The sequence below is a fragment of the Oryza sativa genome, chromosome 7, assembly GCF_034140825.1.
Source record: "Oryza sativa Japonica Group chromosome 7, ASM3414082v1".
Lineage (NCBI taxonomy): Eukaryota > Viridiplantae > Streptophyta > Magnoliopsida > Poales > Poaceae > Oryza > Oryza sativa.
In genome coordinates, this window is record NC_089041.1 from 15,552,651 (window position 1) to 15,623,874 (window position 71,224).

Here is a 71,224-nt window from a genome sequence, read left to right on the forward strand (position 1 = left end):
AACATGTAAATTTTGTGAAATGAAAATATTTTCAATTATAATGTTGTAGATCTGATTGAGTTCTATGACTTTGATACGGGGCATGTATCCATCCATGTCATTTGAAAAAAAACTCAAAATTTTGTTTTTAAAAGTAGATCTGATCACTTGTAATGCATCTTCAGGGATGTAAACGATCTCTAATAGAAATGTTGTTAGTTATAAAGTTGTGGATATCATTGAGAGCTACAACTTTTATATAGTACATGTTTCAATCCGAGGTTTTTTGCAAAATTTAAAAATTTGAATTTTCACTCATCACTGACGGGTCATAACTACCACCCGTCAGAGATAACGTTATCTGTGACGTGTGTTAGTTAAAGACCCGTCAGAGATGAGTGGTCTCTTTTGTGATGGTTCATAATACTACACCCGTCACAGATGACATGTCATTTGTGACGAGCCATGGTTGTGACCCGTCACAGACGATCTGTGACGGGTTACAAGTGCAAGCCGTCACAGATGACTTCACATCTGTGACGGGTCCTCCCTGGTAGCCATATATTGAAGAGGATATTTTTTCGGCCCGTCAGAGATGACTCATCTTTGACGAGTTGCGTTGGCCCGTCACAGATGACCCGTCACTGAAGCCCGGATCTGTAGTAGTGGATATATAATCTCTAACCTGCTTTTTGATTGCCAATAAGGGTTTCATCGGGGTTTCAGCCGATGAGTTATCTGGACGTTGCATCGGCTTATAAGGATTACATACAAATTAGATTTAGCCGATCGCAACAAAGGTTTCACTGTTTATCTAATCGTTTTGATTTAATCACATCGGATTTCCAGCCGATATATGTTTTAACCTTCGGATCAATTCTTATTCTATCATATTGTTAGCCAATTGGTTTCTACTGGATTATGTAGGATCGAATAGTATGAACTAAGCCAACCAGAGGGGGGAATGGTTGTAGTACCCCAAAAACCGAAACATATAGCAGAATTAAAAGTTACCCTCAATCTCGATGTAGATCGGTCTGACCAAAGTTGGCCCGCCGGTATGACCGCGCCTATGCCGCCGGTCTGAACGGTGTTGCTTGCCCGGTCTAACAGCCCTGCAGTCGCCTTTGCCTCCTACCACCGCCGCCGGTCTAACCGCTGTGTTCCCGTCGGTCTGACCGATGTGATCAAGCTCTCCACACTCGAAGCAATGAGTTCGACCTCCTCTTTTCCTGAACCTGACATTGTTCACAGCTCGAGACAACTTGTTAATAGCCAAAGCCAAGTCCTCCTCATCGAATTATTCAAGTTGATCATCAGACATGACATTAATAGAAGCAAGAGCGGTATAATTTGACAAAGAAGCACCAACATCCAAAGTAGTCGAGGGAGAAACCAAAGCACTAGACTTAGAATCAATTTTGCGAGAAAGAATATTCATCTCATGAGTTTTAAGTTTTGTGTAAAGTGAATCAAAAGTCAAAGTGGACATATCAACAGACTCTTGAATAGATGTAACTTTCATCTTCCAAATAGACATATCAAGACCATTCAAAAAGTGACGAGAAATTTCAGATTGTGAGTAATGAGTGTCATAAGCAGTATCAACAGATCTAAAATCACTCAAAATCTTATTAAATCTAGCAATATAATCATCCAAAACCTCTCCAGATTTCATGTTAAATTTTATGTACTCCTTTTTCAAAAGATCTCGACGAAGTTCTTTAATGTTTGTAGTTCCTTGATGAAAGTTTCTCAAATCATTCCAAATCTCATTGGGCGGTTTTAAGATGTGAGACACGATCAAAATCCGAATGAGAAATTCCACTCAACTAAATATTGCGAGCTTTGAAATTGTTATTAAATTCAGTTTTCAAAGCAGCAGTATTAATTTGATCAGGAATCACATAAGACTGAGCAACCTTTTGCCAAACATCATAATCTTCAGTCATAATGTAAAATTGCATCTTGTCACACCAATAAGAAAAATCCAATCATCGAAAACATGTGGCTTAGTTGAAAACTTGTTAGCCATGGCTAAAACTCAACATCGGTTAAAATCCAAAAAAGAAAACAAGGCTCTGATACCACTTGTAGGATTGAACAGCAATAACTAAGCCAACCAGAGGGGGGTGAGTGGTTGTAGTACCCAAAAACCAAAACTTATAGCGGAATTAAAAGTTACCCTCAATCTCGATGCAGATCAGTCTGACCGGAGTTGATCCGTCGGTCTGACCGGTGTTGATTGTTCGGTCTAACCGCCCTACAGTCGCCTCAGTCTCCTGCCACCGCCATGTTCTTGTCGATCTGATAGATTGGACCGCCGAACTCATGCAAACACAAATCGAAGATCTCTCAAAGTAGATTGCAACTATATTACTTCTCTCTGTGTTTATAAAGTGCAACAACAGCACTACTCACGAAAATCTTGACTAAACTCGAAACCCTAACTTATCTCTCAACTCTACTCTCTGAAGCAATACTGGGAGGCCACACCCTCCCTCTCTATTTGTACTCGAAGTAGGTAGCCTAAAGCCATGAATTCAACTCATACAAGAAGTACTAATCCCCTAAGAAACATTTCTGTACAAGAAACAAACTTAATAAACTCCAATTGTACTAAATTTGGACTCCTTCCAAATTCGACTCCATATCCCATACGCACACAATATATCCATCGTATACCATATGGAATCTTCACCAACCACATGCATTGATCTTTAGCCTAAGCATCCCGCATGATATCCTGATCGTTCGGGCGTTATCTTCTCCCAAGTTGACTCCCGATCCATCACCGGCGACACTCTCTCGAGGCATCAAGACCACCTACACATGCATCAACCAAAAAACCATATCCGAACACAAGTTCTCACCAACTTGAATCATTGTTAGCAAACAAAAGTATTACATACGCATAGTATCTATCTAGAAGTCATAAACACGAATTATCCATAGATACCCAACAAATCAACCCAAAACAGAAATAGACACAGAGTCAGCTAGATTGACTGCGGGCTGGCCGGTCTGACCACATGGTACACGCCGGTTTGACTGGACCCATTCAATCAGCGGACCCTGTTCATCACCTGCAAGTCAATCATCTTCAAAACCACTTCACCAATAATCTCCAAATATCAAAACTAATAATATTAGATGCCAATTGTTCATCACGGAATAAGAATCAAAAACATTTTGATTTTACAGATTATATTGTTGTTTTGTTATATTATCATAAGCCTGTTGTCTTTATTTATATCAAGTGTTAGATTGTACATCAACCATATAGACGATAGCTCAAAATCCTATTGCTATCGGCTGGTATCAGCATCAGCTGGAATTACTCCATCGACTTGTCAGCCGATCGGCTCATTGATCTGTTTTTTTGTATATCTTGTTAGTTGTAGGATCAAACTGACTGGCACGCCCGCATCTCATCAACATTTGAACCTGCACTGAAGCTAAGCAGATCTCCCAGGCCGTTGTGTTCGTCGACTTAGTTTGGGCCAACACAGTTCTAGCACCATCAGCCAAGTGTGGATTTTTCGTCAACAACTCCCTATCCTAGTACGAGGTTGTCTTATTTTGGGATGGAGGGAGTATCTAGTATCCACTTGATATCATACCATTTCAAAATATGATTACTTCGATAGCGGCCTTTTACAATTGCAATGCTCAAATCATGAGTGGAGTTTTAAAATAACTTACGGCCTCATCTTTTCGTTTATGTTTATGCTTATGCTTATACTTATTAGCCAAAATTTAAATTTTGAGTGAAGTGCACGAGTGGTCCCTAAACTTGTGCAGGTGTGTCATCTAGGTCCCTAAACTCTCAAAATGCATTTTTGGGTCCTTAAACTTGTTTTGGGGTGTCATATAGGTCCAAACGAGCTCCAACCCCTTCCATGCGCTGATGTGACATGCCACGATAGTTCATACATGTTAGTTGGACCCACGTGTCAGTCACATATAAAAAAATATAAGTAGAAAAACATATTTTCTCCTCTCTACCTTAGAATTTTTATCTTTTTTTCTGTCTACCTAAGAGGAGAAAATATGGTTTTTAATTTTATTTTTTATATATGCTTGACATGTGGATTCCACTGACATGTAGGCGTCACCGTGGCATTGTCACGTCAGCGCATCGAGTGGGTTAAAATCCGTTTGGACCTATATAACACACATGGCAAGTTCAGGGATCTAAAAATGCATTTTAGGAGTTTAAGGACCTAGATGACACACCGGCACAAGTTTAGGGACCGTCCATGTACTTCACTCTTAAATTTTCAACCTTAAATTTGAAGCTGATTTGGGGTTTTTCGTCGAAGTTTATTTTTTAGCTTTGCTTTTAGATCGCTAAGAACCCGTATATAAAGGTTTTATCCACAAATTATTTTTTGTTTACAAATATGCCGTTTGTCTTATTTTACAAATAAGCCAAACGATGCGAGCCTTCGGCTATGTTCTTTATCCTAAGTTCCCAACTCATATTCCTTATTTTTCGTGCGCACGCTTATCAAATTATTAGACGGTGCGTTTTTTATAGAGTGTTTTTTTTTTGCAAAAATTTTTAAATAGAAAAGTCATTTTTAAAGTCATATTAATCATTTTTAAAGTTTTTCATAGCTAATACTTAATTAATCACGCGTTAATTTGCGTTTGTCTGTGGAGGGAAGGCAAATTAACACATCCTTATAGCACTTGTCAAATCGGAACAGGTAATTCCAGTCAAAAAAAAAGTTGGAACAGGTAAACAAATGTTTTTAGGTGTTTTATCATCGTTGATATCTGGTCAGGAAAAATCAAAGATCGATGTCACACCGTGCCATGCCCATATGCTGATCCCACCATAATACTAGGACATTAGAACTATCCCACCATAATAGGACTACTATAGGAGTACTATAGCACTGTAGGAGTAGTAGTGACAAAGCACTTTGCTGGCTCGCATGCCTAGGCCTAGGCAGTGAGTTCGCGTTCTGGGGCTGTGGGACTACAGGGTGTGCGACTACAGGGTCCGGATGTTACGCGTGGCCGCCGTTGCTATCCGGAATTAGCAATGGCCGTACGTGCCACAGCGTGGCCTTGGATATGGATATGTCGCCCGCCGATTACACATTTAATTTCCTTCTGTCAGACCCCTGCCGATTAATGCGCCTCGGACCAAGTAGTTAATGCAAGGACTGGTTAATTAACTAGTACGCCTTACAGTAGAGTACTGTATAGGAGTATAGTATGATCGCTCGTTGGGCTAATTACAGTAGAGTAATCCTTTTCAAACATCACTGATCCTGCTCGGTCGGGAAGCAGATGCAGATGCAGCCCTTCCAAGAAGCATGGACGGGCTCATCATTCCCCACGACGCAACGTGCTCGTAAATTAAAATGAAGCTCGAAGACTGCACATTGACTATGGCTTGATTTGGAATGCATGGAACTAGCTTGCTCCACGTGTAACAGGTAGCCTCAATTATTACCGCAAATAGAACCTATTTTTGTTTAGGGCACACACTCTTACAGTCACAGTAGTCCTATCAAGTATCGACGATTCCAAAGCAGGGGATTATCTGTGTGATCGGGGACGATGTCACGGTGGCCGGAGATATTGGGAATCTGGCATGTCGGGATTCCGATGGACAGGTGGACGCCCGCATCGCCAGAAACAGCAAAGGCGAAAAGAAGCCGTGGACAAGAGAAGTACGACTCCCCTGCTAGCAATCACGCTGAGCATCTAGGCCGCGCGTGACCGGTCGGTGGCGTAATTTGCTAGGCGTCGCGTGCACCCGCACAAGCCAGTCGCGTCCTGGTAGGCTGGTACTGTACGCGCGTAGTCGCGCGACGCCGCGAAGCAGCTAGTAGCACTATACAAGCAGCTGATGACTGCTGTAACATGTAGTAGCACGAGATCAACGTGCGAGCGTCTGCGTCTCGATCGACGGGGGTTTGAAAGGGGGGAAACCGCGCGCGGCACACCACCCAATCGAGCCGAGGCGCGACACGCAGCTAGCCGTTGTGCTTCGCGCGCTGGGGCGAGGCGCGTCCGTGCGTGATGCGCGCGCCGTGCCGTGGCGGCCCACACTGCCGAACCACTCGATCATATCGCGGCCTACACGCTCGCTGGACGCTGGCCGCATCCGAGCGCGATGCCGATCCCGCGCGGCGCGTGTGCCAGGGAAAAGCGTGCGTCGCGACGGAGGTCGCCCGCGCCGCACGCTGAAGGCGACGCGACGCAACGTGCCGGGAGCGGGGCGCGGGCAGCTGATTCGGCCGCACGTATGGACAGGACAGCGAGGACGGGCCAGGGACCAAATCATTGGATTCCCAGCGGCGGCAGCTAGCTAGGACTAGGACTACTCCGATCCATCCAGCAACGGTAGTGTGCGCGGGTAGAGATGATATGTAGCTAACCGCCATGATGGCGGTAATCCCCTTTTTTGGCTTGCATTGCATTGCACCAACTGGCTGCAACTGCTTCGATCCTTTTGCTGCTGTCACGCTGCACTCGGGGCGATCTAGCTGCTAGCCGGCCTGCAAGTCCACACCGGAGCACTCCAAGACAAACGGGACAAGTATATGCTCTTATACTTAATTAACGGTTTGTTTAGTTGTTTCTAGTACTATGTTTGTTAGCGGGAGCGTGCACACAGATTGAAACACACCAACTGAACAAGGAAAAAGTTAATCCTCTCAGGAAAGAGAAAAAAAATGTAGGGGAAGGTGAAGTGGATATAGGAATACATTGCACTTTACACGCCGGCTAAGGAAGGAAAGGGGTAAAGAGAACAAGGAACGCCCCGACAGATCGGCTAATCGGCGAATCCAGAGGAAAAGACAAACCATTAAAGGCCACATCCAGGCATACTTACCTGTAGATTGTGCTATATATCAAACGATGTGGTACGTGGTAGCCGCAGCTGCTACGTTAACCGACTTCGCACCAAAAAGTGCCTATTCTGCGTGTGCAACGGCTAAATTATTGTAAAACTATACACATTTCAAAATATAATAAACAGTTTCATAAAAAAATATAATAAACAGATCCTGATGAAAATATCCACATCATTTGTTGGCTCCCTCATGTCTCCTTTAGAGCGCACCAAATTCACATAAAAAAATTACCACAATATTTATACACGCACAAAACAATTCAACCAGTACTAAACGAATCATGCAAAATTCTATCGATCGTTTGCAGATGGGGATTACGGATCTCTCCGCCGTGTGGATGCCAGCGTGTCACCACTCACGTACGCACCAACCAAAACCGTGATCTGATTTACGGCGATCCCCTGGCAGGCAGATGGATGGACCGATCTATCATATGGCGGTCCAGCCCCCTCCGTCCGGACGGCGCCGCGCCCGCCCGCAACTTGCTCCCAAAAACAGCGAGCGAAACGCACCTACTCCTACTACTATGCCGCTGCTGCTGATTTGTCCTCCACCCAGCCCGTACACACACACATCACATGCGACCATCTCTCTCCACCTCATCTCGTCTCATCTCATCTCATCTTACCTGGCCGCGGCCCTGGTGTTGGTGACCTGACCACTCCACCACCACAACGCATTGGCGGACGGAGGGCGCATCATAGGATGGACGCATGCATGCACACGCGTGGACCAGGCTGGCTTCCCACCCGCAGCCAGCCGCAGCCATCTGCGGCGGAAGTGCGCAACCTGCGCTGCTGCGGCCGCGCGCGCGGCGCGGCCCACGCGCGACGCGAGGCTGGCTGGCCATCGTGCTACACGCGAGTAGTACTACTCTCCGCCGCAGGCGCAGCGCAGCGCAGGGGCAGGAACGGCCTGCAGGTGACCTAGTACTACTGATCGACCACGACCGAACGGCACCCCCCCCCCTCCCCCCCGGGCGAAGACGTACGCCATCGCCTTATCGTGAGGCCGCGTCGCATCGGCGTCGTCGGTTCGGAACATGGTCGCATGCAACCGCCAACCGGCCGTGCGGTGCCCAAACGGAAGGGATTAGGGATGGACGTCGACCGATCGACCGGACCCATGCCCATGCCCAGCCACGATCGAGTACGTTACGTCTCGTATATCGACTCGGCGCGCCACTGAATCCCGTGTAATTAATTTAATCGTGCGTGGGGAATATTAATGCGATGCGCGCACATCCATGTGGTCAGGAGATTGCCTTCCTTCCCTTCGCTTCCCTTCTGCTCTGTGCGGTGGCGCCGTTTCGGAGGGAGCGACCTGCGGTTATGGTGGTTACGTACGTCCCGTCCGTGATAACCTAATTAAATCCCCGCGAGGAACACCGGGCCTTCAAAACAGCTACAACTGCGAATATATAATTCCTGCCCACATTATCCTAATAACTAATTCAGGTTCTATTTGACCCCTCCCTCGATTATAAGCCACAGTCAATTTTCAGTTTTAGAATTTAATTTTCATATTAATTAGGAAATTTTTCGTTGTTTTCTACAACTACCTCAATTTCAAGATATTAGATGCATTTTATTTTGTTAGGATAAGGCTTTGATTAATAGTTGCTTCACTAATATATTTGCTTGTGTGATGCAAATTATAATCGTCACAAATACTTTCCAAAATAAATCTCATATCAATTTTGTGCCACGAAAAATTATTCCCTTCGTCACAATTTAGTTGTTGCTTGGAGATATATGGTCATTGTCTAAAAAAGAGATCGTTTAGGCGTGGGGCAACCAACAGCTAGCCACTAGCAAGAGTGCTCCCATTAATTTTCTTCTCCATACTTGTAGCAGATATGTCAAAATGGCTGACGTAGTACTAACTTTGTGACAATTTTTAATAAGCATTAAAATGATTAACGTCGGGACACATTGGTTATTTCTACAACACCATATTTTATCGCTTCTCTCCTAGAACAACTACTTTGCCTATCCCAAAATGTAAACACTTTTGAGGTTGGCATGGGTATTGAGAAAGTATGTAATAATGATTGAAGAAAGTGTGTAATTGGTTGAAAGGAGAAAGTGTGTGATTGGTTAAAAAGAAGAAAGTAGATGAAGAAAAATGGTTGTGATTGGTTGAGAGAAGAAGGTAGACGGAGAAATAGTTTCATTTTGGAACAAGGTACTGTACTAAAAATAGATATTTTAGAACGGAGATAGTACCAGGGTTTACCTTATCGTTAGGGCCGGGGTTATCGCCACCCCGCGGTAGCGTGATAACCGTGATAATAGCGCGATAATCGTCTAAAATCGCACAAAAATCACATCCAAAAATTTGAATTCAAAACTCGACAGTTTCGCGGTTTCACCGCGATAATCGCACGATTTACCGCGATAACCGCGATATTCGCACGGTTATCGCGGGCTGTATAGCTGAAATAATGTAAATGTAAAATAAATAGGGTAAAAAATAAAAAATACGGTTGAATATGTGTAGAAAACTAGAAACTGAGAATAATTGGAAGAATATGTAGGATACTTAAGGCCCAATATCCTCTTCCTTTTTCAATTTGTAAACCATTTTTGGTTTTGCACTCAAATTTGAATTTAGCTTACTCTATTTCAAAAAAATTCTTCACCATTGGCAATTACAAATCAACAACTACATCCATGAATATTTTCAGTTTTTTTCGATTTTTTTCCAGAATTTTGAATTTGGTCAAAATTCATCCAAACCATATCGCCGGTTTCCCCTACCGTACCCCCGCGATAAGCGCGATTATCATGCGATAAGTGAAACCCTGGATAGTACTAAACTGGGACAAAAGTAATATATTACAATAAAGTAATAGGTAGTTAAAGCTTGTCCTGATGAAAAAAATACACCTTATATTTAAAAATAGAGGAAGTAATTTATTTTAACATGATCTTTTGGCTGCCAAAAACAGATGTGTAAAAACATTTTTCATTTATTAGATTATTTGTGGAGGAATTTGTAGTATTAAAATCTGATAGGAGTTTTTTTTCGTTTTGTGAAATAGAGGATTGAAGCTTTCTAAATCATATAAAATTCCTTAGAAATAGCTCAATACATGTAGATTTGGAAGGGAAGTTAACAAGAGTTCTAATATCTAAGAAATTTTCCTTTCAAGTCTGTTTACTGCGTATTTTTTGTTGCTTCTATTCAAACAATCATTTTTATGTCTTGCAATATTTTGTTTGCACTTATATATTCCTATTAAAATTCTATGTTTTCCTAATCTTCTGTTTTCTCAACCATGCATTTCAATAAGTAATATAACAATGCGCTATGCATAACTATTATACGTAGAGGTGGGTTCAATGAAGGAAAGAACTCAGCTTAATTAGTTGCCAAATGCGTATTAAATAAACCTATAGCAAGCAATATACACATCATTGTCTTAAAAAAACACTAAGCACATGATCATTTTGTCACAATGGTCACGGGTACATTGATCCTATCCCTTATCACGGCAACACGCAACAAATCTCCTCTCTGTCTCCCCTTAGTTTTTCAGTGTGTGTTTGGATAATGGAAAATAAGGGGTGTGATTGGGATTAGGAAATGAATGAAGGGTTAAGATTAAATAGAAAATGAGAAATGAATGGTTAGGATTGAAAGGTGTCTTTTGGACACTGCCTCACTTCTCTCCTCCGGAATCTTCCACTCACAGCAACAAAAACAAAACCGGGAATTATTCTTTTTGTTTTTAGAACAAAACCGGGAATTCTTGGCTTGGATACATTCTTCTGAGTTTGAAGCACGTAAGCCCCAGGCCCCAACACGCAGTAGCTTATCATCCCAGCTCGTCATAGGCATCATTGGAGCAAGAAAACCAAAAGGCCCATCCATTCTTATCAAAACAAGTTAAATAAAAGAAAAACAGCCAAATTTTCTGCTCCATGGACAGCAAAAGAAAATAAAAAAGGAAATAAAAAGTATATTTTTTTAAGACAAAATAAAAAAGTACAGAAATAGAGTCTCATACGTTGAGGAGGGTAGTCCCACACGCCAGAGTCTCAGCTTGCCTCGTTGTCACTCACCAACTCTCTTTCTTCTCCATAAATACCACCTCCTTCTCACTCTCGCACACAAGCTCTCCGCTCAGCTAAGCTCTCCACCATTGCTTGCAAAGCTGGTCGTGTCACTCCTCCCGTTAAGCTTCCCGCGGCGGCGAGAGCAAGCTAAGCTAGGTCGGGCATGGGGAAGGACGAGGTGATGGAGAGCGGCGGCGCCGCCGGCGAGTTCGCGGCCAAGGACTACACGGACCCGCCGCCGGCGCCGCTGATCGACGCGGCGGAGCTGGGGTCGTGGTCGCTGTACCGCGCCGTCATCGCCGAGTTCATCGCCACGCTGCTGTTCCTGTACATCACCGTGGCCACGGTGATCGGGTACAAGCACCAGACGGACGCGTCGGCCTCCGGCGCCGACGCGGCGTGCGGCGGCGTGGGCGTGCTCGGCATCGCGTGGGCGTTCGGCGGCATGATCTTCATCCTGGTCTACTGCACCGCCGGCATCTCCGGCGGGCACATCAACCCGGCGGTGACGTTCGGGCTCTTCCTGGCGCGCAAGGTGTCCCTGGTCCGCGCCATCCTCTACATCGTGGCGCAGTGCCTCGGCGCCATCTGCGGCGTCGGCCTCGTCAAGGCGTTCCAGAGCGCCTACTTCAACAGGTACGGCGGCGGCGCCAACACCCTCGCCGCCGGCTACTCCAAGGGCACCGGCCTCGCCGCCGAGATCATCGGCACCTTCGTGCTCGTCTACACCGTCTTCTCCGCCACCGACCCCAAGCGCAACGCCCGCGACTCACATGTCCCGGTAAGAAGCATCGGAGCTAGCTCTCCCAAATTTTTCTTTTTCTTTTCTTCTCTTTGAAAATTGTGCTTGCTTAATTGGAGCTTAAGTGACGGTAGATGCTTTAATCTAACAACTAACATGCATGTGTTAGTATGAGAATATTAGTTTGTTTAGATCGGAAGAATGACAGATGTGTACAAAAAGGAATGAAAAGCAGTGGAAGAATATCCTATATATCCTCTTTGATAAAAGCAAGCGCATATTGAACAGAAGAGAAGCAATAATTTCCTTCAAAAACTCTTAATTCTTTTCGGAAGAAAAAAATTCTAAAATTACACAGTTTTATTGCTATTCGCATGCCTACAGATTGTCAATTTTCAGATCTCCTTCAGATAGTACTACATGAACATTATTAAGCATACCGTAGTGTTGAATTTGCTCTTACCGTTCTTACTCCGTATCACTCCAGTACAGTAGCAGACTAGCAGTAGATAGATAGTCACCACATAATTGAAAGTAGTAGTAGTTTTTTTTTTTTGGTAGTAGAAGATTCAAGATGGTCCTAGTACACACGGAAGGACGGAGAGGATTACAAATAATCTATAAGCCTCATCGGTTGCTCATATATTTTCTAATAAGCTAAAATGTTTTTCTAGCGAATAAAAAATAATTTATAACTAAAACTTATATTCCCTAATAAGATAAAATGTTTTACTAAGGAATAAAAAATAATTTGTAGTTAAAATTTTTATATATGTATTTCTAGCTGACTTAAAAGCTAATACTGTAAAAAAAACTAAGTTCAAAATATCTTAAAATCAACTTTAAAATTAAATTTAAAAATTTAAATTTTTGGCTTTTGCTTCGGCTTAATAGGGCAACCGATGGGACCCTATAACTTATTTACTGTAGCTCATTTGTCACGTCTGCCGCTATTACTGTTCCATCCCATCACGGTAGCATGGCTGTGCGGGCGCGCGCGTACTACATGTGGCCCTAGCAAAGCCAAAAAGGCTGAGCTGGTCCGGTGTACTGTATGGTCCAGACCGGGGGTGAGCTGGTCCGTGCAGGCAGCGGCTAGGTTTTCATGTGATCTCCATGATGAATTTTGGCTGGACCGCCGGTACAAATTCTTCACCACCCCCCTCTGTTTTTTCCCAAAACTATTTCGTGTCCTTTCACGCCATGTTGTTTTGTGCTAGCTCCTCACTAAAAAACAAGACCAAATATTATTAGGTGAAATTGTAGAGGAGTACTAGTAGTAGTTTTTTCTTTTTTCTGGAGAAGGGGAAATGGATAGGTCACTTTATATGGTGGTGAACATGTGAGGTTGTGTGAGTGAAGGTGGGCATCTTGACATGAGGGTCTTCCTTTCTTTCTTTCTTCCCTTTGGTGGAGGTGACAAGGCGTGAAGAAGCGTTGGGGGTGCTGTGCTTCTCTGCTTTTGCAGATTTGCACACATCTTGTCAAAATATGCCCTGGGTGACCTGGTGTTTAGGGAGGAGGTGAAATGCGCACTAAGCCAAGGCTAAAAGCAGCCATTTGGTGGTGCTCTAGCTAGTTCGTTTCCAGTTCCTTGTTGAAAGGGGCATTTCGTGACAAGAAGGCTTGTGGGCTTTTTGGCCACTAACTTGCTCCCTAATAGTCCACTGATGTTGATGACCATTAAAACGTATACATGGGTCATGTGGCTGAAAAGACACCCTACACATGTCATGCAGGGTGTGGTTTGGTTTGGCAGCAGCACAGTTTTGTGAATTATTGTGCCTCACTTGACTCACTGTGTTAAAACGACACTTGTTGCTGAACAGTACTACTGATAGTTTGGTTACTCGCCTAACATCTTGCAAACCTATGCTAATTTCTGATTTTTTGTTTTTTGTTCATGTGTGTGTGGATGTCACCAGGTCTTGGCGCCGCTGCCAATCGGCTTCGCCGTGTTCATGGTCCACCTGGCGACGATCCCGATCACCGGCACCGGCATCAACCCGGCCAGGAGCATCGGAGCGGCCGTCATCTTCAACAACGAGAAGGCGTGGCACAACCATGTAAGAAGACACATACATTCTACTACTACAAATTACCTCAATTGGGCATGGCCTGATCATGATTTTCTTTTTTTTTTGGGTTGTGTGAATTGTGACTGATCGTCTTCCCCGTCTCCGGTTGCAGTGGATCTTCTGGGTCGGCCCGTTCGTCGGCGCCGCCATCGCGGCGTTCTACCACCAGTACATCCTCCGGGCCGGCGCCATCAAAGCCCTCGGCTCCTTCAGGAGCAACGCGTGATATCAAAGGAGTTCGAGCAGCCATTGTTGGGGGATAATGGCTGGAAGGCGTTGATGAAGCAATTGGCCATGATGATGAGTTCTACCGTGTTATGATTCTCCCTTTTTCAAAAAAATTAAGTTCGCCGCTGGTCGTTTTGTTTCAGCAGCTGCTCCTCCTCCTGCTTGTCGTGTGTGTGAAGTGAACATCCATGTGTTTGTAATCTGTTTTTAAATCGAGGGATGTCTCATGTGTTTAGCCTGTACTCCCATTTAATTTAGCGACGATAAGCATCGATGCCCGCCTCTCCTATCTGGAATATACTCCCTCCGTCCCAAAATAAGTGCAGTTTTATACTATTCACGTTCAACGTTTGACCGTCCGTCTTATTTGAAAATTTTTTATGATTAGTATTTTTATTGCTATTAGATGATAAAACATGAATAGTACTTTATGTGTGACTAAATGTTTTTAATTTTTTCACAAATTTTTCAAATAAGACGGACGGTCAAACGTTGAACGTGAATAGTGCAAAACTGTACTTATTTTGGGACGGAGGTAGTATCAATCAGTTTTATCAAGTGGTTCGCCGTAATTAAGTGCTGCTCTCTGTCTCTGCATTGATATGATGTTGCTGTTCTGAATGTGGACGCTCCCATTTTGATTTGCATATCTATCAAGTGGATTATTCCAGGATGCTAAACAGGAAGTGACACCATTATTGTTGTCTAGTCATATTAGTAGTTTGGTTGGTTGGTACTACTAGTAGTGCTACTGCTGGGGTTCCAAGTTTCCAAAATGCAAAACCAACCTATCAGATGACTCATCATCATGCAATGGAGATCACCGGTGAGACCAGACATCACATACTAGGAGATTAGGAGTATCTGTACATGCTTTAGCTCCATGGATTTCAATCACACCCCTTTGAAAGTTTCATTTCATCACCGGGGGGGGGGGGGGGGGGGGGGGTTCGACTTCGTCACCTCCAGCTGTCTTGAGTTGCCACATTGTCCACTTCTGCTTACCACCAAACTGTACGATGAGTGCCAACTTCCACTTGCCAAAAAAACTCTTCATTCCCTTCATATCTGTTTAATTAATTAGGGCCATTCTTTTCTCTCACAATCTCACACATCCTTTTGAAGTGAAGAATTAATTATCTCAGAAATTAAACTGATCCATGTGAAAACTTCATGTTGGAAAGGAAGGTGACAGTTGAGTGAGGGCCCTGCATTGGTTTCTACCGGGCATGCATGCATGGCAGTGCCATCCTTCATTTGGATGCACGCCTTTTTTCAGTGACGTGAAAAGAAGGCCCTTTCTATCATGACGCAGAAGGAGATGTGCCGCATGCGCGAAAATGGCAGAAGGGATCGAATCCAACGCCTGCGTAGGGACTAGGAGAGGGAGAGAGAGAGAGAGAGAGAGAGACGATCAAACAAGTCCTTGCAACCAAGCCCATTTCCATGCTCTTCTTCTGCTGCTGCTGCTGCTGCTGCTGCTGCGTGACGAAGGCTGAGACGCTGTCACACTACTGTCAAGCTGCTGCTCTTGCAGCTCTTGACCGGCAACTGTGCACTGCTGGAGTGCTGGTATAAATGCAGAGCAACACTGTGTATGGCTGTATGCAGGACTCTCCTCTTCCAAAATACTCCACTCAATCTATCTCATTTTAAGTGCTGCCATAATTTTATTTAAATTTTTTTAAAAAAATTTTAAAACATAAGTCATGAGCAAAGTGCTATTCATATTTTATCATCTCGTAACAACAAAAATACTAATTATAAAAAAATTTCAAATAAGACAGACGATCAAATTTGGACACGAAAACTCATAGTTGCACTTAAAATAAGATAGATGGAGTACTCTATTCGTCTTAAAATAAGTGCAACCCTATAAACTACACTTATTTTGAAACGAATAAAATATAGGAGTATAATCATCTATTATATAGTAAAAGTCCATTAAACTTCCAAGAAACGCTCTTAAGCCGCCACGTGACGTTCCTACAAATACTACTAGACCGCCACGTGGCACTATATAATCTCACCGTTAATTTTCACTTAAATTGGTGGACCCGATATTTTAGATCGTTAGATTAGATGTATTATTTTAAGAAGGTAATAATTTCCTCTCATAATGTGGGCCCAAAAAAGAAACCAAACATAAGTATACTTCGTGTACGTACTTACGTGCTGGAAAAGAATCAATGAATCTTAAAGAAAACCTATGTACGAACTGACGATAAAATCAATAAAGTAAAAAAACTTACGTAACATAGGTAGTATGTAGTGCCATAAAAAAATCGATGGTCCATAATATATGATTTTCTACTATTTAAAAACAAAAGTATAATACTCTATAAAATTAAGTTAAACTAGATCTTCTACAATATAAAAAAATATCCTATCTTTAAATTATTTTAAAATTATATATCTAATTTGTGATCCAGTCAGATTCCTTTAATTAAATAAACTATTGATGTCTATGTTCCTAAATACATCATAACACATGAGGCTGACATATAATAAATAATGTTATGATAATATTTTCAAGGAAAAATGACGAATTACCCTCCTAAACTATTATGGTAGACCGAATTACCCCCATAAATCTGAAAGCTAGACATCTTTCACCCTCAACTATTAATACCGAACGAATTACCCCGCTGACACAGCCTGAAGTGGTTTTGATCCTACGTGGCAGTCCCGTCAGCATTTTCTTAAAAATAAATTGATGGGACCCACCTATCATATCTCTGCCTCACCCCTCCCCCTTTCTCTTTCTTCTCCCTCCATGTCTATCAATAGGCAAGGCTAAGGGCAGTGAGCGGGTCCTCTCGGTCTCTGCTGGCGCGCGCCTCCTTGATGGCCGTGTGGCTTCTCCTCAACATCCACTGGCGCGTGAAGAGGACAACCGCGGTGGAGGCGAACGAGGGCAGTGAGTAGCAGAGGCGGCTCCTCCTCGGCTATCTCGGCCACCACATGCGCACTCTGATGGAGGCTGTCTTCACCATCATTTCTGTCACATCTCATCATCACGTGATGGCCGCCGGAGGCGAGCACCTGCGCTGGTCCTCCATGGCCAAGTTCGGCTACGCCCCCGTAGCTCTGTCTACCACAGCATGCCATCCCACCATGGTTCTTAATCGATCCCCACCACCAATGCCTTTCTCCTGACGAGACAGAAAGCACCAATCAATAAAAGAACAACAAGGTGGATCAATTAAGAGAGCAAGTGCAGGGGAATAGATGAAGGAGGAAGGAAAAGTGTGGCGGGGCGGCGGCTCGCCTACCCGGTTGGCCCCTGTAGCAAGGAGAAGGAGAAGAGAGAGAGGCTAGGTAATGGGATTGTGGAAGAGAGAGAGAGGAGAGAGAGATATATAGAGGGTAGAGAGTGTGACAGGTAAGCCCCACCTATTTTTTTTTTTAAAAAAAAGTGCTAACTGGACTGTCACGTAGGAACAAACCCACTCCGGGTTGGTTAGGGTAATTCATCCGATATTAATAGTTGAGGGTGAAAGATGTCTGGTTTTCAGGTTTAGGGGGTAATTATTGCTTTTTCCTATTTTAAATAATTTCACATCATATTTCATGTGTCAAATATCACTTGACGACTATACAATGGTAATTTAAATCCATATATGTAAAATAAATGAAAACAACACAATTTAGTTGTGTATTTTTAAGTATATTTCATTTAATTTTAATTTGTTTGAGACTAAGATTCTCAATTTTTTTTTGGAATCTTTAGAACTATTTCATTAGTATCTAATAAGTGGGCAACATAAATGTTGCATAGATGTAAAGAAATTATGAAAAAAATATTTCATACCAATGATCTTGCTATAATACAACCATTTAATCCACCATGAGATTTATGGTCATATATCTATGTTTTTCTCTTTTCTAAATAGTTTTGGCAACAAATGAACAATCAAGTAACATGCACAATAAACTACTCATGATATAATTTTTTTATAGTTGAGGAATTCCAACACATCAAGTATCAATTTGATGGATGTATATTATACACACTATTGACGTAACTATAAAGTATACTTCAATAAATTAGTTATTGTAAATAAGTTTGGGAAAATAGATTTATTCTCTAAATTAATTAGTAAAGGTGTCTCATGTGATTATGAATAATAGGTGTTGCAAAAAATCAAACAAAAAATTATAGATATTTCTCAAAATATAACCAACAATACGATGCTTTAGAGATTATTGTGGTAGTTTTTCTAAAAAACCCTTATCTTGGTTAAAAAAAATCATGTATAGTACAAGTAGATATGAAACAACTCCAGTATTCTATTATTGTTCTATTATCGTGACACATTTTTTTTTAATTAAATTCAAGGTTGTTCGGTTCCAAGTAATATATCCAAACCAGATATTAACGAAAATATATTTAAAATATAGTCAATATCTATTTTAAAAATATCATCTACACGTAAACATTCGTAAAAAAATTCAAGCAACATTAAATAAGTGCCCGCGCATATGCGCGGGCTACCTTCCTAGTTTTTAAAGTGAGTGAAATTAAATAAGAATGAATATAATTGGTTGAAATAAAAAATAGATGAAAAATTAAATGAGAAATATTGGAATCGGTTGAAATACAGTATACATGAGTAAGGGGAGAAGGCTATATTTTAGAACAAAATTTGAACCATAAAATTAAGGCTGTGTTTAGTTCCTAAAATTAGGGAGAAGTTTGGTGAAAGTTGGTAGTTTAAAAAAAAGGTTAGGAGTTTATACGTGTAGAAAAGTTTTGGATGTGATAGAAAGTTAAGAGTGGGAAAAGTTTGGTGTGAACTAAACATGGCCTAACTATAATTTGAGTCGGAGGGACCAACGTTCAAATTTGACCGGCGCGACGTCGATGGATTTCGCAGGGAATCATGTGCCCGCGCTGTTCATCGCATCACACTGATCGCTGCCACCCATGTACTTTTAAACTTTACTAGTGCCTCTCTGAAAAATCGCAGTTGGCCTGGATGATTGGATTTGGACATTTTGTATACTCTAGCCCTTAACAAAAATCTCATTTTACATATAAACCCTATGAAAACTAATTCCATACTTAGATGCAAAACTCTGTTCTAGAGGTTGTTCAGATTGTAGTCAATATAGACCATATCAAAATTTTGGCAAGTTGTCAATATTATTAAAATTTTGGTAAGATTTCTTATATATTTACCAGGATTTGGCAACAAACTAAATGTAGGCATTTTTCTATTTTTTTAAAAAAACAATATAGTTGAAAATGACATCAATCTTTTTTTTTGGAAGAGCAGAAATATGTTACTCAACCAAGCGTCAGTATGGACTAACTGAGAGATAAAATTGCAAGTATCTCCTAACAAAAAATCAGAAACAAAATCTGAACGAGCCTTATTAGCTAGCACATGGCTTGCATTGTTCTGGGAGGTGAATCTTCTGAATGATGATTTCCCTTTCCCCGGCGAGGAGGCGTTTAACTTCCTGAACGATATGAGCTAGAGCTGATAGATCCTTCTCTGTAGACTGAATGAGCTGAGAGGTCACCAAACAATCAGTCTCCACTACAATGGGCAGCAAAGTCCATTGGATTGCTGAGAATAGATGTCTCAACTCTAATCTCGTTGGATTCAAGTCTTAAGGTGGTGTTTGGATCTAGAGACTTAACTTTAGTATTAAATATAGACTACTTACAAAACTAATTACATAAATAAAAGCTAATTTGCGAGACAAATTTTTTAAGCCTAATTAATACATATTTAGAGAATGTTTACTGTAGCATCACATAGACTAATCATGGATTAATTAGGCTCAATAGATTCGTCTCGTGAATTAGTCCAAGATTATGGATGGGTTTTATTAATAGTCTACGTTTAATATTTATAATTAATGTCCAAACATCCGATGTAACAGGGACTTAAAAGTTTTAGTTCCATTTAAATATTGTCTTACTACTACTGAAAATAAAACAAATTATAGAAAATAAATTACAAAATTTTACTTTGTGAAATTTCTAACTTCATTTGACACATAGAGAGTGGGGAAGGAGGATGGACCCACCCCTACATGCCTACAAATTAGGAGAAATAGATCGTGTTATATTATGTTTTTTTTATAGCGAATCAATACTATGATGATGCGAGAGGAGGGAGGGACCCACACCCTAATCCAAGATTAAGTTTCTCATAAATTGAAACAACTTAGCGAAAATAAATCATGATACATTAATTTATCAATTTCGCAAAATTTGATATCAAATTGTATAAGGAAGGGCTAAATTGTAAGAAATACTAGCTGACGATAGTACTATGACTACTATCTGAAAATTTCAGCATAGAGTAGTTCGTAAAATAAAATTTAACTCTAGCTGATGGAGCGACTAGTACGTACTCCCTGCAATACTGTTTGATTTTTGGGCCATTTCTACTTTCTTCGACACAGGCGTCTGTACTTGGGAGTACTGAACTCCAGAGGTCAATTGCTTAGTATGCCTGCAGAAAAAAATGCCAGGGGTAGTTATACGGATTTTTACTATAGCAGTACTATGCTTTTTACAGTTTGTCATGGAGTAATAGTGTCACTTTGAACTGATTATGCCATGGACTCATAACTTTGCTACCGTCTGGAAACGCCAATACTCCCTCAATCCCAATATATGTTTATTCTAGTATAGATGTGATAGCTTATCATTGATGTAACTTATATAAGTAGTTATCTAGATTGATAGAGGTAGTGATTAAGTGTTTTACGTAAAACGAGGTGGTAATAATGTGTGATTAATTGAGTTTTAATTATTACATACTTGAAAAATGGATTAATTTGATATTTTAGAACAACTTTCATATAGAAAGTTTTCGCACGAAACATATCGTTTAGCCATTTGAAAAGCGTGTCATTTTTATCCAAAAGTTTATCTAATTTTTGTTGGAGATTCGAAAAGAGTCAGACTTATGATATGTTACATTTTTTACTAGACTGTACTTACTCCCTCCGTCCCATAATATAAGAGGTTTTGAGTTTTTGCTTGTACTGTTTGACCACTCGTCTTATTCAAAAAAATATTGAAATTATTATTTATTTTTTTGACTTACTTTATTATCCAAAGAACTTTAAGCACAACTTTTTGTTTTTTATATTTGCAAAAAAAAAAATTAAATAAGACGAGTGGTCAAACAATACAAACAAAAACTCAAAATCCCTTATATTATGAGACGGAGAGAGTATATTAAGATGGATCAGCAGCAATGATTTTCAGGAGTCCATGGAAATATCAAATGGGACAGTATAGAAGTACTATAGCCCTGTTTAGATTTCAACGTTTTTTTTAAACCTCTAACTTTTCCATCACATCAAACTTTTCTACACGCAAACTTCCAACTTTTCAATTTCTTTAAACTTACAATTTTAGCAAGGAACACAGCCTATGTCCATGACAAGTACGGTGCTCTCTTCAAACAGCGAAGGGGTTATTTGAAGGGAGAAAAACGTGAACTTTCATGCTCCATCAAAAGTCAAAAACTTTGCGTACTCCTATATTTTTTTAAGGAGTGGTACGTAGTATTGAGGATGGTTTGGCCAGACATCATTGCAGGGGTAAGAAAAAAGTACTCGTACTGGTATTGCTTTCGGTATTCGGATGAGACCATTCAACATCTTTGTTCTTAAAAAAGAAATCAACATCCCTATCTCTAACTAGTACTTTGTTGCAAAGATTTCATTTTTTCAATTTTGAACAGCATAAATATCTTGATATTTCTGCATGTTTTATATTTACATGGATCAGCTGGCATCTCTGTTCGCTGCCTATAATGTACTTCCTCTGTTTCATATTATAAGTTGTTTGATTTTTTTCTTAGTTAATTTTGTAAGTTTAATTAAATTTATAAAAAATATAGTAATATTTTCAATACAAAACAAACATATTATCAAAATGCATTTCTTGTTAAATATAATGAAACTTATTTAATGTCGTAGATGTTGCTAGTTTTTTTCTATAAATTTAATCAGACCTACAAAGTATGACTAAGAAAAAAAAGTCAAACACGGGCTTATAATATAAAACGGATGGAATAACATCATGACAATTAGGATTGTGTGTGTGGGGGGGGGGGGAATCTAATGGAACCCGCACCTCCCCCCTAGTCCTCTCTATTCTTTCCTTTTATCATAACATTAAAAAAAACACAAAGTTAGTAAAAAAAAGAAAAAAAAAATCTAATACTCTCATTCATGTGCATAAACTTTATACAATATACTTTGCACGCATAAACTTTATGAATAGAAATATTTTATATATAAAATATTTGAATCCGAATTTGAATTTGAATCGGATATATAAACTTCTAACTTATAAATATTCGCTCTACAAATTTTAGGTGGATAAACTTTAGATGTGTAAACTTTAGGTGTGTAAAATTTAGGTGTATACACTTACTAAAAGAGGAAAATATAAAATATTTGAATTCGAATTTAAATTTGAATCTGAATCGGGTATATAAACTTTTGACTTATAAACATTTGATTTACAAACTTTAGGTGGATAAACTTAGACGTATAAATAAACTTATTAAAAGAGAAAAAGAAAAAAAAACGATCGCTAGCGGCGATCAATCGCGCGTTAGCCTTCTCGGAATGTGTGGCCATGACATTCCGTTGGGAGTAATCATTAGGGAAATCGCCATTTATTAATGATGTTGGTCTACTAATGACCCACATGGTTAACGTTCTTTTTTAGTCTCACGGTTCAGTTTTTATTTCTCAAGTTGGGTTTGTGCAGCCAATTAGGCCTCGTCATTTTGCTTATGCATATGTTTACCCGTATGGCTTACTAGGCCTCACCAAATCCTTATGACTTATTATGAACCAAAAATTAGTTAATAGATAAATCTTTTATATACATATCCTTAACTATTTAAAAGAAAATACTACTATAAAATAAACTATGGTAAAAAAAATCACAAAATCAACTTCAAAATTAAGTTTTAAAATTTAAATTTTAGTTTATAAATATAAACATATGCAAACACTGGAGGGTGGAGACATAACTTGTTTTTTTTTTTTGAAAGAAACGAACATAGGGTAGAGTAGTACCATTTTGCAGTGATTTTGGAAGTCGTCCTATCATTTTTTGGGAGGGAATATCTCTCCATCCAAATTATGATTGGACAGCTGCTTGCCAGAGAAATGGCATATGGCGCTGCATTATTTGTGTCACGAATATACCTGGATTATACTCCATTCGCTATATATAATTAACCTCAATAATCAACCTCAATCAAATCCGAAAAAGAGAGAACAATTCTATGCTGCTCTGTTCCTGCTGCCTATATTCCTGGAAATACACATGGGCATGAAGAAAGTGCAGCTTCCCAAAATAATTGACAAGCCAGAAAAATGTTCATGAGCCTTCTTTTCTCTTGACTTGTTATTAAAAGATATACTAAAAGAGTAGTAGTTTAGTTGAGAATGATATACCTAACTCCACAATGTGTGAAGTGTGTGCATGCGTCAGTGCTTGGCATGTTCTCCAGATGGTTAGAGAGAACAAATTTTAGGTTAGTTTAGTTAAGCATTGTGCTTAAGGACAACCCAATCCGAAAGAGAGCGTGTAATGATTGAGCTGGGCCGTCTGATTCAGGCCCTATGATTGGATCATCAGATCATGACGTCGCAACAACCCCACTAATTAGTGACAGGGGCTGGCAATGGATAGGCGAGGGCCCTATCAATTTTAATTTGTTGGGGTTTGGATAAATGCAGGTACGGTTTCATGTTTGAAATTAATTTGTCGTCCCATTTTGTATAACCTCAACCTATCATAGTCGAAAGGTTCATATCTTTATCGTTTTCTTTGATTAAAGTGGCAATTCTGTGTATCTAGATCAAAAAAGTGATGGCTTCTTTCGCTCTCTCTTAATTAATATAATAGATATATGTATTTGTTGTATGAAAATAATTGGTAGATTTGTATGTAAATATTACTTTCGAAATGTTATTTTTTTGAATTTTTTTACTAGTAGCGTACAATGGTCAAATGTGCCGATTGGAGAGCATATGCACCTGAAACGACTTGCATTTTTTTATATATCGGATAAGAGAGATCAATGTATTTAGGTGCCCCATCTCTAGGTTTGTTTGGTAGTTCACTATTTGCACTTTGTTGAAGGGCCGTCATTACAAAAGGAGTGGGTTCCAAGTAAAACATGTTACTCCCCCCGTCCAGAATATAAGAAGTTTTAGAGATTGACACGGTTATTAAAAAAATACGTAGAAGTGAATGGTGGAGAGTTGTGATTAGATGAGTAGAAGAGGTAGGTAGAAAAAGTAAATGGTGGAGAGTTGTGATTGGTTGGGAAGATAATATTGGTGGAGAAGTTGTTATATTTTGGTACAAATACTGAAGGCTAAAAGTTGTTATATTTTGGAACGGAGGGAGTAAAAGATTTGACCTGGGCACGTTTAGCTAACCATGGGCTCGTTTGGATCCGAAGGACTAATAATTAACCCCTAGGCAAAACTACTTGCGAAACCCCTGGGCTAATTCGCAAGACGAATCTAACGAGGTATATTAATCTATGATTAGCGGATGATTACTGTAGCATCACTGTAGCAAATCATGGATTAACTAGGCTCATTAGATTTATCTCGTAAATTAGCCTAGGGGTTATGAAATGGGCTTTGTCAATAATTTAAATTTAATACTCCTAAATAACAAGATTCCGAAGAGCTAATTATTAGCCCTCCGGATCAAACAGGGCCCATGGCTAATCAAATGGCGATTGACAAGGATCTGTTGCCCAATTGGTGAAAGGAATTTTACAGCAAACCTGCAACTGCAGGTCTGCAATGACGTGCCTGCCTAGTTTGAAAGGGGAGCTGGACCTGAGTATGGACTCCGTTCCATAAAACCCAAACTAGTATGAGATGTGACATAATTATAATAAATTTGGTCAGACTTCACATCCCATATTAGGTTGAGTTTTTTTTGGATGGACGGAGTACCTGACTACAGCGAGAATTCAAAAATCAAAAGAACCAGACCGGCTGTGTTTAGTTCAGCGCAAAGTTTAGATTTTGGTTGAAATTGAAAATGATGTGACTGAAAAGTTGTGTGTGTATGTAGGGGTGGATGTCGAGCTGGCTCGGCTCGGCTCGGCTCGGCTCGGCTCGGTCTGGCTCGTTAGGATAACGAGCTAGCTCTTCTCGACTCGTTATCCTAACGAGCTAGAAACCCAGCTCGGCTCGGCTCGTTTGAAAGCTCGAGCCAGCTCGTTAGGCTCGTGAGCTTTGGGGACAAGAGAGAAAGTGAACAAGGGGAGGAGCCGAGGAGGGGCGCCGGGGAGGAGCGGCGCGGCCAGCGGCGTCCACGACGGTGTCGGCGCCGGGGAGGACCGGCGCGGGCGGCGGCGTCCACGGTTGGTTGCGTCAACGCCGGGGAGGAGCGGCGCGAGCGGCGGCGTCCACGGCCGGCCGCGTCGGCGCCGGGGAGGAGAGGCGCGGGCGGTGGCGGCGGCGGCGGGAAGGAGCGGCGCGGGCGGCGGCGTCCATGGCCGGCGGCGTCGGCGCCGGGGAGGAGAGGCGGGGGCGGCGGCGTCGGCGCCGGGGAGGATAGGCACGGGCGAGCGGCAGCCATGAGGCCGGCGGTGGCTTGGGTGGGGATTGAGGATGGGGACAAGCCAGAAGGGGATTGACTCTAGGGTTTTCACAAGGTGATGGGCTGGGTGATGGGCTGTTAGGCTGGGCTAGGCGCCTGGGCCTCATCTGCTCTGGCTCGTTAAGGCTCGCGAGCGGCTCGCGAGCCAGCTCGAGTTGGCTCGTTATCTCTAACGAGCTGAAATGCCAGCTCGGCTCGTTAGAAAATTCAAACGAGCCGAGCCGAGCCGAGCCGAGCCTGTCACGAGCCGAGCGAGCTAACGAGCCACGAGCTTCCTGTCCACCCCTATGTGTATGACAGGTTGATGTGATGGAAAATGACTGAAGTTTGGATCCAAACTTTGGATCTAAACACAGCCCATGGATCAACATTCAACAGCAACTTTGCAGTCCTCCCTCTTTCCCTCTCAAAATGCCAAACTCACTCAACTGGAGAAGGCTCATGCTGCGAGGAACTTGCTGTTTCTGTTTCGAAATAAACCACTTACTACCAACCAAACACATTGGTGCTCTAAAAGGATAATGTCTGTTCAAAAAGGTGCCGCTTAACAAACCTGTAAACAATCTCCATTTCTTTCTCTGAAAGATCAAATTTCTGATTAACCACAACAACTTTATATATGTTTCGAACAGTTGCTGTCAACTATGCAACGACTTCATGCTTGATTGCGCAAGCCACTGCAACAAAACCAACAAGTACCCAAAAATATAACAGTAAGAAATGGCAGGTAACGTAAGTCGAGGGCTAAAACTGCTTTTCTACCAGCAAAGACAACGCTACTCTGAATCCAGGGGAAACTGTAGTATATATAGCTTCTTTCTGATGATAACAGAAGTGATCCTTGACTACTGTTAGCGAAGTATCCCCGATACAGATTTTAATGGGCACCACCAGCATAACAGAAACGGATGTTTTGAGTATATGCATATTATTTTCACAAAATGCAAAAAAGCATTATTTGGATTTTGGGGACAATATTTTCAACTGCTCCAGCAGTGGGTGTAGAAGAAATACAGAAAGAAACAACAGGTTCTTGTCTTGGGTAAAGCCAGAGATATCTGCAGTACGTCCAGACTCCAGAGTGAACTGAGACTGGCTCAAAGGCTGTAGGTCGGTTAATCTAATCTGTCGTCATTATCCTTCCAGTGATGCAGCAGCATCCTTCTCATCAGAAAAGTAATCTTTCCTGCAAGTGAATATAAAGGTTATGTTGCTCTTATGAGACATTAAATACGAATGGCGGAAATTAGCATAGCTCTCATACAAACCTTATTTTACGAGAAAGCTGATACAAGCCTGTACCAGCCATTGCAACATTAACGCTGAAAAGATTCCAGTTTTTCTGTGACATTATAGCATTGCCAACGAAGAGCAAGAATTAAAACAGGAAACAACATGTGATGACAACATCTCGTGCTCACATAGGTAAAACTCAAATTATTTCAATGTGTAATACTCTCTTTGGCCAGAAATACACATCATTTTGGGCATGGGCAAAATATTCAAAATGTAAACTGGATGGTTCATTTTCTTTTCTTTTATTTTGTAATTTAGTAATAAACTAGCTAAAACCACAATTTCACTAAAGTATATTCTTTTTAGAAAAATGTAAAAGCATAATTATCAAGCATATTGATGCTTAATGTTTTAAAAGGTGAAACACATGTTTGTCTGCAATGACATGTATTTGTGACCAATGGGAGTATATACGTTCAATTTGAAACCAAAATGTAGTTTGCAAACAAAGCGGCCCATGATCACTATAGTGGAAAGTTTCAACATGGTGTGCATATAGACAAGTAAAAAAGGTCTTACCGGTGTGATAACCATACTGTAGCGAGACCAAATGACTCCAGTGCAAGCCACAGCTGCATGCCATCCAACAGAATAAGAATGCTAACAGTGCACAAGAATACATAAACAAACCGATATGGCCCTGATATCTGGAATGAATGAATATGATGGGCTAATGGGGTAACCTAAACATACCGACTTGCTGAGGATAGGATATCTTTTCAGGAGGCTTAGCAAAGTCCGCAACATTGGCAATACTGATACCCCATTTAAATGTTGGAGCCCAGAAATGAACTGCAATAATTAAGGTCATATAAGTTATAGGTGGTATCAATAAATGATAGATATCCATCACAATTTCCTATAGTGAAATACAAAGGTATGGGGCGCTTGCATTAATACAAAAATTCAGTTTAAAGTACCAAGCAAGATTACATTTCCATAGTAATGGTTTATTCAGTATCAAATACCCAAGAATGCAGACAAGGGATGTCAAATAAATAAATAATAAACATTATAGATAGACTTGTATCAAGTTTATGGTGATTCCTTTATTATTTCCATGTTTACATGATAAAAGTAGAGATGATAACCAGGATCAGAAATGATACACAGAAATCTAAGATAAGCAGGAGCAGCCAGGAAATAATAAAGATAAGGAAACTAACTAGTTTTAGGGCCAGCAGGATGGTTCCAAAAGGCTTGAAGCTTTGATGCCATTTAGCAAATGAATGCCTTTTCTGTCCTTCCACAGAAACTGTTTACACTTCCACTGCACCCTACAAGCAGAAAAAGGAAAATCATGATATCTCAAACGGCATACGTGAAACAAGATTAATTTCAGACAAGCCCATCTACCAAGAGTAATAGGGCATAGATGAACCTCAACCAGAATATGCAAATACAGCGTCTGAGATACCACCACTTATTCATATCACACAGAGTTCCATTTATATGTAGGCCTATTCAAAAACAAGCTAGCCAACCTGTTCAAAACCACAGCAGAGGCCACTACAGGCAGCATCACTCCTGACTGCAGCAGCAGAACATGCTGGCGATGAAGCATAAATGGATTGACAACAAATTGAAAACCAGGTTCATTGAACAGTCATAGCTATAAGCTTGGCTCATGGACTAGGGGATCCCATGTGGCAGCAGAAGAGGAAGGCCATAAAACATTGGATGGAAATCAAATGAAATTTCTCCTTTTTTTATTTGGCCACTAGCTTATGAGTATATTTCGCATCACAGACATCCTTTTTTTTCATATGTTTGCAACTTTGCATCGTGGCTATCACTTTTCACAATGGCAAGGGGTACATAAAGATATCAGAGTTACTGTAGTACTTGTTTTAAAATCTTACTTGTGTGGTGCCCTGTTTTAATACCGTAAAGCATAGGAGTAACTTGAGCTGTGTTTAGTTCCTGAAATTGGGGAGAAGTTTGGGGAAAGTTGGTAGTTTGGAAAAAAAGTTAGGAGTTTATGTGAGTAGGAAAGTTTTGGATGTGATGTGATGTGATGGAAAGTTGGGAGTTTGGGGGAAGTTTGGTGTGAACTAAACAGGGCCTTGGCACATTAACTAGTAGTATTCTATATTTTTTGAGATAATGGAAGCACCTAGTTGTATTCTATATTATAAATCAAATAAATACTGGTGCTACAATTTGTGATCTGTAACATTATATATAACTCACATGATGCAGACTATTTCCGCAGGTTTGCATTGGCAAACAATGACAAATGATGAGTCCAAACACCACCGTAAACTATCTACTGCAAAACAATCACATAGGAAAATCGACACCAAAGAATTATCATAGGCGGGCCATTCCATTTTCTCACAACTTTACAATGAAAGATCAACGATAAACGTCAATAAGATGAGAAGTATTTCATCCAATGACGGCGATGAAACCAAAATAATTCATGTAACCGGCTCAAAGGAACAACTAAATTCCAGAATCCTACACCATATTAAACCGTATCAACTACCAAGGGACGAGCTCACAAATCGCCCCTAATTCTGTAGCTTAGCAGCCTAGAAATGGACAGTAAAATTTAAAGAAGACAAGCTAATCGCAGCCCTAAATCGACGGCGAATATGCAGATTTAGAGACCTACTAACAATCTTTAATAAACCTAGGACCAAGAGGAGGGTACGGGATGGGGGGTGAGTACACCAACCTTGGGAATAGTCGTCGCCGGAGTTGGGGAGGGCGGCGGCGCTCGCAGAGGGTGGGAGGCGGCGATTCTTCACCGAGACGAGGCGGCGGACGCTCGCGCGAGACAGCAGCGGAGGAGCGATATGCTCCCTACCGGGGGATTATTTCTTCGATCTTCACCAACCCTCCTCGCTGCAACCTAAAATATTTTCAGTGTTGCAACTTAGAAATGGTAAATTGGGCCCGGATCACCGAACCGGAGTGGTGAATTCACATATTACGGCCCGGATGGTTAACGGGCTTAATTGTTGCCAGTCGGGCTGGGAAGTGAGGCCGGTAAATCAGCCCATAGGCCTAGTAACCATTAGTAAGCCCGATAGAAATCTAACTCTGTTTAGTTTTGTTTTAGCAATAAGTTCATTTTAGGTCTCTTATCATTCTGTCGAGTTTGAAATTGTATCCTCATCGGAGAAAGTACGAATTTCACCCCTTAACTATCGTGGTCGACCAAATTACCCTCTAAACTCAAAAACCAGGCATTGCTCACCCTGAACTTTTAATAACGAACAAATTACCCCCTCGACCCAATCCAAAGCGGTTTTGTCCTACGTGACATACGCGTGGCAATCCAGTCAGTATTTTCTTTTTAAAAAGTTGTGGGACCCACCTGTCATATCTCCCCTTCCCCTCTTTCTCTCTCTCTTCACACACACATACACACACTCTCTCTCTCTCATGGGTCGGCGCGGAAGGAGTACCAAGCCCCAGGCGAGCACCCGACCGTCGTGAAGAAGTGCCGGAACACGGTCAACGGCAGCGGCGCGACGCCGACGCGATGGCAGAGTGCGGCGAAGCCGGCGAGGAGGCGTCATGAATTGGGCGTGAGCTGGCTCGGCACAAGCTCGAAGTGGGGAGCACTGCGGCGAACAATGGTTGCAGCAGAAGCCGCATTAGACCTTCCTTCATCGCAGCGACGTACATGAACGCCATACCCGGAGACAGCGGCGCGCGTGCCGCGACTTTGCCGGCGAGGAGCGCAGTGAAGCCACGCGGGATGGAGCACCTCCTGCTGATCTCACACACGCGCGCGCGCGCACACACACACTCTCTCTCACAGGACGGCGCAACGGTGGGAGGTGGGCGGTGACGCGAGACGCGGAGGTGGAGGCAGGAGCTAGGTGGCGAGTGGCTGGCGAATGGCAGGGGCGAGGCAGGGCCATGACAGAGAGGCAGGCGGGGGCCACCTTGTCTTCCCCGTGCCCCCGCACACTAGCCGTCCGCTCCGACCGTCTGCCTGCCCATGCCTTGTCCCCGCACACCGCCCATCCGAGCCGACCATCCATCCACCGCCTGTCCCCGCGCCGCTATGCGCGCCATGTGCGCTTAAGAGAGAGATGAAGAGGAAGATGAGGCCCTTGACGAAGACGGCGATGAGCGCAGTGCAGTAGGGGAGCGTGCCGGAGCCATGGAGCAATCGCTCTCCGCCCACCTTGACACGCCTCTCCCGAGCGAGCTCCGGCTGCCTCCTCTGCGGGCGGCCAAAGGGGAGAAGAGGGCGCCGACGACCAGAATTGGGGAACCGGCTCGCCTCCGCCTTCGCCCCCTACCGCGCAAGTAAGCTCCACCCACCTCCGCCACTGCCCCCCGAGTGAACGCACGCGATGGAGAGAGAACGCGGGGGGGGGGGGGTGGCTAGGAGAGGTTAGGTTGAAGAGAGGGATGACAGGTGGGTCCAGGGGTTTTTAAACTTTTTTTCCTGACTAGTCTGCCATGTTAGCGCCACGTATGCTAGCTCAAGTCAAAACCGCTCAGAACAGTGTCAGGAGAGGTCATTAGTCCGGTATAAATAGTTTAGGGTGTAAAATGTCTAGTATTTGAGTTGGGGGAGGGTAATTCGTACTTTTTCCTATCCTCTTCAGGACACCCTCCAACTTACAAAACCATCTTAAATTTGGTTTCATGGTAGCATACACTGACGTGGCACCCTAGTTAGTGAAAAGAAAATAAAAAACTTGTGGGACTCACATATATGTGATGAGTTGACTGCGTTCAACTTGATGAGTCAGCGTGAGACCCACATGTTAGCGGCATCGTGTTCCTGGTCTCTCCTCACATCCCCATCTCTCAGAGCAGGTACAATAGCAGGCTATAAGCCAGCTGTAAACATATTTTAAGGAGATAAATCAGGAGAGAGAAGAGCAGCGGGCTACAGATTTGTAGCCAGCTGTAGCACGGACTTCAAGACGCAGTGTGTCTATGACAGGTGGGACCAGGTATTAATAGTGTAGTATGTAACTATTGTATGAATGAGCTATTAGATTGGCTATAGATGAATTGGAGCTAGTAGTTGGCTATACTATTGAACTTGCTCTCAGGGATGACGAGCGGTGGCAGTGGCTGATGAACTCCCCAACGCCTCTGCACCATCGACTTCCTCCACGGCGTCGGCTCTAGTGTGTGCTAGTTGGTGAAGTCCCCAGGTGGAGGCGACAGCTTCCCATGAAGAGGGAGGATTGGGGAAGAGGAAAGTATTTTTTATAAATTTGGTCAAAGTTAAGACTCCATTCGACTTAGCCTGGTCGATAAGATGATTGTGGCACATAAAACGTGATAGGTTATTTGCACATGACTAATTAAGGATTAACTATTATAAACTTAAAAAATGATTTATTCATTTTCAAATAAACTTCAATATATAAAAAGTTATTCTTTTAAGAAAACACAACATTTAGCGCATTTTGAAACGTGTAAAAAAAAATCAAGGAGCATCTCAGTTCACTGGTCAAAAAAATTGGGCCTAAGAATATTAATTCAGAATATAAAATAGATGGAGATAACAGGTGGTATGGTTTCGCTGTAGACCTCTCACTGGCCGTCGACCCGTTTCATCATCCATATACCATAATCTTCAGACTTCAGCTATGCAGACTATCTCTTCCTTTAGTGGTAGGAGTGATACAAATATAGGCTGTGTTCCTTTAAACTTTAAAAATTCCGTCACATCAAATGTTTAGGCATATACATAGAGCATTAAATATGGACGAAAAAAACCAATTGCACAGTTTTTACGTGTAAATTACAAGACGAATATTTTGAGCCTAATTACCCATGATTTGACAATATGGTGCTATAGTCAATATTTACTAATGATGAATTAATTAGACTTAATAAATTTTTCTCGCAATTTACAAGCGGAATATGTAATTTGTTTTGTTATTAGTCTACGTTTAATATTTCAAATATACGTACGTATACGTAAAAAAATTTTGGAGGAGAAACTAAACACGGCCATAATGGAAAATTTGCCTTTTTATACCGTTCCCGTTTATAAGTTAGGAAAAAGTACGAATTACCTCCCCGAACTATCGCGGTCGTCCGAATTACCCCCCTGAACCACAAAATCGGACATTCTTCATCCCCCAACTATGCAAACCGGACGAATTACCCCCCTCGAACCAATTCAGAGCGGTTTTGTCCAACGTGGCGCACACGTGGCAATCCGGTCAGCTTTTTTTAATTAAAAATTTGTGGGACCCGCATGCCATACTATTCTCTTCTTCCTCTCTCTCTATTCTCTCTCTCTTGCTTTTTCTCTCTCGCGGCTTGTGGGGACGGTGCGGGGACAGCGAGGACGACGACGACGGAGGCAGCGGCGGCGGCGAGGCGAGGCGGCGGTGGAGGCAGCGAGCGCCGGGAGGCGAGCGGCGGGGCAGGGCGGCGGAGGAGGCGAGCAGCGGCGGGAGCTCGCACTGCTCGCGGAGGAGGCGAGGCGGCGGCGGTGGAAGAGGCGAGCGGCGGCGGGGTGCGGCGGAGGAGGCGGCGGCGGCGGCGAGGCCAGGCGGTAGAGAGGGAAGAGGAGGCCGGCGAGCCCGGTCGAGCTGCGCCCCCTCCGCGGCGGACCCACCGCCGTGCGCGCCGACCTCCCGACGGCCCGAGAGAGAGAGGGGTGAGAGAGAGAGAGAGACCGACAGCCGCAGGTTGAAGACGACGACGAGGAGCTCGGGCGCGGTGGCGGCGGCCGCCGGGGGCTCGAAGCGGAAGGGCGGAGACAACCTCTGCCTCCACCCTCGCCACTTCGCCGCACTCCGCCGCGACAGGGGGGCACGGCAACATGGGGGCAGCGGGGCGCGCGGCAGCAGGGGGGCACGGGCGCCGTCACGCCCGCCGCCCGCCTCTCCACCATGCCCGCCGCCCCCCGCTACACCCGCCGACTGCCCCGCCCCCACCACGCCCCGCTGCACCCCGCCACGCCCGCCACCCGCCGCGCTCGCCGTCCGCGCCCGCCGCCGCGCTCGCCGCCAGCCGCACCCCCGCCACGCCCGCCACCAGCCGCGCTCGCCGTCCGCCGCACCCGCCGCGCCGGTTGTGCCGGCCGCGCGCCCATCGCCGGCCACTAATTCGTCGCCCCCAACGACATCCGAGACAGTGAGAGAGAGAGATTGAGAGAAGAGGGGAAGAGAGATGTGTGAGAGTATGACAGGCGGACCCCACCTTTTTTAAAAAAAAATTGCTGACTGGATTGCCACGCGAATGCCACGTAGGACGATGCCGCTTTGGATTTGGTTGAGGGGGGGGTTATTCGTCCGGTTTTCAGGGTATAAAATGTCTAGTTTTGTGGTTTAGGGGGGTAATTCATATTGTCGTCATAGTTTGGGGCGGGAGGGTAATTCGTACTTTTTCCTAAAAGTTATACACGTGAAAGGGCTAGTGTACACTTTAGGCCGAGTTTAGTTCCAAACTTTTTCTTCAAACTTTCGATTTTTTCATCACATCCAAACTTTCCTACACACATAAACTTCTAACTTTTCCATCACATCATTCCAATTTTAACTAAAATTCCAATTTTGGTGTGAACTAAACACACCCTTAATACCACAGAAAATATCACAATTTTGTTCAACACAGTTATACTATAAGTCTATAGCCAAAATACCCTCCCCGCAAGAACACAACAGAAGGACGCCAGCAATGGCACATTGATCCCCTGTCGCCGACCATGAATCTTGTGGCCGCGCGCCGTCAATCCACTTGCTCTGCGGCCTGTCGATTCCCTGTTATTTTGCCGGCAGCCACCGGCCGCTGATTCTGCCACCACCAGTCGAGAAGGGAAGATGCTCGTAGACGTAGAGTCGTCGTAGTAACGCTGCATCGGCTGCGCACAGGGTTTGAATTTATTGCCTCAGTTTCTCTGTAGAATATCACCGTCATTCCCTGGAAATTAACAGAAAGCAGAAAAACTGTACAAAAGCAAGTGGTGGTGGATTGAAATGGTATAAAATTGAATGTCTTTCTAATAAGCGCCTGGCGGTCGGTACTATAATTTTTTCCTCTTTCATGGTATGGTATGGAGTAGAAAGTAATCTCAACCAGATAGAGGAGCCATTGAAGATGGGAAAGATGGTAAGGCGAGGGAACCTCGTCGCTGCTAGTGAGGCTGGGGGCCAAGGACAAAGCCCAATTGCATGGGGGGTATGGTTGTTGCGCATGGATCTATGCGAGAGAGGAAGGGAGAGGGCTGGGAGATGATAAGGTAATGGCCGCTGCATTGATCTCAAAGCGTTCTGAGTCGTTTAAAAAATGACTAAAATGAGAGGGTTTTTTTATCAAATGTGACATAGCCATTCCTTATCAAAAACACAAATAGGCGGTAGTGAGTCCTTTTGAGCAAGTTTAATAGTATAGCCCATTGCTAGCTCCAATTCATCTATAGCCAATCTAATAGCCAATTCATACCATAGTTGCTTACTATACTATCAATACCTAGTCTCACCTGCCATACACACATTACGTCTTGTCGTCTTGGAATCCGTGCTGCAGCTAGCTATAAATCTGTAGCCCGGTGCTCTTCTCTCTTTTCCTTTATCTCTTTAAAATATGTTTACAGCTGGCTTATAGCCTACTATCGTACCTGCTCTTAGCGCATAAACAACAAAAAAAAGATTAATTATCCACATCTACATTGGTTTAATAGTATATTGTTCTAGCCTCTGATGTTATTCTGAAGAGACTATTCTGAAGTCAATGAACCAGTTCAGTAGTTCTTGGCTTTAAAAGACGTCATACACATGCATTGACTTGATTTTTCACCTTTTGATTTTTCAAAAAACTTATTCTATAAGTAGACCCTAAAAAACTTATTCTAGAAGAAATCATTTCTATAACGCAAATGTCATTGGCGTCGTGGTCCAATATAACGGCGCCAATGACATTGGCGTCGTCCCTCTAGCCCCCGATGGAAGCTACACCAATGTCATTGGCACCGATGATATATTTGTATTTTCTTTTCGAAAAATGACCTATATGTAATAAAAAAGGATCTGTTTGTAAAAAAAATTACAAATACATCATCGACGATAGTGTTGTGTCACTGAGGATGTATTTGTAAATATTTTTTATTACAATTAGATTCTTTTATATTACAAATAGGTCCTTAGGACCAACGATATTGGTATAGTCATTCTTCGTATTAGCGACTTTAACTTTCCTCGGTTGAGGGGGAAGGGGGGAGGGGGGGGGGAGTGGTGAGGGGGACATGTCTTTTTGTGGAATAAAATTTTTTAGGATCTATATATAAAAAGAAAATTTCAATAGAATCAAATGATGAAAAATCCAGCACGCATCGCTCACAGAGCTCACACATATTTGCCGTTAGCCGTTAGGAGAACCGATCTGAGCTCCCGGGATTGCTCAAGCTATACTTGATCCGTGCAAATTTTGCTTCTCGACAAGAAGGCATTCATCTCGCCGTAGTACGGGAGTAGATCTCGCTACAGTATTTTGCTAGGACAGATCCCCTCGGACCGCGTGCTTGTACAGTGTATAGGTATATTAGATATCTTAAGGGTCCCTCTGAATCAAATGATTTACGTAGGAATTTCATAGGATTCAAATCCTATAGAAAATTTTCCTATTTAGCCCTTTGATTTAAAGGATTGAAGCTTTCCAAATCCTATGAAATTCCTATGGAATAGCACATTGCATGTGGATTTTGGAGGAAATTTAGCAAGTGCTCTAACGTCTTGAAAAATTTCCTTTGAGTCTATCTCTCTCATCCGATTCTTACGTTTTTTCTGCGCTCCAATCAAATGACCATTTCTGTGTTTTTTCTATATTTTGCAATCCTCTGTTTTACCCTTCAAATCCTGTCAGAATTTTGTATTTTTCCTACTCCTCATTTTTTCTAACCTGCGATTCCTCTGTTTTGCCCTAAAGATGCTGGATTAGCTGACCTCCTAGCGATTTGGGAAGCCAGCTCCCACTGCGACGTCTCCATATACGGAGGAATTGAAAGGCAGTCAGTCAGTCACAGTCAGCCAGAGGCGAGGAAGGGGCCGGTGACGGAGGCGGATGGATCAAAACGCAGGTGCTCCGTGCACCGTAAGCTCGTAACAATACTCAGCTACTTCAATAGATCAGCTGAAGGAGGCCTGAAGCTGCGTAATGATGCCACAGTCCGCGAGATATTACTTCCTGAGCTGCCTACATTCATTACTACCTATGTCCTGGCTGGGCGGGTTCAGGTCCACATCCGCTGCCTTTTGAGACCAAAGACAAAGTTTACTGTTGCTGCCATCTCTAGCCCATCCATCTCTTATTCAGGGCCTGTTTAGGCTCTGTTTAGTTTTCAAAATAAAGATTTTCACACTGTCACATCGAATATTTGAATAAATATATAGAATATTAATATATGAAAAAAACAATTACACATATTACGTGTAAATTGCGAGACGAATCTTTTAAGCCTAATTGTGCAATGATTTGATAATGTGGTGCTACAGTAAACATTTGCTAATGACGGATTAATTAGACTTAATAAATTCTTTTCGCAGTTTCCCGGCGGAATCTATAATTTTTTTTGTTATTAGGCTACGTTTAATACTTCAAATGTGTGTCCGTATATCCGATGTGATAATCAAACCCAAAAATTTTCCCCAACTAAACAAGGCCGTAGTTCCCAAACAAAGTTTTTCATCCTGTCACATCGAATATTTGGACACATGCATGGGGTATTAAATGTAGAAAAAACCAATTACACAGTTCGCCAGAAAATTGCGAGACCGTAGTTCCCAAACAAAGTTTTTCATGCTGTCACATCGAATATTTGGACACATGCATGGGGTATTAAATGTAGAAAAAACCAATTACACAGTTCGCCAGAAAATTGCGAGACGGATTTTTTAAGCCTAATTGCGCTATGATTTGACAATGTGGTGCTACAGTAAACATTTGCTAATAATGAATTAATTAGGCTTAATAAATTCATCTCACGGTTTTCTGGCGGAATCTGTAATTTGTTTTGTTATTAGACTACTTTTAATAATTCAAATATGTGTCCGTATATCCGATGTGATAAGCAGGGGCCAATTTTTTTTCCAACTAAAGAGGCCCTCAATGATTGCATGTTTTTTCCCACTTCAAAGATTATTATCAACCAATTAATTAATATATCAGTTATGCTGGACATATTTATAATACAATTGATTGATTAGTTTTGCTGCACGTACTTCAAAAATCCTCACAATGTACTCCTAAAAAAAAAGTCCTGCTACCATTTGATTTCACTAGAGGAAACCTGTAGAAAATCTGTATTTACTCCCACCGTGTCAAATCAGCGTTTATAAAAGATTTGTAAGAACTTTTTCCCTACAGCCTTTTCTAAGGATTAGCTATCGCTATTACTTTTCTTTCGATAAAACAACAAAAATATAATAGTATTGTATGATGAAATTGTTTTCCTGAATGAATGCATATCAAATGGCGGTAGCGCTATTCCGCGCTCTACAGCGCATAATATTAATTCGAGCGCCGCACAACGCTTTCTTCTTTTGGTTTTCCGTTTTTTACCACCCCACCTTTCCTCCGCATCCCACCTTTTCTCGGTTCGTTTTTTCCTTTTTTACCACTCTACCTTCGTGTTTCTTTTTTCTCTTTTCTATCTCATCAATGCTTCATCAATGGGCCCGGTAAAATATTAAATTTTTCTGTTTTTCATTCCTTCTATCTAGTTTTTCTGTTTTCGCGTTTTAGTAAAATATTTACTGTCTAGTATTTCTTTCCAAGTTTTCCGCTTTTCTAGTATCTCCGCACGTATAAAAAGTAACGAATTTACTTCGTGGAGTTTTTCATTTACTCCCAGCCTCCCATATCTACTCATTCAAAAGTAACAAATTTACTCGCATGAATGCCTTCACATTGTATGATGCCATACCTAGATGGTCGTAAAAGAATTACTACCGGCTTACAACGCTAGTAATTCTTTTACCAATATTATAAATATTGTTTAGATTTCGTGGTCTGTGACTAAAACAATTACTACCTTCCTCTCAACATAGACCATGATCTCGTAGCCATCGTGTAGTAATATGTTTACTGATGTATTTAATACACAGGATAAGAGTAAAAACTGAGATTTTGTGGTCTGCGAGTAAAACAATTACCACCTTCCTCTCGATATAGCCATGATCTCGTAGTTACCATGTAGTAATATGTTTACTGATGTGTTCAATGTACAGTATAAGAGTAAAAGCTAATACTAAGAGTATTGTTGATCTGTATCAAAAAATATTCGTATGAATGAAAAAATTACAGACTCAATCACACACAAGCGATAAAATTACTCACAGGTGAATCAAACTAAAAAAGAAAAAAAATGATTCAGCCAAAAATCCATCTGGTGACTTTGTTGGATCTTACTATAAGGATAAAGAGCACGGTCTATATCTTGTAACTGGTAGTGGAGAGGGCAACCGTGTGGTGAGCAGTAGTCGACGATGGAATCATAGAAGGATGTAGCCGTGTGGTATAGAGATGAGCTCGACATTGAGTAGTAGCAGCTATCCATCATCTAGCAAGCATGAAAAAAAATACCAAAAACATTCTCGTTTATGTCAATAGAGATGACGAGCAAAAGAAAAATAGCAAACAACCTCCATCACCGGCGGACTCCCACCCTATCCTCTGCAGCTAGCCACATGGAGCACGATCTGTAAATGTAGGACCTGTGCAGCCCATCAATTGAGATCAGGTAATATTGGAGATTGCACGTTAATTTGATTTGAAAAAAAAAATCGGGCCTTCATGCGTGAAGTTGAAGGAGAGTATGAAGATGCAAATCAGAGTGTCATTTCCTTAATTGCTTGTTCTATCAATGTCGCTGACGTGGAGCAGCCACTGGTTGTTTCTATTGGCCCAGGTGAACATCTCCTTGCTGGTTAAGGTGCTGCCCAGCGTCCAGCAGCGAGGCCCGAAGCAGTGCCTTCGCCTCAACCGCCGCCTGCCACCGCCATCAACCGCTACGGTGTCGTCGTCCTCCTCTATGGTGTATCACCGATCCGTGGGCTGGGATGGTGGATCGATTCAAATCCCAAAAAAAGGAAAAAAAATTGAAGTGGGGGTGAGAGTGGTTGGTTGGGTATGGGAAAATAGAATATATATCGGAAGCAGAGAAGTTGTTTTTATCGAAGTAAATCATTTACTCCGATAATGGTGGAAGCACGATGCGGGACGTGGGGTGGGATCGAAAGTTGGGGAGTTGTTTCTATTATCGAAGTAAGTCGTTTACTCAAATAAAGGTGGGTGGTGAGCGCACGATAGGAGTAAATCGTTTACTCCGACAACGGTAGGAGTGGAATGAAGGGATGTGGGGGTGGGGTGAGCCTAAGCTAATGCATGTTTGGCGCTTGGAATATTAGGAGCGCGACGCTCCTAATATTAGTTCTATACCAAACGGTTCCAAAAAGCGAAAAAATGTGTAGCTATTTTCTGTTTTTTTTCCCGCTTACCGTTAGAGGTGTTTTATTGTCTTTTTCTACAGAGTAAATTCTATCAATTAAATAGCGGTAGTTAGTCATGGAAGAGGCCTAAACCATGTAACTGTTGATCGAAAATGGAGGACGTGGATGAAAGCAATGGCAAACTTTGTCTTTGGCCCCTCAAAGGCAGATGATGTGAACCCTGGTTGGACTACCTTCACTGTGAGCTGAGCGCACAGCGGAGATGTACTGTAGTTAGAGATAGTACAATAAGGGGTGTGTTTAGTTCACATTAAAATTGAAAGTTTGGTTGAAATTAAAACGATGTGATGAAAAAGTTGAAAGTTTGTGTGTGTAGGAAAATTTTGATGTGATGGAAAAGTTGAAAGTTTAAAGAAAAAATTTGGAACTAAACATGGCCTAAGTGAGGTAAATGGGCTCTAGAAATTATCACATTAGATTTGTGATTAGGTAGAAGAGAGAGAAGAAAAGGGGTATAAATTTGTAGATAGTTGTAGTACATGTTTAAAACACCATGTGTATCATAGGTGGGTCAAATATTAATTAATGATGTAATATATATTTATATGAACTATACTATCTAATTGGTTGCAGATGCGTGTCAATATTTAGATCTAGTAGGTGCCTCTTAGGTACCAGCACACAAATCTAACTGGCTTACTATGATTTCCATGTAAAAAAATATAGGGTTTATTATATACGTGCCATTAAAAATTTACCGGTTTTAAAATATGCCACTAGTATTCAGGTATTTGTAACCATGCCATTATAATTTTGCACGTGTTCGAGATATACCACTACTTACCTCTTAGATGCATTTATAATAAATTTTAGACCAAATTGCCCTTCTTCTCCGTTCTTCTTCCTCCCCTTCTTCTCCCTTCTTCCCGCTCGACGGCGATGGTGGAGCAGCACAGCGAGTACGGGCAGGAGAAGCGGGGACGGCGACGCGAGTAGCAGCGGGCGGCGGCAGCGAGGGCGGCGGCGGGAGAGCAAGCTGCAGCATGAGCAGCAGCAGCAGGAGCGACGGGGACGGCGGCAGAGCGAGCAACTGTGGCGGCGCCGGAGCAAGCTGCGGTGCACGGCGGTGGGGACGGCGGCGCGAGCAACTGCGGCATCGGCGGAGCAAGCTGCAGCGTGAGCAACAGCAGGAGGAGCGGCGGGGACGGCGGGGGAGCGAGCAACAGCGAGGGCGGCGGCGGAGCGAGCATCTGCGGCGGCGGCGGAGCAAGCTGCGGTGCGTGGCGGCGGGGACGGCGGCGCGAGCAACTGCGGCGACGGCGGAGCAAGCGGCGCGCGCGGTGGTGGGGACGACGGCGGAGCAAGCAACTACGGTGGCGGAGCAGCAAGCTGTGCGCGCGGCGGCGGGAACGGTGACGGAGCAAGCAGCGGCGGGAACGGCTATGGAGCAAGCTATGCAGTAGAGAAGAGAGAGAGAGGGGTAGAAGATGGGGAAGAGAAAGGTAGAAAATGAGGGCATTTTCGTCCAATACGTGCAAAATACGTATTTCAATGGCACCATTGAGATTACAAATAAGTAGCAGTGATATCGTTACAAATACGTAAATAGTAATGATATATTTCAAAACCGGCAAATTTTTAATGGCAAGGATCTAATTAACCCAAAAATATTTGGGGTGAGTGAACTGTATTGGTTAATTTTGCGTTGTCAAAACGATAGTGTAGGTTATGGGCTTGTTTGGTTTGGTGCCAAATTATGCCCTACCAATTCATTGGTAATTTTGAATAGTGCTTCTATATGTTTGGATTGGTGCTAAATTTTACCAACACCAGTTCTTAGGTAGTACAAAATTTATCCACCCAAATTTGGTAGTGCCAAAAGTTGCCTAAACTTTGGTACTACCAAGATTTTGGTAGGGCACCAAACCAAACTGGCCCTATATCTTCACATATACCTGCTAGCTCAGTATTTGATACTATCACATAAGAAGTGGGATACGGTGTGCAGTGATGCTGTACTGTTGGATTTGGTAGCCAACAAGGATTTTTTATTCTGCTTTGGATGTTGTAATACCTATAAAATTACTTAGTATATGATTTGTCTTATTTTTTTAATTCAGCTGGTTATCTTTTAATGTAGTTGGAAACTTATTCTATTATCTGATATTATTTTTTTTCTTTCTCCATAGTAAAACTTATATATCTCTCAAGAGAGGCCTAGAGATATAGAAAATCTATTATATTACCAAAACAACTTTAAAAGGAGATAACCAATTTACTGTAAGGGTTAAAAATTTACATAATAATCAGAAAAAAAGAAAAAAAAGAAGAGGACTAAAATTTATAAATAACTGAAATTCAAAGTAAAAATAAAATAAATAATGAAATTATAAAACTAAAAAAGATTTCAAGTAGGAATATAATTTAGAGTAACTAAAATTCAGAGTAAAGAAAGTTTTAGTGAAAAAGAAACCATCTTGATTACAACAAGAGATTAATTGAAGTTTGGAATAAAAATAAAATAAATTATGAAATTAGAAAAATGAAAATAAGAGTTGAAGTATGAATATAATTTAGAAATAAGTAAAATTCGAAATTAAAAATAAAATAAATTCAGAAATTAGAAAAAATAAAATTGAAATAGAATTTTGAGAATATTATGAATAAAAAATTGTCAAATTTGAAAAAAAAAGAGTTCGAGAAGAAATATAATTAAAAAAAATTTGGAATTAAAAAATTAAATCTGAAAGAACCGTCTGTTTATAACACAATGGTGGCAAATGACAAAAGAGGGGTGTTGGGGGGGGGAGAGGGTGAGCGGACGAGCCATGAAAGAGTAGGACAACTAAAATGTATAGAAAAAAAGTAAATGATGATTATGATCGAATTTTAGAATTCAAATGACGAAGAAAAGGGGCAACAAGTAGGTTGAGAAGGAGAAATTTGCATATGTGCTATTTTTAAAATCCAGTTTCGCTAGAATGCCATCGTTAAAATGGGATTCGCTACAATGCCACTCTTAAGCTGGGGGTATTCGCTACAATGCCACTTCCGCGCGTTTCTTACATTTGTAAGACAATTTTCATCCAAATATTTTTTCTTGGACATTTTTGCCCCCTAGTTGTGGTTGAACCGAACCACATCTTCTCGCTCATCGATGGTGTCAGAAGCGCTGACGACGATGGTCGCCATCCTCACCGATGACAGCATCCGCAGCATCCTACGCCACCTGGTCCCCGCCGACCTCCTCCACGCCGCACTCGCCTGCCACCGTTGGCGCTACGCCGCGTCGTCCAGGACACTCTTTTGCATCCTCGTCCTCGACCCTGCCTCCTGCCCCCGCGCGCTACTGGTGTGGCCATCAGCACTTTGCCGCCGAAGGACATGGCGACTAGGCTTGGCAGGGAAGCCAGGGGGGAGCGGTGGGTTCAGGGGATAGCGGCCTACGTGCATGGGGGTGGCAGGCTAGGAACACCTGACAGGGAGAGGTGGCGGTGGGGAGAGGTGACACGGTTGAGGAAGGGGGCTGAGGTAGGGAGAGAGTACGGGCGGAGCAGGTGGTGTGTGGTGCCAGCGTGGTCGTGGTCGCCCCCCCCCCCCCCTCCTCGTCTCTCCTCGCGTGAGATGAATAAGAGCGAGATGAAAAACTTATGGTTCAAGGGTAAAAGTGTCCGAGATAAATTGAATCGGATGAAAAATGATGATTTAGAAATATAAGAAACAACTAGAGTGACATTGTAGAATGCTCACGATTTAAGAGTGGCATTAGAGCAAATCTCATTTTAACCATGACATTCTAACGAAGCTGGCTTTTAAAATGGCAGATATGCAAATTTCTCCCCAGCGATATAATCCTGTGGACCCACCACCCCCACAGCATACTCTCTCCGTCCCAAAAAAAAGGCAAACCTTGGGTTTGCGTGTCCAACTTTGACTATCCGTCTTATATGAATTTTTTTTATAATTCGTATTTTCATTGTTGTTAGATAATAAAACATGATTAATATTTTATGCGTGACTTGTCTTTTTAATTTTTTAAATTTTTTTTCAAATAAAACAGACGGTTAAACGTTGGGCACGGAAACCAGGGTTTGTCTTTTTTTTTTTTTTTTTGGGACGGAGGGAGTACGACGGGCAGGAGACGTTGCCTGGGGACGGGACCCCGACCCCCTGGTACAGTACGGGCATACGTACTGTAAGCAGAGGGCGCTGTCCCCGCTGCCGACGCCGGCGCTGCGCCGAGAGATCGATATTGGAGTACATACTGCCGTACATGCCGGCCGCGCAGACAGCAACGAGGCCGGTGGCGGTTCAATGAACGTCCATATCGCGAGATGGATATCCCCCCAAAAAGACGCCGAGCCGAGCGTAAGATTCCGCTGCCGCTGGCCCGCGCGACAGGCGAGATTCGGAGGCAAAGGGGGTTTCAGCGGCCGGCAAGCGTATCCACGATGCTGCCGTGAACATTCACTCCACATGCCATCATGCCCAGCGCCCGGCACACAGCCAGCTGCCTAGCCAGCGCGCGGCACGCTGCACCTCGCTGTCCTCGATCGCGCACGGCGTGCAGCAGCTAGCGGATCACCCGAAATCTCTACCAGCATCCGCCCGCGCGTGTACGACCCTTCTCTGCCGCCGCCTGCCACGCTATCCCGCCGCGCTCGCTCTGCGCCCTCGTGATACGAGAGTTATAGTACGATGCGGCCGTCCGTGGTGGATAAATAATTCGATCTATGCGTAGTACGTGAGATCCGCTGAGAGATACTCCTATACTCGTATATCGTCGATCATCTGATGCTCCTCTCTGCTGCTGCTCACCGACGACGTACGGTTCTGTACCAACGTACATCACGTATATGGCCGGGAGGGAGTGGGCAGGTGAGCGCGAGATCGAGCGCGATCCCTGTCCCGATTCGACGAATCGGCCGGCCCTGCCTTACACCTGATACAGCGATACGCCTCGATCGTGTAGTATTGATTCATCTTCTCCTTCCGCTATATATATATATGCACACAGTTTCCGTTGCTAGGAAATCAATCACTTGGTCCATATATCACAGCTACGTGTGATCGATTCATCCCTTGTTGAATACTTGTTGTTAACGTTGTTGATCGATGGAGATGAGGGTGCCGGCGGCGGTGACGGGAGGGTGCGGATGCGGTGTCGACGGCGGCGGAGGTTGCTGCCGCGGTGGTGGCAAGCTCGCCGACTGGGAGGAGGGGAAGGATGATGAGATGAAGAGTGTCGTCGTCAAGGGCTGGACGAGGATGGCGCAAGTGGTGCCGCTGCACGACAACGCATCGGCAGAGGACGACGACGACGACGAAGAAGACGATGACGAAGATGATGATGATGATGACGACGAGGACGATGAGGAGGAGGCGGCGCCGCCGTACGTGATGGCCGTCGATGACAGCTCCGTCGACCGCGCCGTCATCACGGCGCTGCTCCGGCGATCCAAGTACCGCGGTAAGCACATACACCCAACACACGTGCCAACAAATTTACAGAGTTACAGGTAGTATTAAGATTTATTTTTACATTTTTCTTTTGTTATACGTGGCAACAACCGTACACTATTCTCATCAGTTTCTCATGGCGCGTTTTAATTTTTGTTGATGCAGTCACTGCCGTAGACAGTGGGAAAAGGGCGCTGGAGATATTGGGCTCGGTATCTTCTGTCATTCTTCTCCATTTTTATTCTTTTATCAGATTATTAAGCCCTAGTTTCTAAAAAAATGTTGATGTGTTTAATCAGGAACCTAATGTGAGCATGATCATCACGGACTACTGGATGCCGGAGATGACCGGGTACGACCTGCTCAAGAAGATCAAGGTAATTAATTAACACAAAACAGAACCACTGCAACCGCATAATCAGTGCCCGAAACAGGGGAAGCAGCACCTACTCCTAACCTTCAATATCCATCAAAATTTACATTTCAAAACTTCAAACTATGAAAGATAAAATTAAATTATGTAAATTATACTAGTTGAATCTTAGACTTGAGAAAATTCTAACTACATCACTGTGCACAATTAATTGGCCTCTAAAAAGGCTCTAATAATATTGATGTGCACACCACATTGCGCGGCCATGTCAAAGCTTCTGAATAACAAAACGAAATCTGCAAGCAGGAATCGTCTGAGCTGAAGCAGATCCCGGTGGTGATAATGTCGTCAGAGAACGTGCCCACAAGGATCAGCAGGTGAGTGAGCCCGTCTCTTCACCGATCAAGCGTGACATGCTTTTTTTAATTCTCTTGCCAAGTGTTACCCTTGACAAAAGAAAGATGCTGTGTTTTTTTTCTCTATTGGTTTCAGATGCTTGGAAGAAGGCGCGGAGGACTTCCTGCTCAAGCCCGTCCGACCGGCGGACATCTCCCGCATAACCAGCCGGATGCTGCAGTGAACTCGACTGACCGGCGTCCGCCGCCGTGTTCGCCGGAGGCGATCTCCGGTGTCGACGGTGGCCATTTTCTCCGTGATGCATTGTAGATGTAGATGATCTTGTAGATGTAGTAAATGCTAGGCGATGAAATGTACTAGTAGACCGACAAGATCTTACTTATGATGGTCTCTTCGGTTTGATCTGATGTTTTGAGTGATCTGTTTTCTTGTAGCTGTAGCTTGTAGGCAGCTTGTGGCAAGCTAATGACATGTGTATTTGTCGAGTGTTCAGGTTGCACGCATGATTTTGTTCTGAAGGTAACTACTAGTACTACAAGTAGTAGTACATTAATTTGCTGACCACTTCTGTTAGACTGCTAGGACTAAGCGGTTTGTGATAGTTTTAGGTGGTGTTTGGATCCATGGACTTAACTTTAGTCCCTGTATTTAGACATTAATTTAGGGCCCCTTTGAATCGCAGGGTAGAAAAAATGGAGGAATAGGAAAAACATAGGATTCTGACAGGAATTGAAGTGTAAAACAGAGGATTGCAAAACACAGGAAAAACATATGAATGATCGTTTGATTGGAGCGCAGGAAAAACGCAGAAATCGGATGAGAGAGATAGACTCAAAGAAAATTTTCCAAGAGGTTGGAGCTCTTGCTAAATTTCCTCCAAAATCCTCATGCAATGTGCCATTCCATAGGAATTTCATAGGATTTGGAAAGCTTCAATCCTTTGAATCAAAGGGCCAAATAGGAAAATTTCCTATAGGATTTGAATCATATGAAATTCCTATATAAATCCTTTGATTCAAAGAGGCCCTTAGAGTATTAAATATAGACTACTTACAAAACTAATTATATAAATGAAAGCTAATTCGCGAGACAAATTTTTTAAGCCTAATTAATCCATAATTAGATAATGTTTATTATAGCATCACATAGGCTAATCATGGATTAATTAGGCTCAATAAATTCGTCTTGCGGATTAGTCTAAAATTATGGATGAGTTTTATAATTAGTGTCCAAACATTCGATGTGATAGGGACTTAAAAGTTTTACCATCTAAACAGGGTCTTACTTATGGAAAGAAAAACTGTCACTAGTACACAGAGGAATTGTGTGTTTAATTGTCTACTTCTGTATTTAATTGTGTGTTTGGAATAGTACATACTTACATACTTCACATTTCTTCCGTTGAAGAAGCAACAAAATTAAAGAAATGAACTATGATGGCCCCCCAGTCCTGAAGCCTCATTAAAAACCTCCAAGCATTGTACTAGACCGCAGCCCCAACTCTGTTTTGGGTTGTTCAACAAAATGCAAGCCACTCAGGGGCAAGATCTGAAGATCCAATATCTCTATCATCGAGATAATCAGCAGACAAGATCTAAAGATCCAATATCTCTGTCATCGAGATAATCAGCAGAATGAATGCTTGCCACTCCGAGGCAGACAGAGCTAACCGAAACACTGAAATTCCATAGTCAGGTTCAGAGATCAGAGACATGGAATCTTTTTCCCCGAAATATGCAAAACGTATCGAATCATAAACACATATGCTTACTCCTCGTCGTGATGACCACCAATTCGACGGCGCGGCGAGCCGGTGGCGGTGGATTCCCCAGCTGGTGATTCATTTCGCTGCTTTGTTCTTCTGTTGCTGTCGAACATTCTGTTATTTTAACAGGGAAATTTTATGCACGAAGCAGTGCGCATCAAGTTTGATGAATTGACTAATCTTGCATTTCTTGTCCAAACAGACATACACAAGGCAGTAGCTAACTTAGATGCATTTCTATTTTTGAGTTTGAGCCACTCTTGCTTGTGTGGTAGCTAACTGGGTGTCTCGAATAGCACATGTAATCTTCTTTGCAATATGCAGCAACACTTGTGAACCTCTCCAGGATTGTCCAATCCTGACGCTCAATTAGCCACCTATCGAGCATTTCAGTGCTGCAATGCAGCTCCAACTCGAGGCCGTCCTCACCGGCTTGCTCACCACTCTCTGCCAGCCTCGAGAGCCACATCGGGATACAGTCCATCGTCTCATCTTCGAGGTACAGCCACTTCAACGCATTTAGATTGTTCACAAACTGCAGTGCAGGGCAGTCAGCTACATAGAGCTCTTTGATCTGATACAGGTCTGAAATGCTCGCGAGAGAGTGGCTTCCGTTGATACGTAGCGAGCCTGAAAGTTCATGAAGGTTCTTGATCTTCTTCAGTGCATGAGCTCCCTGTATGCGCAGCCTCTGCATCTTGGGGGCATGCTTCAGCTGTTCAGGTAGAGCTCTGAGTTTTGAACAGTCCTTCAGTTCAAGTTGATGCAGACAAGGGAATGTCTGAAGAGAAGAACTGTGTGTTGCTTGTGCTATGTGAAATGACCACTCTTCCCAGTTAGGCATCTTCCCAATCCACAAGAACTCAAGGCTGTGTTTAGTTCACGATAAAATTGGAAGTTTGGTTGAAATTGGAACGATGTGACGGAAAAGTTAGAAGTTTATGTGTATAGGAAAGTTTTGATGTGATAGAAAAGTTGGAAGTTTGAAGAAATATTTTGGAACTAAACACGGCGCAAGTTTGGGAAAGGCAGTCGCTCCATGGCCATGAAACTAAGAGCCCACTGCGATTACAGAATTTGCACGCACAATCTTAAGGAAGGTCAGATGTGGCAGCTGACCCAGTGGTGGAAATTTGAGGCAGAACCTGCAATCAATAAGTTTCAACCATGTCACATTGCAGAGAGAAGATGACTCCATCCATGTTGGAAATCTTCGGCAAAAGAATCCTCTGATGAGAAGGTCCTCTAAACAACTTGCAGGAAGTAACTTCTCAAAGATTGCTTCAGTCTTTTTAACCTCTATTTCATCCCATGGGTTATGGTCACCATTTGATTTTAGAGAACATGACAGCTCTAATCTCTTCAGATGTTGTTCGGTAGCAACGATATCTACATTGTCAATTGCTGCCTTTCCCAACTATCAATACGAAGCCATTTTAGGGCCCCTTTGAATAGTAGGGTAGAAAAAACGGAGGAATAGAAAAAACACAGGATTCTGACAGGAATTGAAGTGTAAAACAGAGGATTGCAAAACACAGGAAAAACATAGGAATTGTCGTTTGATTGGAGTGCAGGAAAAACACAGGAATCGGATGAGAGAGATAGACTCAAAGGAAATTTTCCAAGAGGTTGGAGCTCTTACTAAATTTGCTCCAAAATCCACATGCAATGTGCCATTCTATAGGAATTTCATAGGATTTGGAAAGCTTCAATCCTTTGAATCAAAGGGCCAAATAGGAAAATTCCCTATAGGATTTGAATCCTATGAAATTCCTACATAAATCCTTTGATTCAAAGGGGCCCTTAGCCGGGAGAGACTTTCTAGCTCTGTCAAGAACCACCCTTGCTGCATTGTGCTGCTACTAATTGCACTACCCACTATGAACCCTTGCAAACCAGCAAGGGAATGCAGCCCTCCGATGCCACGGGGCACCAAACTTATCGGTGTTTCTTCAATTCCAAGGCGCCGTAAACTTTGAATCCGAGTGAGTGCTCTTGGCAATGCGCAATGCGCACCTCTTAACATTCAGAAACTGCAGATTAGTAAGGTGGCCGATGCTCTCCGGTAGTGCTGGCATGTCAACGTTGTCAAAGCCTAGATATCTCAAGTGCATCATATCCCCAATTGAATCAGGAAGTTTGCCGATGTTACAGTCACTGAGGAACAATGTCCGAAGACCGCAAAACTTTACCACGAGCCTACCATCAACCTTTGGGATGGCCATTAGAAAGAGTCCGGAAACATTTTCGATCACGGGAGATTGCATTGCATGGCACCATTGCCTCTTCTAAGTTCATCAGCGACAGTCGGCGGAGCTTGATAAGGGACGAAGAACAACCGACTGCCTGTAAATTTCCGCAGATGCTTTCCCTCCTTGACAAATGCTGTAAATCTCGGAGCATCCCAACGACGGCGACGACCTCTCCACGGCCGTCGTCGCGCATTATCTTCTCCACCAGCGCCTCCGTCGCGCTCTTGATTTCTTTTCCCACCACGTTGGTTTCCAGCACAGGGGTGCTCGTACGTGTTCGAACCCGGCTGCCGCCGCCACCGCCACCGCGAGAGCCGCCGTCCTCCGCCTTGGAGTCATCGACGGAGAGGCTCAAGAACAGCTTATCCTTGCATATCTCCTCGAATCTGCGGTTCAGGCGAGTAATCTGTGCCCCAATCTCAAGCCGAGCCTGCAGTTTTTGGAGTGACGAGACCAGATTCACCGGCGCCATCGGTGGCCGTGAGCGTGGCCGGCGTTCCGCCAGAAGGCGGTCACCGCGGCACCTGCAGAGGTCGAGCACGTCGTCGGCGTCGTAGACGAAGTCCCTGAGCTCGTCGATCCACGCGCCGGCGGACGCCGCTTCGTCGGCGCCGTCGCCCGCGTCCTCAAGAACGGCACCCACGCGCTCCATCCGCCACTGCATGCTCCGGACGTCGTCCTCCACGCCGAGGCCGGCGGCGCTCCTGTCGGCGATCAGGCCCGCGAGCTTCGAGGCGCACGCGGACACGAAGGCGCTCAGAATCATCGCCATTCCCGTTGACTTCTTGCTCCTCGAAGGAAAACTCCATTGACAGAACAGAATCCCCAACGAGCCCATCGATTTCTTTTTTGGAATAAGTTCACCCTAGGTCCCTTAACTTGTCAACGAATCCGATTTTCATTCTCCAACCGAAAAACTAGATACAACGAGTCCCTCAACTGTCAAAACCAGCACGTATGAGGTCCCTTAGCGGTTTGGATGGTGGTTTTGGCTGATGTGGCGCCTACGTGGCTAATTTGATTCGTTCTTCATTTGACGTGGCGTTTATGCGGCAATTCGATCTAAGAAAAATAATAAACCCGTGGGACCCACATGTCAGTTTCACACATGAATTAATAAAAAATGGTGGGGCCTACGTGGGCCCCACATGTCATTCTCACTCCCCTCCTCTTCTTCCTCCTCTCTCTCCCCATCTCCTCTCTCAGGCGCAACAGAGAGGGCGCAGCGCGCGGCGGCTCTGGCGGGAGAGGAGGGAGCGGCGCACGCCCTCCGCCGCAACCCGCCTCCACCACCGTCGTCATACTCCACCACCTCGACCCCGCCGGCGCCGACATCGCAGTAGACGAGCAATGACACGGGGACGAGACGAAGGAGGACAAGAACGGGAGGCTGGCGGCCTGCATCTCCTTGGCATGCTTCCATGTCCCATCGAGGAGTAGCAGCGTCGGGTTGGCTCGCGCGGGCGGAGGCGTGTATCGGCACCAGGAAAGCGAGGTCGACGGCGTCCGGCGAAGGGAAGAGCAGGAGGACGAGGCTCAAGATGAGGGGGCCGGAGCCCGGAGGAACTAGGAAGGGAGGAGGCGGCGGCCGGGGATGATGAGGAGGTTGGAGAGGAAGCAGGTGAGGAGGGGCCGCTCCCTCCTCTACCGCCGACATCTCCGCGCGCCGCTCCCTCCTCTCCCGCCGACGTGGCGTCGGAGGAGCGCCTCCGTCGCGGGGAGGACGAGCACGAGCACCCGCGCTGACGTGGCTCTTGTGGCTCCTCGCCGCGAACCCGCGCTGCGAGCGGCGCGTGCACGAGGAGGTGTCGCGGCACGCGGACGCTCGCCGCGCCGACGCCGGAGAAGACGGCGACTGCGACGGATACGACGAGCTGAAGCGGATGCACTACCTGCACGGCTGCACGCGACCATCAGCGAGGCGATGCGGCTGTACCTCCTCCTCTGTCCCCCTCTCTCCCAGCTTCTCTCTCTGCCAACGAGAAGAACGAGTTGAAGACAGACGGTCAGTCGGGCAGTCATTGACACCGGCGGCAATGGCGGCGGCCTTGGCGAGCATGGACGACGACAACAACTTGGGTCACTAACATGTGTGTTTTTCGTCTCCGTGCCAAATCTGACATGGTTGCAGTCTTGCAGATGGCCGGCCTCACTGTAGTGAACACGAGCTCATGCATGTCTCGAGCAGCAGCAGCAGCAGCAACTGCTTGTTGGTGCCTGCCACTAATCCTGTTGGCTGTTTAGCTCGATCTGTACACTAATCCTCGCTGTACTGAGCTCGAACTCTGCCTCTCCTCCTCACCGCTGTGCAGCATCTAACATGATGTGGCGGCGCGGGAGTAGGCACCGACCCCGCGGCCTGCCGCCGCCGCCGCCTCTCCGCTTCGTCGGCATGCTCCTGCCGGCTGTGAGGCGGCGCCGCGGCGCGAGGAGATGGCTTGATGAGGAAGAGGGAGAGCTGAGAGGGGAGAGGGAATGACATGTGGGGCCCACGTGGGCCACGCCGTTTTAAAATTATTATTTTTAGCTGACAGGTGGGCCCATGGTTTTTATTATTATTTTAGATATAATTGCTACGTAAGTGCCACGTCAATGCCATGTGGAACGGAGGCCTAGTTAAACCAGCCACGTAGACGTAGACGCCACGTCAGCCAAAACCACCTTCAAAACCGCCGAGAGATCTCATTTGCACCGTTTTTGATAATTTAGGGACCGGTTATATCTGGTTTTGGGGTTAAGGATGAAAATCGGATTTGGCGTAAAATTAAGGGACCTAAGATGAACTTATTCCTTCTTTTTTCTTCTCTCTTTCGAGCCAATCATTTGGGCCGACCGTTCGGCCCATAGGTTACAAACAGGCCGGCCCGTTTGACTTCCTCTATATTGTAGCCGCCGCCACCAGGCTGCTAGGGTTTTCGGCACCGAGCTCGCGCCGCCGCCATCGCACCCACCGAAGGAGGGAGAGGAACCCAAAGCTCGGCGCCATGGTCAGAATCCCCGTGTCTCGTCCTTCTCTCCTCCTACTCTTTGCCCTGTTTAGATTTTGCTTGTTTCTTGCCATTTCTGTAGTTGCCTAGATCGTGCACGATCTTGGGTGTGGGTTCCAGCGGCTCAGTATCGAAAATATGCCAAATTAGGCTGTTTTTGGTTGGCTAGTCTGTGGATGTCATGTTTTCGGCCTGTTTTAAGCAGGGATTTGCTTTGGTGGCTGCATTATCATAGAGTTTGTTGTCTAGGGCTTTTGCATCTCAAATTGTAGCCCATTGGGCGGTGTTTCTGATTCTTCCAGAGAGGAAATGAGCCGTGGTCTCTGTTATTTAGGATTTTCAGTATTTGAGATATTGCTGATCCGCCCTTGCAATAGAGGATGTTTGCTATCGGCATGATGGCTGTTATCGTTTGCGCCTCTTGAGCTTCTGAGCTGAAACCTTAACAGAGAAAGTGGTTTCTGCTTCTCTGTTGGCTGGAAGTATATTTGGAAATTGAATTATGCCGAATTGTATGTTAGTGTGACTAGTTATCAGTGGGTTACCGTGCTACTTTGTAGCATCTTATCTTATACTCCCTCCTTCCCTAAATGTTTGACGCCGTCGACTTTTTTAAACATGTTTGATCGTTCGTCTTATTTAAAAACTTTTGTGAAATATGTAAAACTATATGTATACATAAAAGTATATTTAACAATAAATCAAATGATAGGAAAAGAATTAATAATTACTTAAATTTTTTGAATAAGACGAACGGTCAAACATTTTTAAAAAAATCAACGGCGTCAAATATTTTGGGATGGAGGGAGTACTAGTTAGAATAGGGTTAGAATAGGGTGGTGTCTTTAGTATTGTGTATTTCACTTTAAGTTAGGGTAAGTGAACCAATTTAAGGGTTCTTTTATCCTATTGTACGTTGGCATTAATCTAAAATTTATATAGGTTTCATTATTTTGGTGTTGGACATGTCATATCTGCATGTGTACTAAATCCTTACACTAATGCGATGCCTGACATATTAGTTTTCAGCAATCAGCATCATTCTATTGTCTAACAACACTGTTCTGCTATTATCCAAAAAATAATCCTTTTTAGGAAAATTCTAAAATAATTAGTCCATCTATTCTGGAAAGCTTGTTGATACCAGAAGATATTACCCTGTTATGAGCTATTTTACCTTTTTCCTTTTCTAAAAGACCAGCCTCTGATGACGTATGGTTTCTTATTTTTGTGAATGAACTGGACCTGAACAGTACTGGTTACAGAAATTAGCGTGACATCTTCTATATTTTCTATGTATGTTAAGAGTTCTTGCTTAGACATTTCCTGTTTGGCGTTCTTAAATCACCCTGAATTCACTGGTATAATTTAAGTGCCATCTTGATTTCACAATTGTCCTATTTGTCTTACATATGACCACTTGCTTCTGTTCTTTCCAGTGTGTTGTGTGTACTGACATGCCTGTAGCTTTTTGGTTTTGTAGTTCTCTGTATTTGCATTTCAAATTAGTTAATCTGATATTGCAAATAAGGCATTAGAAAGTGAGCACTATTTATGCTTAATGTCATCTGTATTCTTGTAGTATTGAATATGTTATCACTGTTTTTTAGGTGAACGTGCCAAAAACTAAGAAGACTTACTGTAAGAACAAGGAATGCAGGAAGCACACCCTACACAAGGTTACCCAGTACAAGAAAGGAAAGGATAGCCTTTCTGCTCAGGGGAAGCGTCGTTATGACCGCAAGCAGTCAGGATATGGTGGGCAGACAAAGCCTGTTTTTCACAAGAAGGTTTGACCTTGATTTCTCTATGCCTTGCGAATTTAAAGGATAGCTACTAGCTTGTTTGGTAGTGTTGCTTCTGTGTGTTAATTTACTTACCTCTAATATTTGTTGTCATTCAGGCCAAGACAACAAAGAAGATCGTTCTGAAGCTGCAGTGCCAGAGCTGCAAGCACTACTCTCAGCACCCGATCAAGGTCTTTATCAATGCTTTCAGCTTCTTTTTTTTTTTCCTCCTCATCATGTTATAGCATTCGGTTTTTTAGAAGCATCTGACCCGTCTTGTTGCAATCTGACTTCAGAGGTGCAAGCACTTTGAAATCGGTGGAGACAAGAAGGGCAAGGGAACTTCACTCTTCTAAGATGCTGATATTGCCCTGTTCCCCAATTCTCTGCCAGGAGTTAGCATTAAGAATGTTCTTGTCTTGCCTTTCTAGTACAAGTTATATATCCTCTTGTTTTCAGTCAGGTCTTTTTGATACATAACTACACTACTAGTATGTATGTGATGACAAGTGATTATCGTTGTCACGATCATTTTGATTTTCGGCGTTCCCTTAGGATTGGCTGGAGATGCTGTGTGATTGCAACTTGTGAGTAGTCCAGTCAGCTTCTCTGCCCCATTTCACTGGATCAAAAGGATGAAAACCTGTCATACTGTATTGTTCCAATTCTTGGTTTTTGACTGAGTACGTGTGTACGCGTAGTACTCTTACCTCGCCTAATTGATCGTCATATTAGATGACTGCACGAAGACCAAGGAAAGTCATCATATTGGCCTTACAATCTGAGCAAATCTTTTTTCCTTTTCACAATTTGTCCCAATAAGTTATTAAAGACCAATGAAAATCATCATATTTGCCTTACAATCTTAGCAAACCTTAATTCCTTTTTACAGTTTGTTCCAATAGTTTACCAAGTGATGGGTAGTTGTAATGGTATTGAATAATAGGGCATGTACGATTGAAGTTCTCTCATTCCTATCAATAAACCGGCAAATATCATTGCTAGGCTCTCTTGGCTCTTGGATTAGCAAATACATAATAATGTATATTCTTATGAAGCATAATCATGGTGGTAGGTTACAGTTTACGATAAGAACTGGTCACTCAGGTGCTAATGCTACGATGATTACTCATATCTATCCTATAATTCACTAACTTCATTCATCAAATCCAACGGATGAAAATCATCAAACATTTCCGATTCAATGATAGCAGCGCACGCGGATCACGCAGTGGGAGGGAGATCGCGCGCACGCGTAGTCACCGGGCATAAAATCTTTGTTTCCTTCCACGCCTCCTCTTTTCCTCCGGATATCGCTGCGCCACCATCCGTCCATCCCTTCAGCCGCCAACCGCCCCCTCCGTCCGTGCACCCACCCCTCGCGCCCCTTCCTCCCTCCTGCCGCTCCCCCGCCGACGGCAGCACCTTCACCTGCCCCGCCGCCGGATCGACGGGAGTCGCCGACCTTCCTCCGCCAAACTCCGATCTTGCGGCGTTCACTTTTCCTCCGCAGCCATTGCCCCGTATCCTCCTCCGCTTCATCGCCGCCGCCACCGCCGCCGATGCCGCATCTATAGGACCAGCGTCGTCGTGGGTGGCAGCGGCGGTGGCGCGGGTGAAATCGGAGGTGCGTGGCCGCCGCGGACGAAGCTGGCGATGGCCACCAAGGGGCTCGACAGAGGGGCGGCAGAGGGGATATATCGATGCGCATCCACGTCGGAAGGGTGGAGGCACGTTCAATATCGACACTGGCCATTGTGCCTTTTTTTTTTCCCGCACAATATGCTTGGTGGAATTACCTGGAGGATGATTATTTTTGTTTACTTGAATCATATCATTCACACTCGTTCATGGCTCAAGGACACGTTCTTCTATTTTTCCGTTCTGTCTGATTGTAGCATCTTCTCCATGCTTCCAGATTGGATACTCACGAGCATGTCCAAACAAATATAGTGAGTCATCATTTTCACGGATCATATTTCTGAATTGATATGAGCACTTCCATAATCTGTTTTTAGTATAATAGTTTTCCATTGAAGAAAAACAGAGTTATACGAGCTCATTTTCATCCAAGTTTGTCTGCACTTGTTTTGATGAGGCCAGCTAAATGAAATAACTTATGGTGGGCTTGTTAGATCTCTTTGGCATGCATGCTCTATTTATTGACATAACTTTAGCTACATGTTTTAGATTACAACAATGCGGGATGAATATTTATCATTCCTAGCTTGACAGTTTCTGAATATTTCAGATAGAATGGATGATCCCTGCGTGAAAGCATCAAGTGACATGAGCACTTTCTTTTCTTCAGTTTGGACTGAAACAAGAAGGGAGGTCGATTTTCCTATTGAGGCCTATGCCATGAATATTTCCTACTGGTTCTATACCACCACATATGGAACATAATTTACCTTGTAAGAGTTTTTGTTTCTTCACTTTCTTTAGTTTGCACTATCCTTGTGGTTAACACTTGACAGGTCCTGAGAAGTAGTCAGTAGTATATACTTTAATTTGAGAGCATGGGTAATGGTGTACTTTTATGCATATCCCTGTGCACTCATCACACTGTTTCATGACTGCCAATATGCCATTATGTGTTTCCTATGTTCATCGATTTCTTCTACTCATGACTGCCAATAGTATGTTAATAGGAATAAATAGGTAATTTTAGCAGATTGTATGTCTATCGTACCTCTGTAGATTATTATGAAGAGATAGGTGTAGAGCACTTTCAAGTTTCACCTTTACCCCCAAAGAAGTGAAGGCATTTGAGATTATTAGAAAAACAATGCTCATTTCAGTAGGCAATACCATAACTGACCCTTCTAATTTTGATTGCAGAGTCTGCAAAATGCTAAGTGGCCCTTTTTTGTGTAACTTGAATAGTTATGTTATCTTTTTAATTAATCATCACTCCCTTTTCTCTTGTAAATTCATCCACTATTATTGGGACGGGAACATTTGGATGTGGAGCAATTATTTTCACTGCAGAGATTGTCATGTTTGACAACTCAGCTCCTAAGGTGCTTAATGTTTACTTGTTCTTTTTTTCTAACAAAACTTGTTCGCGTTCCATAGAGAGACACCTATGTGATGGCTGATGAGTGCAGATAACTGATCTACCAGTTGTGGTGCAGGGGTATGGGCAAATATATGTAGTAACAACATATAGATGTGCCTTATTGCAGGTTCCTTCATTGGCAGGTATGCTCACTTATCCAACTCTTGTTTAAATCACTTAATTAGTTAAGATGATACACCAGCATTACTTTTGTTATTTTATAAGATTTTTACTTTTATCCAATAAAGAATTCAGGCCACACTATTTGCACTACAGAAAACAATAAATTTGATCATTTTTAACATGCCTATTTTTCTCCTGCTTGATGTTATATTTGGATGGATGAACACATTCATGCGTATTTTATGTTCATGGGTCATTGATGTGAACCATTTGGGAGGGTTGCCTTTGCACATATTTTTGTGGATAGCTACACTAAGACTGCTGGGTGGCATAATTGGGATTAATCTGAGAATGAACTAACTACTTGCTTCTTTGAGTACAGGTATTGGGCGAATTTGCAGCTTTAATTTGCTTCTATATAAAGGTTATGTTTTATAAAGCAGTGGAAATGGTTTTGATGTTTCGGTTCGGTCTACAATTGGCCGTCGTAAACTGATTGTTTTTTTTCTAATGTTAATGAGATCAATTTGCATAAATTTAATTATAGCCAGTTATGTGTAGCACGCTTTGGTCTGAACTTATGCATTAACTCTGAAGTTCACTTACAATTGTTGGCAAATTTGCTTTTACTAACATGTATGTACAGGATGAAATATAAATGTGGATGGATTACGAAGTTGCACGGATTCCAGTTTGCTTCATTCAGAGAGACCACTTAAAATGTGGATATGGATATGGGGATGGTTAATGAATACCCAGTGACAACCCTAGGTAGGATGAAGGAGAGCGGATTAGTGTTGGTGAGAGGAGGATGACACGGTGGTGTTGGACATATTTATAAACAATTAATATGTAACCAATGTAAGTTGGTTTTCTTATGGTAAGGTTCATCTCTCCAGTCCTACATCATTTTTGCTACGTTACAGTGTATTATTCCTAATGGTATATATTCCAATTGTCTATCAGTATTATGATGGTAGCAGATGCTTGACGAGAGAACTAGGAGAACATGATGGTGGCATATTCAAGAAGATGCTTGACGAGAGAACTGGGAGAACCCAAAGGATCTGGATGAAGTACGTGGCATATTACAAAGAAGATTCATCAGAGTTTTTTTTTTTTTTTTTTTTTTTTTTTTTTTTTTTTTTTTTTGGAAAGAAGACATCATTACGATGGATAAGTTGGCTTGTTTTTTCTATTTATTAAGATAGATAGTGGTTGCTTTGGTAGTGATGATGGTTTTGATGGTGTAGGTTTTCATAAGATGGAAGATATTCATGCTCCATCAGCGTGATGCAATAGTATCGTAGCTAATTTTGTTCTTAACAACGATGTCGATGCCAAGGCTCCAAAACATAATTTATTTAGATTTTTTTTCTTTCTTTTATGGTTTTTGGGATTAATACTTGTGATCTTGTTTGAACATAGAATCAGAAACTTTTTGAAACATATATTGTTACCTTTTGGTTGTTTGCTTTACATTACTTATAACGTAGTAGCGTTGGCACGTGCATATTACTATCTCTTTAAATATTGATGTCATCCATATAAAAAGAAAGTTTCATGTTTCTTGGCCAAGCTATGAATTCAAGGTATGTTCTATCAACATTCTTTCATTACATCGAATTTGTAGGGTGCCTTAGCATACCATCGGCCTTTTGATCTATTGCCTGCCAACGAACTAACTCTGCTTTCTAGGGATTGACAAATTTTCTTGAAACGATCGAGGATAGGGATGCACAAAACCTTCGTTGGACCACCCCTCCAGCTCTCCTTGACATTGTCCAAATTTTGCTTGAAACGATCGAGGATAGGGAGGCACAAAACCTTCGTTGGACCACCCCTCCAGCCCTCCTTCACATTGTCCCTGATTTAGAACTGTTCTTTTGCTTGTATCAATAAACCTTACATATAGGACATGCATATAAGTTGGCGTATTCTTTATAGAACAATATGCAATCGTTTGGATATGCGTGTATTTTGAACCTCTAGTGACAATGGAAATACCACTTGTTTAGCTTCATATGTTGTCTTGGGCAACACATTCTCCTCCAGAAACAAGTCCTTTAACAATTTGTTCATCCATTACTTTATCTCAAGTTTCATAAGATCCAAGAGAACAGATAACCAACCTTATATTCGTTGCAAGCTGGGTCCTCAACACCATATAACATTGTGTTTAGACTATCATTGTCGACATGCACTCGATAACCACCCAACGGGGAAGGGACAAACATATTATCTTCATGTCATTCCTCGTTTTGTTCGTCGCTCGCTTCATCTCCAGTATTCAGCGGCTCTTGTGTAACCATTTGTGCATCCTCGATAGATCAGATGAGTGTGTATTCATGCTCTATCGGCAAACATGTTCTTATTTTTACAATCAACGCATAGACAAGTCATATATTGACTGTTCTCTCTATTTTTTATCTTGCTCTGCAGCATTTAAGAAATCTGCAACACCCATTCTATACTCTAGGCTCACTCGATCACTCCTGTCCTTATGTAAAGTATGAACATTAGCTATATATTTTACGCAATTTTTAATCATGATTTATTTATTATTACCTAGGGAGCTTCTTTTATTATTTTTTTAAATAAAGAGCAAAAATTCGCCCCTCTAGCCCTCTCACCTAAGGTGTGAACAGTACACTGGATTGAAATAACTATTCCACGAAGATCTTAAAGAATTTATACTATGTGCTATCAATAATGGGCCATAAACGGAGACCATCAAAGATCAACCCTCATTCGTGATAGGCTTTATGGTCGTTTTTGTTAGGCTGGTATATCAGGGCCATCACCGATGAGGGTCGTCGGTACGAGATTTGCTTCTGGCCCGTCACCGACAACCTTTGATGGGCCGGAGCCAAACGCTATCACCGATGTGGGTCAAAGGTGATGGGTTCGACCATGAAGCCTCACGTGGGTCTCTCTAGGTGACTATGTGCCGGAGCTTTTTCCAGCACATCTTATGTCAGTGCAATAATACTGTTGAGCATTAATAAGCATCATGTAGCTGAAAGATATGTAAATTTAGACGCTCTTACAGAACCAAGAATCCTAATCGGCCCAACATATGTACGGGATGCTTAATAATGCTCAACAGTATTATTTCGGTAAACAATTTAGTCAGTACTATACTTGTGCTGAATCCAATAGCGTCTAAATTTGCATCTCTTTCAGCTACATGAGCATTCTTATTAGCCATCCAGAAATGCTTCCCATTGGGTGCGCGATCCAGTACAAAAAAAAATTGGACGCCTAGAGAAAGTCTCCAGGCATGCACGCAAGAAGTCCCCAAATATGTGTTCGAAATGATTTTTTTTCCTACACTATATATCCAACCCACGATCCAATGACATCATTGTATTCATTGCAATTAAATATTTCGAATTTTCAATGATTAATATTTTATTCACAACATATAACTCTATGTTTTCAGTGACGGTGAACAACTACTATACTGCTCGATTTTGGGCAGGGATCGGGCGCTCCATCGATCCCTAGTCTTGTTCTTAAGCATCCCGAACTGTTGAATTTGGCCTAACCGTTTTATTAACTAGCCGGGACCCGAGCGTTGCCGCGGGCATAACAAATATATATATTCAATTCTGTGAGGTAAGAGGAGAAGGTTCCCCTGATTCATATTAAGCTTCAAGCTTTCAAAATATTTCCATCAAACTTTATACCGAATAACATCATTGAATACCATCACAAAGTTTCTGGCCATAGTTAATTTACCAAACTTGTAAACGATTACATCATTTGCAACCACAAGCTCTGTAGCACACATATGCCCGTTACGCCATTTACAACCACATACAACCGTGTTGAAGGCTCTGGTCAATCCACCCCAAACCATTTTGTTATCAATTGGCTAGCGGATAAACCAAACAAAGCTATTTTGCGTACAAATTGGTCTTCTAAAAACCATCCATAGATGAGGCTGAAAGTTTCTTAACCAAAGACCACCACCGAAATGGAACTTCTGTTACTTTCGCGTGCACTCGATTGTGATGGATTGACAACTAACTGTAAAATATTAACATAATCTTGACTATCTTGCAAGTGATATTTACATGTATAGTTATGGTATGGAGTAGCCCATAGGCTAACACGCTGTTTAACTAAGGTGCCTTTTTGTTTTGACTTTGAGGAAACCAAATTGACCTAAAATGGTTCGATTGCGGCAATTTGTTTCTAGAAACGGTTGAAATCAATCTGCAAGAGTATAGGAGAATGTTCATATGTAGCTGTAGAAATCCTCTATTTCAAAAGTAGCTCTACAAATCCAATAGAATAGTTGGTAAACAACACGTATTATAAGCTTGCAACTAAATGAGTATATGTAAATTAGAATAATACTATACTCTAGAGCCTGACAAAGGGAACTATTAAGATTGCAGGAATCTAAATGATGAGCCAATAACAATGTTAAGGATCTTTCTGTAAAGTCAACATATGCATTATGACCAATCACTGGATAAACAGCGAGGATACACACATGACATTCATCCTTTTTCAAAATTAATAACTAAGCTATCCCAAAGAAATTAAACAATTGCTAAAATAATTTGAATATAATTTGTGCTCATAATTACAAATGGTGTTACCGCGGATAAATGTGTTCTTTTCTTCGGAGAGAATAACTTGGAAGACTTGTGGTAGTTTACTCCCTTGCTGATAAACATTGGTTACTGAAAGAAAATGCAGAAATGATAGAACAAATTTAATTATTACCTTGATGGTTATTATGAATTGAAGCCTCATGGTGATGAATTGTTCATATGGCCTCATTTGCACATAACTGCAGAGTTTGTACTATGCAAAATGAAGAAATGCCATCAACTTATGTGTATTCACTCAAATGAAGGCCCTCATCATCCCATAAATGCTACAAAAGCATATGCAAAGCTATGGAACCTACAAAAGCAAGGTGTTACACATGCAGTTCAACAAATATATCACTCACTGAAGACCATGAACCTGACAGTCCATACATAGGCTTCGTAATGTAAGCAATCATCGCATCCTACTACAGCAAGCGGTTGCGATCAAGTTGAATTGTGTGCCTTTTGTACTGAACATCAAGATTATTTATGAAATAGTAAATTATCTTCCAGCTTGAATCAACACTTTATTCTTCTCATTTGTATCGCCATGAAGCCAATTAGGAACACTGAAGCAAGTAGCAAAAAACAATCATCTTATGTACACCAAAGCAGTAACTAATTATTCCTATGCATGCACAAATAGAACATGTGCAATTGGACAAGTAGCACAATGATTTTTTATAGGTTTACCTTTCATGGTGCATTGTTTTGTGGCATCCTGCACTAACCATAGGTATATGGTCACATCGTACAATTACATAGGGAAAAAATCAGGCCAATATCTCTTTGTACATGCTATTCTGCTGTGTGTAAAAAAAATGAAAATATGTGCTATAACCACATATGGCTGCTAAACAAATGGAATCCCAGCAAGATATATAAAACTATCATGCATCCCTGAAACAATGGGGAATCATGTATTATGAAAGAAATAGGAAAACCTGACTGTTGTTTGCACTTTAGGCCGATTGTACAGGTAGCAAACATATCAGAAGAAATATTTATGGAAATTAGTAGGAATCATACCTGTATAGAGACCAAAGCAAAGCTAATCTGAGCAGTAAAATACCTACTGCAGAAAGGAACACGTATGCAGATCAACAATATGAGGAAAACAAAATGAACCTAATAAGTATCAGTGCATACAGATTACAGAGTAGTAGAGGATGGCAGTACCAATTGGAGAAGTGTGGAGAAGCCGACAAGCAGCAGCCACAAGAAGCGAGGAGATGGCCGTGGACGAGATGGTTGGTGGCAGTGCTGACCATTGGCTCCACGAGAAGACAACGGTGGCGGTCGGCTCCACAGGGAGGTGGCGCAGAACAGTGGCTCCAAGGGAAGGGAGCGGCACCGCTGGCTCGACGATGACGAAGTGGCACAGGGTCGACGGCAAGTAAGGTGAGAAGGCGACAACGCTGGCTGGCTGGCTTGTCAACATGGTGGCTGTAGCGCTCGCTGCTTGCTCCGCTGCAGCGAGAATTTTTGGGGCGGAGGTGGCGAGGATTTTGGGATGGGGATTGGGGATTTGGGAGTAGCATGGGTGCGGAAATGGGGAATGGGGAGAGAATCTTTCAGAGCCAAACGTGCGGATGGATGGCCGGATGGAAACGAGATGGCGTGATACACGGGGCATGCATACGCTGGTAATGTTACCCTGTAGCAAAGGCTAGCTGCGCTGTGGTTCATCGGTAGTGGGTTACGAATGATATGATGCAGCAGTGCTACCATCACATACTATTTCTCAGGTGATAGATATTCAATGCATAGGATAAGATTCAGTGGACGCCAGAACAAATTTATGAAAACTAATAAACTATGATACTATATTCCCTAAAAAAAACTATGATATTATCATAGTACTTTTCGAGGCATCAAATGTTGATACACTAATTTGTTTTTTTTTCCTAAAACTAATTAAGCATCTGGGGTATTCTTGATGGTCGGCCAAACCTTGACCGAATCTTATCCAAACATTACATATTTATCACGAGAGAGAGAGAGAGAGTAATTGATGGGAGATTTATTTTTAAGAGATTGAAGATGAACCTAAGGATTGAGTCCCAAGAAGGCAATTGTATATATTAATTAGGATGATTTAGTTAACTTTCTTAGAGATATGTTTGGTAAGAGTCCGCCTAAGAGACTTGTTCATATTTTCAATTATAATAAAGATAGAGTTGTGTTCAACAAGACATATTATACATTTCGGGTATAAATATGGCCTGAGACTAGAGATGGCGATGGTTCCCTGTCCTCTGATTCCCCGTGGTGAATCCTCCCATTAGGAGGCGGGGATGGTATAAAATATGTCTCTACGGAGGATTAAATGGAGTAAAAACACCTTCCATCGGGTTTGGCGGGGGCGGGTCTGGTTCACCATTGTAACACCCTGAAAATTCGACCGACAAAACCAAAACTCTAAAAATACGGATTTTCAAAAACTTTTTAAACTAATTGCATCATGCCGATCTTATTCGTCTATTTTATCTGGAGTTGATCTCGAGGATTATTAATCGTGAGTAAAGAATAGTTAATTAGTAATAAACCTTAAAAACAAATTGGTAAAATAAATATAAATTAAAAATAAAGATTAGGCGTGGATAGTAATAAATAAAATATTATCGCGACCATATTTGGATCAATTAAATTTCATTGCGATGGAATAAGAATTAACCCTAATTAAAGCTCAAATAAATTATATAAAAATAAAATATGAGTAATATTAATCTAGGGTGAATTCATTAGTTAAGATAACACGAATATTGAGTAAAATGCATATATGTAAAATTAGGAATTGTGGAATCAAATTTATATGGGAAATACTCTAAAATCGGTTTAATGGAAAAATGGCACTGTTCATCGGCTGCCACGTGCTCGACCGTGTCCCCTAGCCTAGCCCCTCCTCTGCCGCACCTGCCTGCCATCCCCCGAGCCCGTCCATCGCGTCGCCGCTGCCGCGCCGAGCGCCATCGCCGTCGCCATCATCGCCGTCGGCCTCGCGCCCCGTGCCGCCGCCTCGAGCCCCGTGCCGCCGCCTTGCGCCCCGCGCCGCCGCTGCCACGCTGTCGCCGCGCCGCACGCCCGCCTGCCGCCGTGCAACCGTCCCGTCGCCGCACCGCGCGCCCGTCCCGTCGCGCCGCTGTCCCGCCGCCCCGCGCGCCCTCGCGCCCGTCACCGACCGTCCCGTCGCCGCGCCGCGCGCCCGTCGTGTCGCCGCTGCCGCCCCATCCCGTCGCCTCGCGCCCCGCGCGCCGCCTCGCGCCTCGCGCTCCGCGCGCTGCTCGCCCATCGCGTCGCCGCCTCGCGTCCCGCGCCGCTGCCGCGCCGCGTTATCGTCGCGTCGCCGTCGCCGTCACACCTAGCCGCGCCGAGCCCCGCGCGCCGCCCCGAGCCCCGCCGCCCCTCCCCTCTCCTTCTCCCTCTCTTCCCTATAAATATTCCCCCTCCCCCATTCTCTCCACTCCATCTCCCCCTTCCTCTCCCCTCTTCCCTCTCCACTGCGCCGCCGTTCCCGTGCCGCTGAGCCGCCGTTCCCGTGCCGCCGCGCTGCCGTTCCCGCGCCGCCGTGCCGTCGCTCCTGTGCCACTGTGCCGCCGCTTCTGTGCCGCCGTACGCCACCGTTGCCACCGCCGGCGTCGCCGCTGCTGCCGTCGGTGAGCCGCCCTCCTTCCCCCTCGCGTCCACCGCCGCCACCGCTCGGGTAGGAGGGAGAGCCGAGAGAGAGAGAGAGAGAGAGCCGAGAGAAAGAGAGGAAGAAGAAAAGAAACCGAGGGAGGGAGAAGCCGAGGAAGAGAGAAAGGAGCCGGGAGGGAGAGAAGAAAGGGAAAAAGAAAGAGAGGAGAGAAAGAAAAGAAAAGGAAAAGAGAGAAAAAGAGAAAAAGAAAAGGGAAAAGAGAAAAGAAAAGAAAAAGGAAAGGGAGAAAAAGAAAAAGGAAATAAATAGGAAATTAGAGGGAGTTTGGGGAAGTTTAGAAAATTTAAAATAATTAGAATTTAATTATAGATTAATTATAGTCGTAGAATTGCAAAATTTAATATAAATTATGGATTATTCTTGGTAATTTCTATAAGAAATCAATTCACGGTAGTAATTTAGATGTAATTAATAACTAAACAAATAGATGAATTCTTATAGATTATTATAGATTATTTTTGGGTAATCCCTATAAGTAATCGATTCACGGTAGAAATTCGGATTTAATCGCTAGGAATTTTAGACGTATATTATATTTAATCGTTTAGTCATAGACTAAATTAAATTGTATAATATTTCTAGGATTTCGTCCAATATTTAGCTCGTAATAGAAATTTCTAACCTATTATATACAATGCTCGGGGAGAGTAAATTATTGACAACGAAATAATTATACCCGCAAAGTAGTTTAAATCAAAATTGGGTTTGCCGTAGTTTGCAGATAGTAAAGTTAATAAAAAGGAATCGACTTTCGCATTCGACTTTCATTTGGATTTATTTGGATTTTTATTTGAATTCTAACCGAATTCAAATCAATTTTTGCACGAAACTATAGAGCTCGAGGGAGTTGCGGATCCAAGCGAAGGCCAAGACCCGCAAGACTTTGAGTAAGGCAAGTCATCACTATTCCTCGAACATGCTGATCCTAATTGCGAAATTGTTTTGTTTACAAATAAAATTGCATGCAATGATGAACATTCTACTTGTGATTATGCCATACCTTGATTATTGTTTACCCTTAAAATCCTTGTACCCATGATTACGTATGAGTCCCTAGTCAATTATGACAATTGCTTAGAAATGCTATTCTAGAATCATGCATACTCATATTTATCAAATGCTATATGCTTGGGCAATTACCTTTGGGAAGGTAATTGAGATGCGGCATGTGGAGACATGAGCGCCACATTGCCATGATGTTGATGACATGATTTGTGAAAGGAGAAATAAAATTAAACAACTGTTTTCGACTGGGGCGGACGGAGGATTTGGGTGGTATCTGGAAAAGGCTAGTACCGTCCCCGGTCAATTAAGGACCGAGCCATGAAGTTAAGCATGAAACGACCCCCGTACAACCGTACTTCTCGAATGGGTATAGACCTAGCGGATTAGATAGCCGAGCGGAGGCAGTATCCCTGCATAGATGGTTCACCCCTGAGTGAGGCAGGTGCGCTACGGTGGGACAGCCGTTGAGGTAGGGCCAAGAGGCGTGCCCTACATCGGTGTCGCCATTGGTAGGACTGCCATGAGTGTGTGAGAGAGAGAACTTAACTTGAACCATAATTTAATATGTGTGTGAGACTTCTCTTTCCCGGGAGCGCCAGAACTCCTCTCACTGCTAGAAACATGGACGTCTAGAGTGCATGAGGATTTAAGTTCATGGAGCGGGTACTGCCAATGCGAGGTTATCGAAAAGCTTTGCCGTGACGCGTCTCATGTGTTGGGACGAGGCTCATGTGTTGGGCAGTCGCGGAGTGCGGGTAAAGTGTACATCCACTGCAGTGTGAGTAAACCAAATCTATTCGAATAGCCGTGCTCGCGGTTATTGAGCACCGGGACATGTATTATACTTGGCTAGACTCTAAATTCTTTAACGTGTGTGGGATGGGATATTGCATGATGATTTTTATGCTGATGAAGCCACTTCCTGAGAGGCGGGAAGGTGGACATCCTCAGAAAACCATGACGAATCAATGGCGGGAAGCTATCCTTGGGATCACAATGGATGGTGGACAGAACCATCGTTGTTTAAATACAAACTCTGGTACTAAAATTTGATCAGTCAATGCTAGGTCTTAGGCTTGTGAAAAGAATTACAAAACTTGCTTTGCGCAAAAGAACTATGGCCATCCTTTGAACTCCCCCTTTCATATGCATTGTTGCTGTGGTGGCTTGCTGAGTACGGTTGGTACTCATCCTTGCAAATATAAGATTTATCAGAAGCGGGAGATGAAGCCTCGGAGGATCCTTATGCCTACTATCAGGAGGGAGATGAAGACGATGGCGTCCAGTAGGTCTTAGTACGGTCGTTGCCTGTGGCAATGGCATGCCGCTGCCTGAATTCCGCTGCCTTATCTATTTCTGCTTTTGGATGTATTCCGGACCTCTCGGTCCGATGATTTAAGACTATGCCTGTGGGCCTATGATGTAATAATTCGTATTAGACACTCGTGTATGTGCACTTGATATTCCAGCTATGAATTCGTGTGTACCAAACTACTTGATCCAGGGAAATGGTACTGTTTACACGATTGATTCCTGTTATAAAAACGGGGGTCCACAACCATCCCCCGTCCCCGCTCTCCGTGGAGGCCCGACATAATAGTGTATGTGTAGTATTATCATGTATATTTGGCCCATCTGGCCCATAGAAACCGGGCCCAACACCTAGAGTATAAAGCATCTACAAAACCCTAGCCATGCCAATCCTTCTCCCTTCCGTGTACCGTCCCCAGTCCCCACGCCAGCGCTGACTCCCGATCTCACAGGGCTGCCGCGCGCCTATCGCGTCGGCACCTGCGCAGGGCCGCCGGCTCGTCGCGCCCGCGCCGCCAGGTCTCGGCTCGCCACGCCCACGCCGCTAGGTCCCGGCTCGCTCGCGCATGGCTGCTAGCTCGCCGCGCCCGCGCCGCTAGGGCCCGGCGCGCCCGCGCAGGGCCGTTGGCTCGCAGCGCTGCCACGTCCCGGCGCCGCCACATGCCGGCACCAGGTCCAAGCGTCGTCGTCGTCTCGGTCTCTCGGCGCCACCGAGGACGCCGAAGACTTGGCACCGGCCACCGGGCATTGGGCTCATCCTCCACCCTCCGTCCATCCACCGGCAAGAAAGGGGAAAACGACGACTAGCCGCTAGACGCCGCCATGGCTTCGTGTTCACCACTCGTGGGGATGGAGGCTGCACGGGGATAAATTACCCGCACAGAGGCAGTGATGGTGAAAGATGTTGCCCCGTTGCATTTCACGGTGATGGTGTTGGGGAAAATTCTCCTCCGTGGAGGCGGGTCTAGTAGTGTAACCTCCGACGTCGAATTCCCTGTTGCCACTAGACCCGCACAGAGGCAGTGATGGTGAAAGATGTTGCCCCGTTGCATTTCACGGTGATGGTGTTGGGGAAAATTCTCCTCCGTGGAGGCGGGTCTAGTAGTGTAACCTCCGACGTCGAGATGGCAACAGGGAATTCGACGTCGGAGGTTACACTACTAGACCCGCCTCCACGGAGGAGAATTTTCCCCAACACCATCACCGTGAAATGCAACGGGGCAACATCTTTCACCATCACTGCCTCTGTGCGGGTAATTTATCCCCGTGCAGCCTCCATCCCCACGAGTGGTGAACACGAAGCCATGGCGGCGTCTAGCGGCTAGTCGTCGTTTTCCCCTTTCTTGCCGGTGGATGGACGGAGGGTGGAGGATGAGCCCAATGCCCGGTGGCCGGTGCCAAGTCTTCGGCGTCCTCGGTGGCGCCGAGAGACCGAGACGACGACGACGCTTGGACCTGGTGCCGGCATGTGGCGGCGCCGGGACGTGGCAGCGCTGCGAGCCAACGGCCCTGCGCGGGCGCGCCGGGCCCTAGCGGCGCGGGCGCGGCGAGCTAGCAGCCATGCGCGAGCGAGCCGGGACCTAGCGGCGTGGGCGTGGCGAGCCGAGACCTGGCGGCGCGGGCGCGACGAGCCGGCGGCCCTGCGCAGGTGCCGACGCGATAGGCGCGCGGCAGCCCTGTGAGATCGGGAGTCAGCGCTGGCGTGGGGACTGGGGACGGTACACGGAAGGGAGAAGGATTGGCATGGCTAGGGTTTTGTAGATGCTTTATACTCTAGGTGTTGGGCCCGGTTTCTATGGGCCAGATGGGCCAAATATACATGATAATACTACACATACACTATTATGTCGGGCCTCCACGGAGAGCGGGGACGGGGGATGGTTGTGGACCCCCGTTTTTATAACAGGAATCAATCGTGTAAATAGTACCATTTCCCTGGATCAAGTAGTTTGGTACACACGAATTCATAGCTGGAATATCAAGTGCACATACACGAGTGTCTAATACGAATTATTACATCATAGGCCCACAGGCATAGTCTTAAATCATCGGACCGAGAGGTCCGGAATACATCCAAAAGCAGAAATAGATAAGGCAGCGGAATTCAGGCAGCGGCATGCCATTGCCACA

At 43.6% G+C, this 71,224-nt stretch overlaps 4 protein-coding genes and 2 long non-coding RNA genes across 11 annotated transcripts; 4 read left to right on the plus strand and 2 right to left on the minus strand.

The window, feature by feature from the left end:
* Window positions 1-10,981: 10,981 nt before the first annotated feature.
* LOC4343122 (probable aquaporin PIP2-1) lies at window positions 10,982-14,322 on the plus strand. The gene is made up of 3 exons (NM_001403058.1): window positions 10,982-11,708; window positions 13,595-13,735; window positions 13,860-14,322. The coding sequence occupies exons 1-3, from the start codon at window positions 11,091-11,093 to the stop codon at window positions 13,971-13,973; spliced, it is 873 nt and encodes a 290-aa protein (NP_001389987.1). The 5' UTR covers window positions 10,982-11,090; the 3' UTR covers window positions 13,974-14,322.
* A 12,081-nt stretch (window positions 14,323-26,403) lies between these two features.
* LOC4343123 (mitochondrial pyruvate carrier 4) lies at window positions 26,404-29,741 on the minus strand. Its single transcript, XM_015789632.3, has 6 exons — window positions 29,593-29,741; window positions 28,076-28,186; window positions 27,603-27,701; window positions 27,429-27,481; window positions 26,882-26,955; window positions 26,404-26,799 (listed from the first exon to the last, which is right to left on the minus strand). Exons 2-6 carry the CDS (start codon window positions 28,125-28,127, stop codon window positions 26,748-26,750), a joined length of 330 nt encoding a protein of 109 aa, XP_015645118.1. The 5' UTR covers window positions 28,128-28,186; window positions 29,593-29,741; the 3' UTR covers window positions 26,404-26,747.
* A 9,343-nt stretch (window positions 29,742-39,084) lies between these two features.
* On the minus strand, window positions 39,085-40,360 carry LOC136357477 (uncharacterized). The gene is made up of 2 exons (XR_010742784.1): window positions 39,497-40,360; window positions 39,085-39,414 (listed from the first exon to the last, which is right to left on the minus strand). It is a non-coding gene; the product is annotated as an uncharacterized lncRNA (long non-coding RNA).
* A 4,747-nt stretch (window positions 40,361-45,107) lies between these two features.
* Window positions 45,108-46,974, plus strand: LOC107276271 (two-component response regulator ORR7-like). Its single transcript, NM_001425689.1, has 5 exons — window positions 45,108-45,773; window positions 45,929-45,975; window positions 46,063-46,140; window positions 46,443-46,513; window positions 46,629-46,974. The coding sequence occupies exons 1-5, from the start codon at window positions 45,419-45,421 to the stop codon at window positions 46,714-46,716; spliced, it is 639 nt and encodes a 212-aa protein (NP_001412618.1). The 5' UTR covers window positions 45,108-45,418; the 3' UTR covers window positions 46,717-46,974.
* A 6,453-nt stretch (window positions 46,975-53,427) lies between these two features.
* Window positions 53,428-55,949, plus strand: LOC4343124 (large ribosomal subunit protein eL42). Its single transcript, XM_015792127.3, has 4 exons — window positions 53,428-53,497; window positions 55,108-55,287; window positions 55,401-55,475; window positions 55,581-55,949. Exons 1-4 carry the CDS (start codon window positions 53,495-53,497, stop codon window positions 55,638-55,640), a joined length of 318 nt encoding a protein of 105 aa, XP_015647613.1. The 5' UTR covers window positions 53,428-53,494; the 3' UTR covers window positions 55,641-55,949.
* A 643-nt stretch (window positions 55,950-56,592) lies between these two features.
* LOC107278526 (uncharacterized) lies at window positions 56,593-59,917 on the plus strand. Of its 6 annotated transcripts, none has more exons than XR_003243481.2 (3): window positions 56,593-58,488; window positions 59,115-59,348; window positions 59,435-59,917. It is a non-coding gene; the product is annotated as an uncharacterized lncRNA (long non-coding RNA). The 6 variants fall into 6 exon arrangements; XR_003243478.2 differs by having other exon boundaries at window positions 56,593-58,307; window positions 58,422-59,348; XR_003243479.2 differs by having other exon boundaries at window positions 56,593-57,698; window positions 58,276-59,348.
* The last annotated feature ends 11,307 nt before the right edge of the window (window positions 59,918-71,224 follow it).

Coding starts and splice junctions, on each gene's coding strand:
- LOC4343122 (NM_001403058.1), top strand. CDS start 11,091: ATGGGGAAGGACGAGGTGATGGAGAGCGGCGGCGCCGCCGGCGAGTTC. Junction 11,709..13,594: donor CCCGCGACTCACATGTCCCG/GTAAGAAGCATC, acceptor GGATGTCACCAG/GTCTTGGCGCCGCTGCCAAT. Junction 13,736..13,859: donor AGAAGGCGTGGCACAACCAT/GTAAGAAGACAC, acceptor CTCCGGTTGCAG/TGGATCTTCTGGGTCGGCCC.
- LOC4343123 (XM_015789632.3), bottom strand. CDS start 28,127: ATGGCATCAAAGCTTCAAGCCTTTTGGAACCATCCTGCTGGCCCTAAA. Junction 26,956..27,428: donor ACAGTATGGTTATCACACCG/GTAAGACCTTTT, acceptor ATAATGTCACAG/AAAAACTGGAATCTTTTCAG. Junction 26,800..26,881: donor CAGCTTTCTCGTAAAATAAG/GTTTGTATGAGA, acceptor ATTCACTTGCAG/GAAAGATTACTTTTCTGATG.
- LOC107276271 (NM_001425689.1), top strand. CDS start 45,419: ATGGAGATGAGGGTGCCGGCGGCGGTGACGGGAGGGTGCGGATGCGGT. Junction 45,774..45,928: donor CCGGCGATCCAAGTACCGCG/GTAAGCACATAC, acceptor TTGTTGATGCAG/TCACTGCCGTAGACAGTGGG. Junction 46,141..46,442: donor ACCTGCTCAAGAAGATCAAG/GTAATTAATTAA, acceptor ATCTGCAAGCAG/GAATCGTCTGAGCTGAAGCA.
- LOC4343124 (XM_015792127.3), top strand. Junction 55,288..55,400: donor AGCCTGTTTTTCACAAGAAG/GTTTGACCTTGA, acceptor GTTGTCATTCAG/GCCAAGACAACAAAGAAGAT. Junction 55,476..55,580: donor ACTCTCAGCACCCGATCAAG/GTCTTTATCAAT, acceptor ATCTGACTTCAG/AGGTGCAAGCACTTTGAAAT.